Consider the following 72089-nt stretch of genomic DNA (forward strand, 5'->3'; position numbering starts at 1 on the left):
TTGTGCAATGAAGCTAAACATATAGAATGGGGAAGCAAAAGCAAGCTGGTTGGCAACTGCATTGGGAGATCTTTTGAAAACCATAGACAATTGCAAGCAGGGCAGGAAATAAGGAACTATGAAGAACATTAATGAGAGTAGATGGCTAGCAGTACAGTGGGGTTTTACTTTGAACGGAAAACATGTTGAGCACTACTTGGATGAGACACAATTTGGATCAGATAGGCAAGCACAACAGCTTGCCTATCTTTTAAGCTATGAACAGTTTAGTCAGGTTTTCATTCCTTTAAACACAGAACAATGTGCGTTAATGCTACGGCCCAAACTTAACGTGTGAAATAATAGTTTAGAAAATCCAACTCTTGTGCAAATTACATATCTGCTTTTGCAGATAAGGACCCTGCACATACAATGTCACTTTCAAGCAAAATGAAAATCTCAGCAGAAACAAGAATATAAGAAGAAGCAACTGGATCAGACCAGTAACCAGTTGTCCTGGAGGATGAAATAAGCAGGGCATAGAGGCAAAAAACCTGATGCTGCCAGCCAGCACTGGTATTCAGAAGTTTCTTCCCTCTGTATATGAAGATGTCCTTCAATTACCATGGCTAGTAGCCAATGATGGACCTCTCCTCCACCAATCTGTCTAAATAACAAGGAAACTTCCACAGATCCCCCAAACTAAGCCCAGGATTGTATAGCAATAGAATGTTCTATTGCTCTCTGGAATTCATAATACTGAACATTTCCCACCCATTAAAGAAATGCCAGTAGAATGAGAATTCAGAAAGCTTGGTAAAGATGAATAATTTAAAAATATCCCTTCCAAGGCACAAAAATTAGATATGCGATCTAAGAACATGTAATCTCTCAAGACCATTTCTTAATGGTTGCACATTCAAACAAACAGAACACTTATACCTTGAATAAATAACAGTTTAATTACATTGGAGAAATAAAATATGGCATGGTAGCAATACATTGGTAATATTACAGAAGTACTATTCCGCTATAGGTAGTTTAATGTAGAAGCTACTTTTAATGACAGTCTTACTAGTACTTTTGTACAAAGTAATATACAAGTTGCCAACAGAAACATATTGCAGCAGTTGCAAGGATATTACCAGCTCAAACAAACATCTAACAATACAATATACTTCAAAGAGAAAGTAATAATGTTAGATTTACAGACATTAAAAGAGATAGTCTCTTCACTTGGAAACAATGGAAATAAAAGCTACAGAAATTCAATTTTGCTATTTCATATTATCACAAGGAAAGACTTTCCTTTCTCTGACATTGCATCCCATAAACCATTTCAGATGTCACAGCAACTTAATTGTTCTACAATTACAGACTTATTTTAGACCCCTGCTTGTATAGCTGACATTTTAAATGCTTTCATATTTTATTTACATACATTCAATCCTATATCGCCACATGAAAGGTTTTGTTTATCATACAAGAGGCATTTTAGTCAGTGCAAGAAAAAAAAAAGAAATCCATAGGGATTGCCCAGCATTGAGGAGGCAATATACAAATATACATTAAGACTGTTGAGAATCTAAATTTCACATAATACAGATGGTCTCTGGTACAGATATACACAACATTTAAAGTTAATAAATATACAGAACTGTTAACCACAGAGCTACTTGTTTTATGAGAGTGGGTGGATGGGTATGAAGCAGTATGTGAATAAGCTGCTAGGCTATTACCAAGGGAACATGGACAAGTGGAAAGAGTTCTTGTCATAGTAAGTCTACCCGAGTGAAGAAAATGACTTGCTCTTACTGCATGAGAACTGCCTCCCTGGATCACATTAAAGTCAATCTAGCCCAGTGCTCTGTCTCCAGATGACATTGGTTAGGAATGAAAGGCACTGGACGAGCTGCTGATTTCTGGCACACACTGGTCAGAGAGCAGCTCGAGCCTCCCTTTGGCAGAACTGCAAAGGGCTTTCTTGGGGTTTTCATAGTGGCTAGCTAGTTGCCTCTGGGCATCAAGCTGGTAGTTATTTCTCCACAGTCAGCATCTAGTTCCTCAGAATCTGGAGATCATCCATTTAGAAAGCAGCAGCTGTACAATAAACTGTACAATCGCAAGAGGGAAGAGGCCCCATCTGAACTGCCGCCAACAGATTATTATTGTTTTTTGGCCGTCAAGTCACATCCAACATGATGACCCCATAGGGTTTTCAAGGCAAGAGATGTTCAGAGGGGGTTTGCCATTGCTTGCCAATAGATACATGCTGGTAAAATTTCAGGGTTTCCTTCTACATGTACATAGCAGATTCACACATCACAGAGTACATAAGTTGAGCCTGGGTTCCCAACCTCATATAACAGTCAGACATGAAATGCAGGTTCTGTTCAGTTCCCAAAAGTACAGTGCCAGATTTGGATTGGGCATGCAGCACGTGAATGGGCTTCAACCTCTCCCCACCTCAATTCCACCTTGCATCCAAGGAAATAAGGCATGACATAAATATTTGAAATAATTAATTAAACCAGCAACTCATCTTTCACTGTTACACAGGGTATGGGCTCCGAACCCAACCTATGTACCTGTAACATTTGAACAAAAATCAGCAGTAGTTGTCACTGCCTGTTTTCATCTGCATTTCACTAATTATCACTGTATTTAGGTATAACTTAGGCTGATAACCTGCTAAATGGAAACTCCATACACATACGTTATACCTCCCAATGAAGACAAAAAAAATATCCCATATGCCCTAGTCCAATAATTCCTTGCAAGCAAGGATGCTTCACTGGAGCACATGATGTGGAGATTGTATATATCTGGAGTATCCTTCTTTTACTGGAAAAAGAGAATCCTGTTTGCACAGGTGGTTTGGGACAGGCAGTTCATCAGGAAATGCTTATTATCTCTCTCAGCTTATAAAGAAGCAAGTACACAGAACATGGAATGAAAAGGCCATGTAGACCACAGCATGACTTAAGGCCCTAAATAACAGAGGCAGAAACCTATGTTTTTTTTTTAAAAAATGTAAGAAAGAAAGAAATGGGTGCCCCAGCAGTCCCTGGCACTGACAGCAAAAGCATCTTTTAGGCACTATAATATAAACAGTATTTACTGGTTGGCAATGTATGGCATTGGACGAGCTATTCTGATTTCTGACACCCTCTGGGATTGATCAGAGAGGAGCTTGAGCCTCCCTTCAGCAGAACTGCGCACACTTTTCTTATAAGTGCTTTCATAGCTTTGAGAATAGCTGCTCTAAAGGATGGGCTTGAGTATAGGTGATCTAGCACAGATTTAAGAAAAGTTATATTTAGAATACATTTGTAGGGACTTCATAGCCAGCTTGGTTGCAAAATGGTGTTAGGACAACAAGCACAGTTAAAAGAGCTTTTTGAAAAACTTGCATATGTAAATGAAATATATTGATGAATATACAATACTATTTCACAGGACGTTGTTATATCAATAAGCACCATGTTTAGTGCCAAGACAGCCCCATTGTCCCATAGTTTTTTTTAAAATTACATAAAACTGGCTACATAAACAGAAACCTATACAATATGCATTAAAATCACAAAAAGACAGTTTCAGAAATGGCTCTTGAAATACCTTTCTGTTGTACTTTGAATTTTCTTTCCTCCAGAACTATTTCAGGGTCAAATTAAACACTGTTATTGTGAGAAGAAGAAAGAACTTTTAAATGGAGTAAGGTGCAATCCAGCCCACTATGGGTGCCATGACCATGCACAGACGGTGTTCCAATAGGCCATAGCATAGCTCTATTTCTGCTTCCACACACCTTTGTGTGCGCACTGGAACTACACCATTATAGGGTGGTCATTGGGTGGAAGGGGTGGGTTGGACGAGGAAGGTGCGCTCAGACCTGTTATTCTTGTTGGTGGCATGGCACATTGGGTGCTTGCATATGGAAGCTAAGGGGGGGAGGCTCTGTTAGGACTTAAGAGTGTTCCTCTACACATGGGCACTGTACTCACAATGGGCTGGATTAAGGCCATAATATTCAGTAAATGTCTCCTGGAGACATAGGAATGGGCTGTAACAGGAAAAAAATATAAATGGTCTTCCAAGTTTATTGAAAGGAACACATCCAACAAGATCAAGCAACCTGTTTCAAGTATGCACATGTGAGGGGGATTCCTTTATTCATACAGAGGAAGCTTGCCTGCAAGGATCTGCTCTTTTCTATCAATCTGCATGAGTTACATATGCAAAGCTGCTCTCTCAACTGAAGTCACAGGGAAGCCCTTTTGTGCTGGAGTTGGAACAACAGACTAGTCCTTTCAGTTCCATCACCATGATCTTCCAGGCTCATGATAAAATGACACCTGTTGCAATCTTGCCAAAAAGCTGTACAAATTATTCACCAGTGAACTGAAATTATTAACCAGCTAGCTTCTCTAGAGAAAATGCATGGTCGCTTTAGCCTCCTTTATTCCCTGTTTCAGCCAGGATTCAGCCAGGATCGAACGCATGTGTTTCACCAAACGTGCGTTCGATCCTGGCTGAATCCTGGTTGAAACAGGGAATAAAGGAGGCTAAAGCGACCTTTCATTTTCACCCTATGTTTCACAAGACAGCTTAACCTGTGGTTTTGGCAAGCTGCTTGCTTACAAGGAACGGTTATGTCCCTTAGATGGTAATCACCTTGCAAGGCTTGAACTAACATGTAGGCCTAGGTGTCAGAGATGTCCTGTATTCACTATACCCAAAGACAATTAATGTAAAATGCCATCTCCTCAATTTATCTTCAGTGAATACTGATTAAGATCCATTTCCATTATTAGCTCTCATTCTTAGCAGTAGAGTGAGTAGAATAAAGTCACCACAATTTTAGTCAGGGATGACAACCTTTTAGTCAGGGATGACAACTACTTTGCTGGATCTTACTTACTTAGAGAATTTATGACTCACATCCCCAAGAAATGAGCAGCAAAAGCAAAATAAATCACTTCAATTCCCCTGTACCTTTTTCTCCTTTAGAAGCTTCCCAAGTCACTGACTGGGACCAAAAGGAAGTTTCTAAAACATAATACTGATATTTAAGACATATGTAAAGGGGTTTTCATTTTTATCTTATTTTTTAATCCAATCTCCAAGGAGCGCAGTTAGTGAGACATATCCAGTATTATTCTCCTCCACATTTCCCCCTCACAAACAACCATGTGAGGTAGGTAAGGCTGAAAAACAAAGAGTGACTGGCCTAATGTCTCCTGTTCATGAGTGAGGATTTGAACATGGACCTCCCCAGTCTTAGTCTGACACTTTAATCATTACATCACACTGGAACTCCATACTGGCTTTTTCACAGATAATCCCCAGCCCCATGGAAGTGCATTCTGAAATAATATTTTCCAAATGCATTGTGAGGGACAGGACTGAGAGTGTCTTCTTACAGAATTAGTCTTTGATAAAACCATTCAGTGAAACTACTAAGACAGTTGAGCCTCCTCTGCCTTCCCTCTCTTCAGCTCTAAAGGCTCACCTGTAGATATTCTAAATGCACAAACTTGCCCCAATAACTTCCTTTCACCTAAAGCTATAGCAATTAAGGAATTTAAGTTCTCAATGTGCTACACTGCATTGATACCTTAGTCATACTTTAAATTCTTCTACAGAATGAAAAGTAGTTAGTTTCTTTTTTCTCAGTTTGTGATAGCTCCTATTTCCATTTATGTATTGTCGGTCACACCTACAGTTTACTCAAACACAACACTGGGGTGCACTGCATACATGCTGCTGAATATCTATCTATTTGACACTGTGCAGAGGGTACCAACCCAGGCAACAGGAACCACATAAACAGCTCTGGGCACAGGTTGCAAGGATCCAGAAATTGAAACGGACCACACCCTTTTGCATGTGCAAGACTAGATCAAGAAGGAGATCCAACATGCTTCTACATGCCGATCATCTTTACTGGACCAGGGATGGTTTTATTTTAGCTTTTAGAGCCTTGCTTACAATGAAACAGGTTCACATACTTCCCCCTACCCCATTTCTTCATTTCTACATTCTGATGGAAAGTATTTGGACTGTTTCACATTGCGAGGATTCACCTGTTTGGCTCTTACAGCAGCTTACTTCTATCATTTATAGATGCCTGTTTTAAGAACCAAGCTAGGCATGATGAAACTATCGTTCACCTTTCCATACCATTCACATATAAAGCTTGGGATATTACAATAATAGTAGAATGTGTCTATGATTTTAAGAGCATAGAACAGTGACTGGAACAAAAGTCTAATGGGAGTTTACTTCTCCCCATGTGCTCATTTTCTTATTAAACTCCACTACTATATATATAAATATGTACTCATAGCACAATTCATTTTCTTCAGTTTATTTACACAATAACTGTGGCCTACAGGTCAGTCTCATGGACCATAACAGTTTTGTCTATCTTCTACTAACGCTACTTTTCTTTAGTTATCAGATTGAGTTTTCAGTATGGATTTTTAAATGTACTCTGAACTTTGCAATCTCAGTTCTTGTTTCTGATTGGTTGGAAGAACTCACTTTTAAAAATGGGATTCATGTGCAAAGAGTGCAACATGGACTATAAGGGGAAATAATTTGGTCACAAGTGTTTATCTTAGTAATATTAATGTAACCCACACTTATTTAGGATATATACACAGTACACACAAAATACACAGATATTATTTAACTATATATACACTCACACATTTTTTAAAGTATAATGCTAATACTTTATCCTCTTGTTACTGAAGAATGATGTTTGGCATCTCAGGCTTGAAATCTATTTGAACCTGGGATTTAGAAATGCAACAGATTTCAAATATACATCACAGTGATAACATTGTACTGTACACTGAATTGACATATTCTGTCTTCAGAGATTCAGTAAAAACAGTTACCAGTTAAAGAAGACACTACCTGATACCTTCCTTTGGGGTAGTGTTTGCATTCAAACAAGATCCCATAAAAAGCCAACCCACTATAAAATAACAGAAGGGTCTCTGAAAAATGCAGCCTTTGTTAATCTGAAACCGTGTATTACTTTCTTTTGCAACGGTATTCTTTTGTTGCTGTTATTCTCATATTTACATGAATTTAAACATAATAGGGATTTAAAATGTTAGCAGAAGAAATACAAAGCCTTTCCTTTTAAATTCACTAAAAATCACTAAGAATGTAATATTTTCAAAATACCTTATAGGAGTCTTCAAAATATGGGAAGTGTTTTCATGGTGGGGGAAAGGGTATTACATCAACACATACTTTACATTACTTCCACACAAGTCTACCTAATCACTTTGGTTAGACAAATATCAGTAACATACAGTAAAACATCTCACAAGACATGATACAAAACATCTACAGTCCAGTACTGCCGCTTAGGGGGAATGAAAACCTCTATAAGTTACAGACAATTAATACATTTCACACTGGAAACCAAACTACAATTATAATTTTTAATTTTGATTTGATTACACATTTCAAATTTTCAAGAAGTTTACCTAAGGTTTTTCTCACTTTCATGTATTGTTTTGTACATAATGGGACCTAGTCTTTATTGTTCAATTAAAGTTTTGCCAATGGAAAACCTTTATTTTTTAAAAAAAATTGAATTCTTATTTGCAGAACTTGGAGAAGGGGCTACTGCTTAATCACAAAAACAGTCACTTTAAAAAGATGACAACATACTTAAAATGGTACATTTGAGGAAACACACACTTTTGAAGTCATTAATTTCTCTTGTTTTCTCTTAATTTGTTCTCTGATGATGCTGAGAGATCTTTGTTGGTTTTACAATGCCTCTGCAGTAGTGTCTGAGGAAACAGACATGGTCACTTTGGCAATCTTAACTGTGTTTTTAATACACCTTTCAGCAGCCTTGTGGACGTTACCTGGGTTGTTAGCATGTCTGTGCTGGCAGTCAGACTCCAAACTGTTATCAAGAGGTTGTGCTGTCCCTTCACAAGTTGGGAACATGCTCCTGAAAGCATGTCTCAGGTCCTTGCTCCTAAGAGCATAGATAATGGGATTCACTGTGGAATTCAGCAGACAGAGCATGCTGCAGAAGGCAAAGATGGTCTTGATAAGCTTGTTCATCTTCCCAAAGACATCGTAGAGCATAATTGCAAGCAGAGGACCCCAGCAGATAATCAAAACCACAAGGATGAGGACCAAGGTTTTGGCTAACCTGATGTCCATTCGTGTTTGTTCAGGCCTTGTGATTTGATGAACTTTACCATCTTCTGAAGTATGAATGATTATGCTCTTCTGAGTGCCACGCTGGAGCATTCTAACAGCATGGCTATGAGCCTTCCACAGTATATACATATAGGCATACACAATAAAAAGCAAGAGGACAGTGGTCACCCCAATCCAGAACAACAGATAGTTCTCATCAATTAGAGGAAATATATCTGAACAAACTGAATTGAGTTTTTTGCAGTTCCATCCAAGCAGAGGAAGAACAGCTATCACAATAGCTATGGTCCACATCACACAGAATGCTACAACAGCCTTGGACCTGGTAACAATCCTTTTGTAAGACAGGGGCCTGTGTATAGATATGTACCTGTCTATTGCCGTAAGAAAAAGGCTACCAACCGAGGCAGTGAAGGAGGCTGTAACTCCACCCAGTTTGAAGAGGAATACATTAGGACCATCTTTCCGATGAAAAACATGGAAGTCAACAAAACTGTAGACAAAGATTACACTACCCAGGAGATCAGCCACTGCCAGGCTGCTGATGAAATGGTAGGAAGGTCTGCAACGCAGGCTTCGGGAGTGCAGGATGACAACCAAGACCAGAAGGTTTTCCAGAACAGTAAAAGTACCCAGGGTAAGGGACAGTACGGCAATGGCCAGCTGCTGGCTACGGTTCAGAATCATAAAGCACTCCATGTCCATGAAGTTTTCCCCACATTGTATATTATCATCATTCTCCTTGAAGGTGGACAGAGTTTTATTGTAAAAATCTGTAAGATTGATTTGATCCGATGGATGGGCACTCAAGACAGCGTTATCTCCAGCAGTCATTTTTGGTCGGAAATCACTTCGGAAAGAAGAGAAAGGGAATTTCTGTGGATAGTATCCTAATTTGGAGGCCATGTCACTTTTAAAATCTTCGTACTGGATATCGTTAGAACCCATGTAGAGAAGATCTGTTGTAATTGTTCTGAAGGTCGTATCTGCGAGGCCATCCAGGACTGACTTCATAACCCCAGATTTCAATTATGCAAGGTTTGGGGGAAAGTGTAAGAAGCAATCCTGGTAGAGAGGGGAGAAAAATCGAGCTTAATTAAATTTAAGCAAGGTTGGAAAAAAAGACAAAAAGGAGAAAGAAATCTACAAACTGAGCTGAGCAATACCAGTAATGTGTCTCTTTCCTTCTACCTAATGTTGGATCATTTTTATGTACTTGCAGCAGATGAACAGCCATTCAGCAACAGAATGTCTGAAATACAATTCATGACTATTCAATAAAATATAGAAAAATGCTGAAAAATGTGATAAAGTGTTGGGAACATTCTAATTTTAATTGCATTCTTCTAACTAGATCTTTTGGATACATTGCCTAAACTGGATTTTTACATTCTCTTTCTTAAACCAATCCCTCTGCTTTTTTTTTTTAAATGGCCACACCAATGGCTGCTGCAGAGGATTAGCACACATCTATGTTATTAACAGCATACTTTTCTCTCTAGACAATGTTGATGCTGGCTAAGATTCAGAGGCACACTTGAATCAATTGTTCATTGTCCCAAAAGTTGTTATTGGATATTCATTTTTTAAAACATATTGGTGATCCAATTGCTGTTCACCTCATTTTACAGCAATCAGACTGAGGCTGTATACCTTGACGAAGTTGGTCAATGGTCTCAACTTCTTTATACAGTAAGGTACTAGATATTATTCATTCTGGGCCATTAGATACACTTGGAGCCTCATTTGATATAACAACTGGTAGTCATGAAATCACTCTGTCAAGCAATCAAGCCATCCCAAGACTGCAAACCTTTTGAAAAGTTATATGAAAATTGCCCCCATATTCATGTAACTCTTTCTAGGATGACTCAGTGAACAGGTGCCAATCAAGTTCCTTATCACTTTCCCACATACATGCACTCACAGGATAATTTCAAAATGTTTACAAATGAGTACCAAATCTTACATCAACCTCTGTTCTACATCACTCCAGGTTTGTTTACATAGATTGTCACACTTTAGCCAAACACCTAGCTCATTTCTAAATTTGTTAGCCAAACAACATAAAAGTGTACAAGGATGTACAGAGTGGGACTAAAACTGAGCCTAACAGGCCTACCCCACAACCCACACTTACATGCACTCATCAAAGCATGAGTACAGAGCCCACGCACATACTAACAGTTTGTAAACATGTTTAGGCATGTGTGGGCTTTTCACATCATTCTTTCCTCCTCCACTCTAACCTCACAACAACAACAACCTTCTGAGGTAAGTTTGGCTGAGAAAGACTGTAGCAAACCCTGGGTCACCAGGCAAGCTTCCATGACAGAACAGGCATTTGAACCCATCTGTCCCAGGTCCTCGTCCAACACTCTACCCACTACAACAACAGCTGTGGTTTATAAGCACTGTATTATGCTGCAACTTTGCATGTTGTACACAAGTGCTACACAGCTCTATAGGCAGAATGAGTCAAGTTCTGAACTGTAGAACAATGTAAAGATTTTCTCTAACAAGCGACCTGAATCTCCCATTGTTAGACATTCAAAATGTGTCTTTTCTCTTAAAAGTCCACCTTCTTGTTTAATTTGTTCTTTCATTGAGACCATTTGGTGATATAATAGCCACAATATTCTTTCCTTCATCTTTAATCCTTTGCCAGATTTTTATCTTGCCCGCCTCGTCCATCATAATCTCAAAAGTTATATAATCGGTTTCTCTTCATATAGCATCATCACAATATACCTCCACTGGCAATTTCAGTGGCAAAACTGGTGGGCTGATCCTGCATTGTTTCTGCATTGAAACCATATTCTAAATAGTCCATCTCTTAAAATATGTTTCTCATCTGTCTTGACATAAATAATATGATACCCTATACAGTACTTGATAAAAATAGATAAACAGTTTGTAATGGTTATTACTATTATAAATTTCTAAAAATACTTCCCAAATAATAAAAACTGAATTTGCATATTATTATCACCTATCCATAATACGTTTAAACGTTTTCCCCCTTTTAACACCTTTTCAATACAGTATATCAGGATGATTTTTAATAATTCCTATGTATCATCTTGGGAGGGAAGGCAGCATGGTATAGTCCAATCTCGTCAGATCTCAGAAGCTAAGCAGGGTCAGCCCTGGTTAGTAATTGGATGGAAAACCAAGGAATACCATGGTTGCTATGCAGAGGAAAGCACTGGCAAACCACCTCTGTTAGTCTCTTGCCTTGAAAACCCCATATGTCGGCTGCGATTTGACAGCACTTTACACATACACATATCATTTCAACCATCTCCTTCTCTGCTCCCCATTTTTAAAAGAATAATATATCAGTTTTTTATTCACATAGTTCGTTAATGTTGCCATTACTGCATATTCAGCTAGTTTGCTTTTCCAGTCCTCTCTGCATGGACACTCTTCTGCTTTCTGTTTTGCTGCAAATGTAACTCTGACCACTGTTATCATATATCTGAACAATTGCTCCAAAAATGTTTGAATATTTTTGGTAAAATGCCCAATAGCATATTCCTGGCTTCAACTGTAAATATAATTTTTAAAATTTTCTGGATTTCGGCATTATTTCTTTCCAATATTTGTTCTTTTTTTTGCATGTCCACCACATATGATAAAAAGTACCGTCCACCTCTTTACATTTCCAACATTTCCCTTTATAGTTCTTGTCCATCTTCTTGATATCCTTTGGAGTTATATACCACTGATAAAACATCTTATACCAATTTTCTCTTAAAGTTTGGCTGGCTGTAAATTTTATGTCATTTTTTCATAAAGCTTCCCATTGTTGGAAAGACATTTCTTCCTCAAAGTTTTGCATTCTTCTAACCATACAAGTTTTAACTTGTTCTATTTCTGTGTCAAATTGAAGTAATAGCTGGTAAATTTGTCCTAATAAATGTTCTTTTGCTATGCTATCACCTTTTCAAAATCAGTCAGCTCCCTTATTACTCCTCTAGACATCTGAATGGCTTTTTTAAATCTTAAAAGTAGTTGAGTAGACATTGTAGTTTTTTGCCTTCATCTTTCATCTTCTGCCAATACTTGATTTCTCCTTGATTATCATATCTCTCTAGATTATAAAATCATCATTTTTTGCACATTCTTATCATAATATTCCTCTGTAGATGACATTAGTGGGGATATTGGCAAACTAACTGTGCATTCCTGAGCTGCTGGCTTCAGGGGATGGTGGGGAGGAGGCACCGCTGAGGTGACTCCTAAGCAATTCCACCACCGCCAGTAGCTCAAAAAAAAAGCCTTTGAAAGACCTTTTTCTCTTAAAATGGGGCTTTTTGTCCCATTGAGAAAAGCGAGGCTGTGCCTGCTAAAAAGCTGGCACAGCCTCGCTCTTCTTGCCGCCAGCGTACCTGAAGCGAAACAGAACAACAAGATGCCTAACAGCAGCTTCTCCCCCGGCCCACCCCAGGAACACCCCCCCCCAGAACACCAGCATTGGGGCCACTAAGTAAGAAGCCCGGACGCTGGCACAGGGGGCCACAACGCTCTGCCACCAATGCGGCTATGCAAGCAGCAAAATCCTGGAAATGCAAGCCCACGCCGGCAGGTGTTCCAAGGGGCGAAGCTGATTTCAGTCAGCTTCCTAATCCCTTTTGCCCCAGGAACACTCCTCAAGCTGCGGCATTGCCATGCCACCTTTTTTGGGTGGTGTAGCCTCGCTGTTTGCTATGGGGGCATTTTCTCTTTTTTCGTTTTTAAAATTGCTTTTATTTTATTTTCAGTAGCCAGGAAGCCTCCCAGCCGCTGCGGATCTACTTAGGTATGGGCTGCCCCTCTTCTTTGTGAAGATTTCCATCTTCTGAGTAATCCATCTCTAATTGCATGACTTCTATTTTCCATTATATCTTTTTACATTGATTTTTTAGCCCATAGGTAATTATGTAAACCTTCCAAATCTGTGATTTCTAATTTTATTACTCTTTGATCTGGGTTTTTAATCCAATCCACAACCCAGACCAGGCCAGCTGCTTGATAATATAATTTAATATTAGGTACTGCTAGTCCTCTCTTTTTCTCATCTTGTAAAACTTTAAATCTGATTCTTGGCTTTTTGCCATTCCATATGAACTTATTTATTTGTTTCTGCCATTCCTTCAAGGTTTTTTCTTGCATATAGATTGGTAACATCTGAAAAAAAAAGTTTTGGCAATACATTCATTTTTATTGTAGAAATTCTTCCTAGTCATGAAATTTTTAATTTAGACCATCTCTGCAGGTCCTCTTGTATCTTCACCCACATTGTTTTGTAATTGTCTTTGAATAGTGTGTCGTTTTGTCTGGTCAGGTTGATTTCCAAATATTTAACTGGATTCAAAGCTACTGTACATCCTGTAGTCCTTCTGATATCTTCCTCTTCCTGCATCATTAAAAATGTTTAAATTATTTTGTCTTTTTACTATTGATTTTATAGCCCATGATCCAAATTTTTCAATTTGTTTTATTCTGTATTGCATCGACAAGTGGGGTTGGAGACTGTCAGTACCACATCATCAGCGCCACTTTTAATTTTGAACTTTTCTCCATCCATACATGTAATTAAGCACATTTTTGGGAATATTGCCTCCTTTGGATTTTTTTAGACCTGTTTTGGTTCCATTACCCTATTTATGTCTCCGAAGATCATTATCTCCTTGAAAATCTAATATGGATGGGGGGGTCATGAAGTTTTTCTGTTGCATTGTGTGAAGCCAGGAAATAAACCATGACTCCTTTTTTTAATTATTTGCTGAGGCCACATACACTTTGCCCAACTTCTTATTATTTAAAACGTGTTTATCTGCATTTTGGTTTTTTTAGTAGATTAAATATTTTTGTTTACTTGGAAGGAGAATTTAGATTGTTAATATTTATTGATGAAATCTTCATTTTGTTCATTTTACTCTAATGCTGCAGCCTGATCTATGTCCTCCTTTTTATCTGGTGCTCCTTTATTTTTTCCCCTTTCTTGTTTTTAAAGAGTTTTCTTTTGAACTAAATTGAGATTTTCTTTCAGGTTCTCTCTCAGATTCTTTGGATCTATCCTCAGTTGATAGTACTTCTGCCAGTTCCTTATCTTGTTCTACTGTAGTGATTATTCTTTTACACTTTTCTCAACAAACTTGTAGGTAAGTCTTGGAAAATCTATACTTCTTTCCCTGTCACTTTGAGTGGAGATTCTCTTTGTTTATTCAGTATAGCATCTCATGTTTTCTTAAGCATAAACCTGACCAGAATATCCTGTGGCAATTTATTCTTAAATGCAAAACTTGAATTTATTCTGAATATCTGGTCAATATCTGGAAAGTCTCCTTAAATCTTGTAATAGCTTGCGAAATAGTCTTGTAATAGCTTGCAAAAACTGTCTTCTAAATTTGTTCTACTCATATCCTTTGGAATTCCTCTAAATCATAGATTATTGCTTCTACACTACACCTCCAAAGTTCCAATCCTTTGTTCTGCCCTTTCCATCCAAAGGTCTTGCCCATCTAAGTGCAGCTCAATTCCTTTTGGTCTTTTTAAAATTTTCTCAATTTCTTGTGTATTTTCTTGTATCTTTTTTAAAATTTCTGACAGTCCTGTTGATATCTCCTGTCTCACGCCTAGAACTTTTTAAAGTTCTTTCTTACATGCTCTCTTCTGCTTGACTATTTTTTCTACCCTCCAGGTAGGACTGGAACCATCACAAAAAGTGTCCCAAGAGTGTCCCGCTGTCCTCAGTCAGGGCCTTTTCAGCCCTGGCTAGGTGGAATTCTCTTTCAAATGAGACCACAGCCCTGTGGGATCTTAAGGAATTCCGCAGGTCCTGCAAAACAGATATTCCACCAGGCCTATAGTTGAGGGCAGCAACAGTTCCATCAAATCTGGCCTCCCTGCCTTCCTCCCTCTTTTAGATTTCATGAAACTGTATGAGGGGGCCCTGATTGTGTTGCCGAGCATGTGGTGGCTCTGGGCTCTAAAGATGCATAATTGGTTTTATGGAATAGATTAATTTTGAAATATTTTAATGATTTTAGGTAGTTATATTTTACGCCTTTACTGTACTATTATATGGTTATATACAATGTTGTGAGCTGCCCTGAGCCCAGCCTTGGCCCGGGATAGAGGGCGGGATAGAAATCAAAGACTAAATAAAATAGATAAAAATGCTGCCTGCCAATCCCAGGCTGGAAAAGCAGTCCAGAAAGATACCATGATTGATGGTATTTAAAGTTACTGAGAGGTTGACAAAGAATACTGGGAAAATATACAAAATGGAATACATAGAATAATAGGTATTGAAATCCATTCTTCATTTAGGGTTTTTTGGTGGGGTTGCGAGGCCGGGTGTGGGGCGGGAGCTTCTGCCCGGTCGCACAGGGCTGCTTGCGTGGACAGGTGTGGGGTGGGAGCTTCTGCCTGGTCATTGTGGGGCTGCTTGCATGGACGGGTGTGGGGCGGAAGCTTCTGCCTGGTCATGTGGAGCCGCTTGCAAGGCTGGGTGTGGGGTGGGCGCTTCTGCTCACTTGCGCGGCCAGGTGTGGGGCGGGAGCTTCTGTCCAGCCACGCAGGGCTGCTTGTGCGGCTGAGTGTGGGGTGGGAGCTTCTGCCTCTGGAAGTGAGGCAGATTTTAAGGGAAAGTTGTATACATTTGTTAGGAGGCCAACGCATTTACATCTTGTTTCTTTGATGATGCTCATGTGACCTGTTAGTTCTAAATTTGTCCCCAGGACTTCATCTTTCATAACCTCTGTTTGCCACTAAGCTAACATTTTCATTGAGCTATCTACTACATTTTGAGGAGGAATTAAAATTATATCATGCATCCATTCAACAGGAAAGTTTTAAGTCTATTTGAGATGGTGGCATCTACAAATTGATCATTAGACCCTTTTTTGAAATGTTGCAGGGTAGAAAAGATGGTTTACCTCTCCATTCACTCCCATGCTCTTTAGGCATTCCGCACCAGTTGCTGTTTATCCTTCAGGGGGAAAGTTGCAGGTACATGCCTTCCCCCCCCCCTTGGGGCAAACAGCACCTGGGGAAGGGCAAGGACAGGGAATTTGATCAGGAAAATGGGAAAGGGCTAAACAGCCCCTCCTCTTACTACTATGAACACACTGGCAGATTACCATAGCTGAATTTCAATAAAGGGGAAAAACTTAATGTTGGGAGATTCACTTCAGATCTCCTGTATAATGTATACTTTGACCCTAATTAGTGGTGATATAAAGCAGAGAAGTCAGATGTATTTATTTCATGAATCAATTGCTTATCAGTTTAAAAAAAAAATCTCAAGGCAACTTACAAATGGGTGAATGTATGATGGTTCATTCCACACAAAATTGTTTTGGATGTAGGTGACTATAGTAATTCTCCAGGTGACAGCAGTATGGGTCCTTATGGACCTGTTTGTTATAATATTAGCACATGTAAAAGAAATAGACTAATTCTAAAATTATTAAATGCTGCAAGAATTTTCATAGCAAAAATCTGAAAATCAAAACATTTCCCTCCAAAACAAAAACAAAAAAGATTGAAAAATAAACTTTTAAAAAATCTTCCTTTAATTCATCATTGGTTTAACAAATCCTTACCAATAGTATTTTTAAATTATCAGTACAACATATACAGAGGAAAGATTGTAAACTACATTTGACTTCCCCCCCCTGGAAATGAACAGGTTATTGTGAGTTTAAACTGTTAAAATAATAATTTAACAAATTGTCTGTTTTTTATAGTGTTAATTGTATTTAGCATTACTGTACTGTTCTGTATTTAATAAAATTATAAGAAAATATTTTAACAGGTTTTCTTCCTTAGCAGCCGGAATGTTCTTGAACATTCCATGCCATCACACTGGCTCAGCCAATCTATGTCAGAGGCACAACTACAATATATTATAGATTCATGCAATATTTAAACTCAGTTTTGTAATACAGGGTCATTGTTTTGTCTTTCCCTCTTCACATAAATGGAAGCAGCAATAAAATCTTTATAAACCAGATAACCTTCTTCAAGAGCAGATTTAAAATATATGAGAATGAAATTGCAATTAATGTAGCATTCATTTACAAATGTTCATAACAGGTTTTATAACACAAAGAGGCAATAAAATTAATTTCCTGTTCACTCACCTATAACCAACCTTGAGGGAAAATGTGCCTTTTTTTAATCAAATACAGAACAAATATAAGGCATTGCAATGTTACTCCTCTATAATACAAGGAGAACGTTATTTCAGACATTTTCAGTTAACTACTTAAAATGCATACAAGTAGCGGTTTATTTTAGCTTAGTCAACTCTGCTAGTTCTATAATAGGTTTTTTTTCTATTTACAATTTAATAGTTAAATTGTAGAGAAAGTTAGGACAGGTTCTTAAAATTTTCATGCAAATAAACAATTTAATGACAAAATTGTAGAGATTTGCTAGTAAACTGATGTTTAAGTACATATAGTCTCATTTTACAAGGCAAAAGGTTATTCAAATGGTATCTTTTATAAAACACAAATTAAATCTCCAGATTCTCTATATGGGGGGGGGGGGGTTCTGCAGGGAGTTCAGCAAAACACCACTCTGTATGCACATATTGTGCTTAAAACCCTGGTTAATGGGATCATGACAAGCAAATCTCAGCCAGCATTTCAATGATTCTTGCTCCTGTATTTCTGCATTTAGATTATTACAGTTATTTCTAAGATATTGTATTAGCAAAGAAAAAAATTTATGTGAGAGTGCTAGGGAGGTCATTAGTAGTAGACTTTAGATTTGGGGGGATTTAGCCAAAAGAAATTTTATTTTTATTTTTTGCAGGAAGAGCCTAATTGTGAATCACTGCCAATGTGTGCGGATGCACCTATTAAAACAGCAAAATTATTAAATTAAAGTTGAAAGAAAACAATCATTCACATGATATTTTATACCAAGCACTGTATGTGCCCTGAAACAATGATATCTGAAAGCTGACTGACTGGACTATGTAGTACATGTCTTGGGTCCCTTCCAAATAATAATAAAAAAGATTATTTTTTCATAGTGCTATGTTCATGCTGGCATGACCTAATACCAGTAGTGCTATATCATATTTCCAAATTGGATGATGAGTGGAACATGGAGGAAAGCCAGAATCTTGATTGCCGCGTTAAAAGAAATCAGGAGAGAAGTGTATGCCTGCACAGGAGAGGGAACATGTGCAGCCTTTGAAGGATTAAATTAACCAAGAAGTTTTACAAAATGGTTAGGCACTGATGTATGTGGTAGGGCAGGATTTGATGTTCACTACTTTTTTTTAAAGGCTGGATGCTCTTTTCTGAGAGTGAATGGTACAGCAGCAGAGCCTCCAAAAACAAAAAAAAAGATTGAAAGATAAACTTAAAAAAATTAAAAAGGAAATGAAAATGTACTGTGTGTGGGGAGGGGGGAGAGCCAAAGACATACAGGTTCAGAGAGACAGATACAACAGCATAAGCCAGTAGTGTTCCCTTTCTGTGTCCACATCTGCATTCAATCTTTTTACAGTTATACTTCCGTGTTAAAAGTAAGAGTGAAAGATGTCCCTTTATGTGGACTTCAGTCTTGTTCTTATGTGTAATGTGTATATTATCTTGACCATGCACTTGCCTCAGGCATGAGAACTGGCATGAGAACCAGCAGGGACTGCAAGTGGACATAAGGGGAACTGTAGTCTAAATGAGCATCTTACCCTCTAATGACCTACAACCTCTTAAAAGTCAGAAATGTTAAGGGAAAAGGCACTTGGGTACAAAGTCAATGACAGCAGAACCTCAGGGAAGACCAAACACATAAGATAGGACCTTTCTCCACTGCTTTTGCCATGACCAGGTTCTTCATTTATGAAGAGCTACATATAATAAGTAGGGGCAGTAAAGATTAGGACTGTCGATTCGGTTCCATCCGAACTGAAAAACAGCTGAATTTTCCCTGATTCGGCAGTTTCTAGTTCGGGTAGAACCAAAGTCAAAAAAGGCGGGAAAAAGATGAGCCGAACTCGGTGAGTTCGGGCAGACGCCGGATAAATTCGTACAAATTCGGCAACCCCAAATGAGCATTCTCCCACGGCCAATAGGTGGCCAAGCTGGGTCTTCTTCTGGCCAATCAGTCGCGGATGAGTGCGTGAGCCCGGCAGCTGTGCGGCACGGGGAGGGAAAGAGAGTGTGTCTGTGTGAGAGAGATCCCCACGGGGGGGGGGGGTACGTGTGAGTGGTCCCGGGTTGCTGCGCAGCATGGGGGGGGGAAGAGAGTGTCTGTGTGTGTGAGAGAGAGATCCCCGTGTGTGTGTGGGGCGGTGCGTGTGCGTGGTCCCGGGTTGCTGTGCGGCCCAGGGGGGGGGCGAGAGAGAGGCCATTTATGCATGGGAGGTTTTGCTTTGGATTTGCCGTTCTCTAGATGCACATTTTCCCCATCCAAATTCTCAAAACTCAACAATAAGCTCCCATGCAGAGTTTTGAGAATCTGGACGGGGAAAATGTGAATCTACAGAGTGGCAAATCCAAGGCAAAACCTCCCGTGCATAAATGGCCAGAGAGTCTGTGTGTGTGAGTCTGTATTCCTTCCATTGCTGCTGCTCCTGTGCTGATCGTGAGAGATCCTGAGCTGAGCTGACCTGTTGCTGATTGCTGGAATCAGATTGGATTACTCCTCCTGACCCCTGCTTCTGCTGGAAGAGAAGACATCCACAGTTTGACCCATTTTGGGGCTTTTCTCTATAATGTTTTTCCTGTGTGTGGGGGGAGGGAAGCCAAAGGGGGACTGTTCTGCTGGGGGGGGGGTTGATTGCCTCTGCGCTAGTGTTTTTTTTGCTGTTTTCACTGGTTGTCACCTTCGCCTGGAGGTCAGTGTGGGTCGGTGAGTCTCTCTCTGGCTGCCCCGTTCTCCTTCATTTGGAATTTGTGTCTTCTTGTTGCGGGGGGGGGAGCTGTTCTGCTGGGGGGGGTTGATTGTCTCTGGGCCGTATACGTAGTATCCAAGCTTTTGCCTTCTTTTGCGCGATGGGGGGAGGGAAGGGCGTGTAGCGGGCGTGCATGTGTGTATGCGCCAGTGGTGTCGTGTGCCGTACAATACAGCATCCTGCTTATTCCCCCTCTCCCCAGCCCCCCGCGGGTGTCCCTGCTCAGGATTTCTCTTTTCCCCTGACAGTGACAGCTCAGCCATGTTGTCTCCTCCCTCAACTCCCCCCACCCCGGCCTTCGTTGTTTTTGGGTGCCCCCGGGGCTGATGAAGCGGTGACAGGAGGAAGCGAAATGTAGAGGAAAGGGCGGGCAGCCCTCCTGATCCTCTGGCCTGCTTACTCGGAAGTAAGAGCCGCGGTGGGGCTTTGCTCCCAAGGTAAAGCAGAGCAAATTGTAAACAACGCCACCTTTTATCAGTCCACAACAATGGGAGGTTTTGCCTTGGATTTGCCGCTTTCTAGATGCACATTTTCCCCATCCAAATTCTCAAATCTCAACAATAAGCCCCCCTGCAGAGTTTTGAGAATTTGGATGGGGAAAATGTGCATCTAGAAATGGAAAATCCAAAGCAAAACCTCCCGTGCATAAATAGCCAACAAGAAACAATGGGAGGTTTGCCTTGGATTTGCCACTCTCTAGATGCACATTTCCCCCATCCAAATTTCCAAATCTCAACAATAAGCCCCCCTGCAGAGTTTTGAGAATTCAGATGGGGGAAATGTGCATCTAGAGAGCAGCAAATCCAAAGCAAAACCTCCTATGCATAAAAAGCCAACAAGAAACAATGGGAGGTTTTGTCTTGGATTTGCCGTTCTCTAGATGCACATTAAGGATTGCCTGCTCCCATTCATTCCAGTGGGCGGATGGGGGGACCCATTCCAGACCCCATAACTTGGAACCCCCTGGCCCAAACTTCACCAAACTTGGGGGTTCTTGCAAGCAGGGTCCGTCCAAGCTACCCTGAAAGTTTGGGTCCTCTACCTCCAAAAATGCCCCCCCCGGAGCTGCAGAAAGCCACAAATGTGCTTTAAATGGCTTTATTCGGCTGAATTTATTCGGGAACACCGAATTTCATGCCGAATTCCACGAATCCGAATAGGGGGAGTTCGGACTTCGGCATTTCCCCCCCCAAAAAACGGGCCAAATTTTGCCGTATCCGAATTTTACCGAATTTTTTTTTCAACAGCCCTAGTAAGGATAGATCGCAAAGGCCAGCCACACACGTATAAGAATTATGGGTATAGATTAAGATTCAATCCTGAACATTTCTTCAGTATCCATGCCCTTCAATTCTTAAGCAGCTGACATGGATTGCTTCTGCATCTCAGAAAATAAGCTGCTGAGTGAACTATCCCCTGGGTATACATGAAGCTGCTTTTGGACAATCTCATGACTGTATGAATGACTTGAATAACATACTCATCTCCTATATTATGAGCCCTGATCAACTGTTCCTAAAAAATACTAAGCTTCAGAATTAAAGCTAGACCAATTCTCAAACATGGTTTGGAGATCAAGCACATCTTGTAGGCTTTATAGTTAATTCATCCACTTCCGTCTCCCTCATCCACTATCATGCATACAGTACCTCATCTTTTCACAATAATGCAATAAGCATAGCTGCCCATGACATCTGAATCAGGCAAACTATGATTAGGGCTAACTAGGAACTGCCTTCAAGACATGATCTGGAATCATGTCTTGAAGTGGATTTGAAAACTGTAGTTTGCATGTGATTTTGATATGTGCTAACCATAGTTTGGAGACCAGCCAAGTGTGACATCTGAACTGGATCTCTGTGTTTATCAAGGAAAAAACTATTGTCAGAAAACAAAGAACAAAGAGAGACAGATTTGTGTGCTGTGCTGTGGGGAAAGCTAACTTATGCAAAGTTTTCAATATAATGTCAAGAAATCTGCAGGCCAATTTTTTCTAAATGTAATATAATGCATACAGAATGACTCAATAGTCTAAGCAGTAAACAGAATGGAAAGAGAAATTGAATTAGTGATGATGCCAAATTTTGGGATGGAGGCATCGCAGGAGAAATAATTCCTCATGGGAAAGCTGAGGACACAGAGGAAAAGCATCTGGAATGGGCAGAGCCTTTCCAAAATCCCAGAAAACTCTTAGAAAAAGCCAAGCCTTTTCTCTAGAAAAACTGAAAGGACAAGCTTGTTTGAATCAAGATGGGGACAAGGGACCTATCTTTTAAAAAGAATACCAAGGCTGTCCAATTTACTGCTCTGACAAGACAGGATTAACTATCCCCATACAAAGTTCATTTGCTCTAAGCAATTGGATTTCATAAATGAATCTAATAAATATTTTAAATCATGCTAATGTTAGGCTATTACTGGTGTCATTATTGCTGTCTGTGAAAGCTATTTTTAATCATATTATATCTTGTACACATTCAATAGTGTGATAAGTGTACAAGAACAAAATAGTTACACTAGTAGATCTTGCCGGACAGATGCTTTGAAGAGAGTCTAGAGGTGCTACTACACTCTATCTTTTCACTACAACAAATTCTGTCAGTTCTGTAGACGAGGGAACACTCTGTTGTGCTGATTTTCATCCTGATACTGATATGTTCATTATATCCCGTAATAAAAGGCACAGATCATCCACCTCTGCTTTTGTATGCATCTTGCTTCATATGACACTTCAATATTTTAAACCGAATAACTTTTCTCCTTAGCATATATGGGCTCAATGTAAATTCCATCCCATCCCAACTTGTAGGGTGTAGCTCCTGTTGACTTTGACCAGGAAATCAGTTGAAAACCAGCTCTACGATACAACATCTGCTTTACAAAGCGGTATGTGAAACTGTTTAAAACACCAATGGCACAATTCATCACACAGAAGGGGATTCCCACAGAACTCACTAGATCCCTATTAATTCCCACCCATTCTTCTCCTGCTGGCCCCCAGCCCAGAACAAGCAGTACTGAGCATACCAAAGCCTGCTCAGTTGTAATCTAGAATGGGAACCTTGCATACTGTCCACATAGTTCTTGAGCCTGTGGGCACATTTAGAACTTTGAGAAATAGTACTGGCACCAATCCAAGAATGGCTGCCGGGGTGGCGGGGAGGCTAATGCTAACCCTTCACATACATATTTTCTAAAGCCTGGGTGTGTGAGAAAGAAGGTTGTCCGGATATAGCTCATACTAGGAGAGTGGGCGGGTTTTCTTGGGTGAGAATAGAAGAGCTTAAATCCTCTGTTCTTCCCTTTACCCCTTTCCTCATCTTCTTTGGCTCTTCTCTTAATTCCACTTCTCATAGTGAAAGTTCTTTTCTCCCCGCTACCTTTCTACAAGTAGTGGAGCTGTTGTCATGGCAATGTAGCTTCAAGCAAGCACATACCATTTAAACTGCAACTACTGCCTAGTCTTTGTGAGAGATGGCTGGATATTAGCTCTGTCCCTCCATCCTTTCACCACCACAATCTCTTCATTAGCATACCTAGAATCCTCTTTGCCACCGGTGGGAGATTTTTGGGGCGGAGCCTGAGGAGGGCAGGGTTTGGGGAGGGGAGGGACTTCAATGCCATAGAGTTCAATAGCCAAAGCAGCCATTTTTCTCCAGGTGAACTGATCTCTATCGGCTGGAGCTCAGTTGAATTAGCAGGACATCTCCTGCTACTACCTGGCAGTTGGCAACCCTATTTACAAGTAGTTTGCTAAATTTATTGTAAATCAAAGGTTAATTAGAAGAAGTCGGTTTTTATATCTTGTTTTTCTCTACCTTTTTAAAGGAGACTCAAACCGGCTTCATTTCCCTTCCACTCCCCACAACAGACACCTTGTGAAGTAGGTGGGACTGAGAGTTTGGAGAGAACTGTGCCTGTCCCAAGGTCACCCAGCAGGCTTCATGTGTAGGAGTGGGGAAACCAATCAGGTTCACCAGATTAGAGTCCACCACTCATGTGGAGGAGTGGGAAATTAAACCGGTCTCCCAGATTAGAATCCACCGCTCTTAACCACTACACTATGCTCTTTACCACTGCACCACTAGAGGATATACAAATATGTTTAATATCCATGTAAATATACATACTATTATAAGCTGCCTTGAAGCATAAGAAAAGGCAGGATATAAATGTTTTAAAAAATAAAAAGTAAATATTTCCAAAGTTCTCCATCTCCTTTTAACATGTTAGCTGTATGTGTTGTTCCTCTGTAGCCATAAAATATAATAAAAAAGAGCTTATTAAAAAAGCAAGTGTTTTGGTAAATTCTGGCTCCAATCCAGCAAAGAGTTAGGCATGTTTAAACTCAGCTTTCAATGGTTTGGGTTCAAAGGGGGAGATACTTCCACTCATCAAAAGCAGACTCAACCATTTCCATAGATTTCTCCTCAAGCTGAAGTCTCCTGTACCATGTCCCATGCCATTTGCAAATGTTCCTCAATGTTCTGGAGCAAGCTTTCCAGGAGTTCAGGGGACTTCATGATAGGACTCTCAGGTCCCTTCTGGCCACCAGCAGGGGAAGAGGGGCAGAGGTGCTAGATCTAGGTTGGGAAACTCCTGGAGATTTGGGTATGGAGCCTGGGATGGACAAGGACCTCAGTGGGGTACAATCCATAGAGTTCACCCTCTGAAGTATCAATTTCTTCAAGGGAACTGATCTCTGTAGTCTGGACATGAGCTATAATTACGGGGGATCCCCAGGTCCCACATGAAGGCTGGCATCTCTACTACAGGAAGGAGGAAAGGAGACAGGAAATACATGTTCCATGAGCAGTTTGCAGTTTGTTGGAAGCAAATTAATAGGACAGTTTTGGGTTGGTCTGTAGTCTCTACATCAACTGTGATGTCCAAAGTAGCTCTGAATGAACTCCCTCACCCTGGGGTAGTTTGGCTATCTATATCAAAGTAGCCATCCATATGAGCTTTCTCTAAACTTCAGTTGTCAGTAATGATTACTATCCCAGAACACTGATTGCTACCCCAAGTTCTGCTATCACTGTATTAGTTATCTTAGGTTCTGGATTCTTGATGATATCTTTCCATGATTGTTTATTGTACTATGTTTATTGTACCACAGCCTACTTCATCAGATGTTTATTTATTATACCGATTATATTTTTATCCAGCCTTTCCATGTACAGATCATGTGTGGCTGGGATAACATTTAAATCCTCAACAAATAAAGGTGATGCTATCTAACTGCTGATGACCTCCCTTCTACTCCTGTAATATTTAAATGACCCAACCAATTTGGTGAATGTTGATCATGTGTGGTTTTCCCATGAAAGCTTAACCTTTGTGTTTGGCTCCTGCCAACAGGCTTGGGTTTTTTAAATGGGTACATCCTTGTCATTTTTCTCAAATGCTCCCCCCTCCCGCATGTAGGGAAATTTTCCCTGGAGTGTTCCAACACTGACAGAGAGTTATTACACCCTTCTAAGCCCATTGACTTCAATTGTCTCTGAAAGCTGTAACTGTGTTACAGATACCGTGGACCGGCAAAAAGACAAATAAGTGGGTTATAGATCAAATCAAACCTGAACTCTCCTAGAAGCCAAATCAACTAAACTAAGGCTATCATACCTTGGTCCCATTATGAGAGGACAAGAGTCACTGGCAAAGACAATAAACCTAGGAAAAGTTGAAGGCAGCAGGAAAAGAGGAAGACGTAGCATGAGATGGATTGACTCGATCAAGAAAGCTACAGCCCTCAACTTGCAAGACCTGAGCAAGGCTGTTAATGAGAGGTCATTAATTCATAGGGTTGCCATAAATTGGATGCAATCTGAGGGCACTTAACACACACAACTCATATCCTAAACAAGTTTAATATATATCTGCAGCCTAAAATGGCTAAATTTTACTAGTTGATACTAGTAAATGTATAAATTATATCCCCTCTCTCACACATCTACACATTGAAGCAGCTGCTAATTCTGAGCCTGTTTTAGGGATTGCTTATATAGGGACGGGGCTGCTTTATAAACTTTACATTTATAGGTACACACACAAATTTCACTTGTACTATTAAAACTTTGAAGTGTGCATCTCCTCGAAGTACTTCCATTAGCAACCCACAATTGGCCCTAGCTCCCCTTCTATGCAGAGGAGCATTTGCAAACATGTTTACTGCTGTACAACATGTGAAGTGGGCCTTCAGAGGAATATATTTCCAATGTATAAGAACGCTAGGGAGGAGGAGGAGGAGGAAGTTGCACTCAACTTCCAGGACAGAGAAGACCTGAACTACTTCATATGACTCTGCAAAGTAAAAGCTTGATACCAGATATAAAAGAGCTCTTAAACACTAACCATGCAATCCTGAAGGGGAGAGGTGGAGCCACTTAGGAGCCGGTATGACCTCAGTGGCATGGACACCGGCACAAAGCGAGTTATGCCAGCTTTGGGGAGTGATGCAGAAGCTTGAGCCTCATGTGCCTCCCCAGCAGCATTTTTCTGATGCAAGTGCCTGCACTGGCATCCAGGGGAGCATTCCTTGGGGTGGAGATGCCTTCAGGCAGCTCCCAAAGCCCTTTCACCCCAGGAACATGCCATTTTGCAGACGTTGAGTTCCATCAGCAAAATAGCTGCCGTAGCCCCATGAAACTCAAGGGGTTTTTCCACAGGTTTTCTTTATTAAAATACAATTTTAACTTTTTTCCTCCAGCCAGGAAGCCTCATTGGAGGCGGCGCGGCTGCACTGTCCCCAGCCATCAACTAAGTACTGTCCCCGACCATCAACTAAGTACCCCCCCTTAGGATTGGACTGCCCGAAGTGCCCCCTTGACTTTATTCAAGGACCTGAGAATTTACTATGGGAAGGTATAATTCAGTCATAATGTGTCGAATTGCCATTGATTTAATCTCTCCCAGTGAAATCAATGGAATTTATAGAACATATTCTATAGAAGTCCATATTAGGTCAGAAATTGCACAGGGGTGATTGGGGAATTGCTGTGGCTCAATGGCAGAGCTTCTGTTTCACGTGCAGATATTCTTGGGTTCAGTCTCCAGAATCTTCAATTAAAAACCTGGACAGCCACTGCCAGTCAGAGTAGACAATACTCACCATGACAGACCAATAGTCTGACTCAGTATATGTATGTATTTATTTAACAACATTTATATCCTATCTTTCCACTCTCACAAGGGCCACCAAGGTGGTTAACAAATTAAAGCTCACATTTAAAAAACATTAAAACCAAAGGCTCATTAAAACAATTCAAACCAGAGATAAACTACATACACAGACATAAAAACGTTAATTAACACATTGGGCAGTATAAAGCATATTATGTGCTCATATGATGCAACAAACAAGCCAGGAGTAAGCGATGGTGGAAAAAGGGAGACAGCATTAAAAAAAAGTATAACGATGCTGGCTGACCATATTGGTATCTTTTTCAGTAGGGGGAAAGCACTTGTATTTGTAAAAGAAATATTAATATTAACTCAGTTATTAAATACACAGTCTTATTTAATCCTCTTAGCGAGTTTCTTGTTTAGACATATTTCACTTGTTAGGGAACTTGTTTCTTAGAGGGCAACCTGTTAGCTCGTATCACATTTGCCTCTATTACATGTGTATTCATAAAGTCAGTTGGAAGCAGTTCTAAACTTATTTTCCATTTAAAACACACAAAGCAATTACTCAGCTACATCAGCTCTGTGTACCCATAAAGTACTGACTCTGCAGTTATATCCATACTGTACACTTCAACGCCCACATAGCACTCAGCTGAAGTTAATGGTAAGGCCATGTGAGTGCAAAGAACCACTCGCACACAATTATAAACATGATTACAAGGAATGCCATGGAATCATCATAAAATACCAACTGTTTATATTTAATGAAAACTCTTTTCCCCAAAAAATGCAACGCCAGTGTCCAAATGCAGGATCAAGCCTCAGCTCCTTTTGCATTATCCACGACAAAGAGGTATGGCTCACACTGACGAAGTTGTTAATATTGCCTTCTCCTACATGTTTACTGAAATCAGAAGCTGGCAAAAACAATTGCATTGTGATGAAATGGACAAGGTACTGGACAGGGAACTGGGAGATCCAAGTTCAGATTCCCATTTTGCCATGACAATTGACTTCATGATCTTGTGCTAGTCACACTCAGCTTAACCTATCTCACATGATTTATTTATTCTTGTATTTAAAAAATTTATACCCACCTTTCTGCCCTGATCCAGGCCACTAACGCAGTGAACAGATCAAAAACATACATAATAACACCATTAACAAATAACAAAACCATTAAAAACAAACAAAAACACATCATTAAAACTAAAAAAACAAGCTAAAATATACATATAGTACAATAAATGCATATTCATAAAATCAACAATTAAAACCTAGGACAGGAAGCAGGGATTACTAAGGGACTGTCAGATGAAACAAATAAAAAGTATTCACATGTTGGCAGAAGACAGCAACAGAAGAGGACAAGTGAGTCTCTCTGGAGAGAGAGTTCCAGAGTTTTGGTGCCACAACTGAGGAGGCCCTTCTTCCAGATTGCCACCCATCTAATTTCAGAAGCTGGGGGCATCTGAAGTAGGGCTTCACAAGATGAACATTCCACTCAGGTAGACCTGACTGTCATCCACATATTAGTGACAACCCAGCCCAAATTTCCATATGACCTCACCCAGTGGTTTCATGTAGATGATGAAAAGCTTAGGGGATGAGATGGAATCTTGTGGGACCCCATAGACCAAAGGCCAAGGAGCTGAGCATCAGACTCTCAGCACCAGTTTATGAACCTTACCCTCCAGATAGGATCAGAACCACCACAAAACAGTGCCTCCCAGCCCCAGCCTGGAAACGTGATCCAGAAGGGTACCATGGTCAATGGTCCTAAAAGCTGCTGAGAGGTCCAAGAGAATCAACAGAGTTGCACTCCCTCTGCCTGGTGCAGGTCATGATGACCAAGGCTGTTTCAATCCCATAACCAGGGCTGAAACCAGACTAGAAAGGATACAAACAATCTGCTTCAACCAGCAACTGATGAAGTTGTCCGGCCACCAGCCATTCTCATCACCTGGCTCAAGAATAAAACATTTGAGGCTGCTTGATAGTTATTGAGATATCCTGGGTCCATGGTAGGCTTCTTTAATAGTGGACACACCACAGCTTCTTTCAAGGTAGGAGCGACCACCCCATCTCTCAAGGAGGTATTAATCACTTTTCAGATCCAGGCAGCCAGCTCCCTTCCCTGGCAGATTTAAGGTCAAGGGTCATGCAAACAGGTAGTAGGCCTCAACCCTCCAACGACCCTGACCATATCCATAGACTGAATAAACAGAAAAGTATCCTAAACAGCTGGACAAGTTGGCACCATGGCTGTGAGGATAAAATGGAGGAGGCGAGAATGATGTTGTAAGACATTTTGGTTCCCCTTTGGGGAGAAAGGTGTGATATAAATATCTACATAAATACATTTCCAGAAACGTATTTCTTTATTTACTTTATTTATAGCCCACCTTTCTCACTAGTACTCAAGGGAGAATACATGGTGTAAAACAATGCAATCAAAATGCATTAGACATCTTATAAACAGTGCAGTAGAACTGGGATTATAGAAATTAGAAATTGCACCTTCAGAAGGCTTTGTTCAGATGAGTGAAGTTGTTGTGGTTGAACATAGCAGGAAAGGTAAAGGTAATCCAGGTCATAAAGGGGGCTATATGTGATCACTAATACCTTGAATTGAACCCAGTGACTAATACACCAATACAGTAAGTGCAGAATGAGTGTAATATTCATACTCTGCCCAACAGTAACCAAGGTGCAGTATTCTGTACCAGCTATAGTTTTTGAGTTAACTGCAAGAGTAGATCCACGTTGACTGCATTACAATAGTCTAGTTTTAAGGTCACTATGCCATGGATCCATACAGCTAGATTGGCTGAGTCAAGGTATGACACCATCTTCTGCATTTTTTTGCAGCTGCATTAACTTGTTACTCCATTGATAATGCAGTACAACTTCTTAACCAAGTCAACAAGGGTCAACTGGACCCCATTAAAAGTGGCAAGCATAATGTCCTTCAAGACTTCAGCTTTCCCAACTAGCGTTAGCTATGTCTTGTCAGAATTAACTTTGAACCTGTTCACTCTTTGCCCCTTTACCTCAGCAATCAGGCAGTGGCTCAAGACCTCTACTGCATCACCAAGCAATTTGGATGAAGAAATATAGAGCTAGGTGTCATCAGCATTTTGATGACAGCCAACTCCAAACCATGAATTATTTCTCCTAAGGGCTTTAGATAAAGATTGAATAGGCTGGGTGATAGCCTTGTGGTATGCCAAGGACAAATCCCACACAGATGACAACTTAACCCCAAACATCAATCCTCTGATCCATACAGCTTTTTAAATCAGCCCAAAGCACACCCCTTAATCCCTACTTCAACCTCCAAATGTCTCAACAAAATGGCATTATCCACCATATCAAAGCCTGCTGCTAAATTCAGTAGGAACAACAAAGAAGCGAGGCTCTGTGAATTAGTGAATATGCTTGCCTACAATCAGATGGAGATCGTCAACTAAAGCTACCAGTGCTGTCTCCATCCCATGTGTCATGAAACCAGATTTAAAAGTGTCAAGAGCAGACGAGTCATCCAGAAAGACCTGAAATAGTTCCACTACTGTTCTCAATCACCTTATTCAGAAAGGGCAGATCAGAGACCAGGTGATAATTGGCCACATCATTTTTCTGTACCAATGGTTTATAAGTAGTGTATAGATGAGTATGTTGATTCACAGGGTCGCCATGAGTCATAAGTGACTTGACGGCACTTAACACACACACATGGATGACTGCCTTTTAGTGACCGAGGAAAGGCTCCCTGACTCAGTGACTGATTTATGATGGACATCAAGGATTTATTAATGTGGTCCTTAAATGATTTCATCAACCAGGATGGACACGGATTCACATTACAAGTAGTAGCCTTCACAGATTTCAAGATCCTGTCAGCATCCATCACAGATGGATGCTATGCAAACTGCAAACAGAAACTTTCAGGTAAAAATTAAACATTAAATATTTCAGTAACAAAATAAATGAATTTTGTTAAATGTAATCATGTGCACATGTGCAAGCCAGCCTGTGTCTAGACATGTTCCTTTTTGATAGGTCTTTTTGTTCTTTGCAGATGTTTAAAAGGTTTTATCCTTCAGTTCTGTTAGTAAATCAACTAAAATTAGTAGCCATGGAAATATTATGGCAGCTCCCTTCTTAAAATCCTATTAAAGAATTAACCCCTACTTGTTCCTTGTCCCACAGTATTAGAAATCTAGTCACAATGCAAATCTGTTCTGATCACAGAATTATTGCCACTCAGGGGCTGTTGGAATGCAAGCATGGCTCCCTGGCATGAAATCCTAAAATCAACGGGTGATTCAATTAATATGTTAGAAATCCAATTGTGCCATGTGTTCTGTTCCATAATTTCGATGTTCCTGCTCAGGTTCAAGATAACATGGAAATGGGAGATAGAGAAGGGGGTAGGAAAATGGGGGAAAAGATTTTTCTAAACTCAGTGTTCCAGGCTTGGTAGATTGTTTATGGATAAGAGATGACCCAGATCCCTGGAATGGCTTAAAGCAAGTACTCAGAAGGCTTCTTAAAGGGCATTCTTTAACTTTATATCTAGAGAGCATTTGATTCTTTTTGAGAATATGCCTCCTCATTTATTTACTTAGATGTACCTTATCTGAAAGGAACAAATGATTTACAATGTTTTTTGCAATTGTTAAAAAACAAATACAAAAAGACACTGATATATTGAAAAAAGGCAAAACAAAACATAAGGACGGAAAGTTATACATTTGTCTTAACTCACCACAGATTAGAGAGCTGGAGGTTTACAGAAGCCATAAACCATTGTATTTCATATATATTATCTTTTAGATACTATCCTTCAGTTTGACAATAATGATGGAAATATAGATAAGGATTTCATCAGACAGGAGAAATGAGATGCTAAAGGCCTAAGGAAATGTTGATGAAAAAAGTGATGAATGGATTTATGAATCTACAGTTGTAGTAGATGTGGAAGGAAAGGGAAAATCTAAGTGAGGAGGGTTATGGACAAGAGAGAGATCAGGGAAATGGAATTCTCTTAGGAGATGTGAACATCAGCTAGAACAATATCCATGTTTAACAAATTTAGGTTAAAAGCCCTTCTGCCCAGATGTTTCTTTTTCTACCAAAACAAAATGGGGGTTAAAAGGCTTGGGTTACACTTGTTTTTATTTTAAAGTTGTATTTATAAATTGTTTAGCAGAAAGATCAACATATTTTGTATAAAAATAAGTTTAAAAGTTATACAATTATAAAATAGCATTCTGGTCAGTATACTATAGAAGAATATTCTGGAGGGGCACTTTGTGAAAGGTGGCTGTCCAACATCAAAAGCTGTATCCCTTAACAACAAGTTGTTGCCAGAGATCTCACACTTTGTTTGCATCTTTGCAACTGGATTTTACTGTGTGAAACAGCAAAATCCACTTGCAGTCGATGGCTAAAGTGCATTGAAAGTGGATTGAAAGTGGATTGAAAGTGCTAAAAGCTATATGGTACCTCAAGGAGTCAGATTTGGTTGAGAAACCTGCAGCTGTTGACCCATTTTTTTAAAAGTAGAGAATGTGATGAGCACAAATGTTACTAGTCTTTCCACCTGAGTTCTTAAAGGTACACTAACATAGAAAATGATGGGTACATTATCACCTTTAGTACAACCCTAGGTTTTTTTTAACGAGGTTTCACTAAGGTCATTTATGCATGGTTGCTTTAACCTCCTTTATTCCCCGTTTCAGCCAGGATCAAAGTAACCCGGGTTGGGGGAAACTGTATGCATTGGCTGGAATGATCAGGGACAAAACTGTGTGCTAATAGAACCCTGAATACAGAAAAGCACTCTCCCAAGTTCAAATCAAGTCCCACCCCTTTAAATGCTGCTCTGTAATTGGCTTACCTTGCGAGAGAAGATTTCCTTCCCCCCAAACCCAGCTGCTGCATAAAAAAGCATTTTAAGAACAAAAAACGGAGCAATCAGAAAGGGGGGGGAATCCAAACCTTGTTTTAAAAAAGCCTTTCTTTTGCTCAGAAAGAGCTCCGAGGTAGCAGGAAGCACTTGAATCCCTGCCTCTTTACACACTGCTTTGTGATTGGCTGTGAGATAAGCCAATTTTCTGTGCTTCTCCTGTTTGGCTATATGCATGCCTTGAAGAGGGGTTGGGGAAAGGGTGGGGCGAAGATCAACCCGAGAAAGTTGTACACTCGCTCAGTGATTCTGAAATGAGCCAGGATCCAGTTTAATTCGGGCAAGAAGAGGAATGGGAAAAGCCGGGTTCATTGTGCATTGAAGCAGCGTTGAGCTTCCAAGGAATAAGGTAACGTGCATACCCAAAAATTCGGTCCTGGCTGAAACAGGGAATAAAGGAGGGTTAAGTGACCATGCAAAAAACACCTACATCTGACATCTTCTATCATCACCATGAGAGAGGAACCATTTTCAAGATACATTTTATCTCCAAAGATGAATTCAATTTTAAAAGATAGTCAGATACATGCCATAAGGAAAACAAATAACTGGAGAAATTGATAGTTCCCAGCTTAATAAACTACTATGGCATATTCCTTCACAATGATGTGTGTCTGTATACATCTATCTATATACATATAGAGGAATATTATTTAAGTTTTTTCTACAATGAGGAAAAGCTTGCAAATGTTGCATTAATTCTTGGAGTCAGCAAATCAAAATTCTTGATACCAAAGTGTTGATAATCAAGCTAACAAATATTGAACATGTGGAATATCAGTTGTTCCATAATTTCTTAGCACAGAGGATAGAGCAGATATATCCCATTAGCACACTATGTTAAAAACAGGCAGACATGGCTAAAAATAATGTTTCCTTTCTACAGCAGGCTAATTTCACGTAGTCATCAAGGGGAGAAAAACTTTGCAAGCTTTCCTAAAATGCAGGTGTGAAAATTTACTCCATCTGGGCAAAAACAGATTTGTACAGTGTGTCTTAATCAGCATCTTCTACTCACATCTTTCTAGTAAACGTGACTAATTCAATAAGAATAAAAGCATGACTGCTGGAGAGAAGGTTATCACTGGGTCATGCCACTCCTGAAAGCAAAATGCTACATCTTCAGTGGGTGCCTTTTTGCTCTCAAACCACTTAGAATGTACAATATACTGAACTATATAGTAGAAATGCTGTAATTTTTTAAAATTACCATTATGTTGAGTGTCCAGTTGTACTCAAGGACAGGGTTCTTATACCTTCAACAGTTGTGTAGGAAGGGGAATTTAGGTGGGTGTAGTTTCTCTCTCTCCCCTGTAGCATTATAACACAATTAACTGCACCTGCTGACGATCCATAACCAGCGGCCATTTCTCTCTATTAAGTACAGATCATCTTTATTTCTGTTGCACTTAGATACACTGCCAATATGGCATCATATGGTTGAGTTCAAGTTATATTTGGGAACGCAACACAATAAAGGCCCTTTTAGCCCCCCCCCCCAGTGAAAAACCAACTCAGCTGACTATTTCTATCTGGATTCTCTGTTGATGCAGAAAAAAAGGAAGCTTTAAGAAAAAAACCTTATTCATAGGTAGACTTTACATTAGAAAACACCAGAATAATTTCATAGAAATAGATGTAGTAATTTGTTGAGATAATGCTGTCAGTCATCTCACTTCATCTATTCTGTTGAGACTTTCAATTGGGTTAATTGGAATACTGAATTGTTGAGAAACAAAGCTATATGTAAACAATTATGATTACAAAGCTAAATACGCATTTAGAGATTCATTGCTCATAGCAACAAATACTGGCCCGCAGTATAGGAAAATACAGGGTTAACTTTTACCACATCTTATCTTCACATTGATAACACGATGTCATTCTAGGTCTGCTCTGGCACATTTGCAAGTACAAAGGCCTGGCATGAAGTACACTACAGATAGGGAAACAAGAGCAGTCGTGTTATGATTAAAAGGGTCTATTTCTCTCTGCCTTCTGTGTCCATCTGTACAGTTGCTTTGAACCTGGCCAGATCCCAGTCTTAGGGCTGTTTGCAGCATTTGGCTGTACAAAATCTGTGTTACAAAAACAAACAAACAGGGAAAGCATCCAAATTTTCACTTCAGATGCATAGTTGGTTATTTTGTTGTGTGCAGAAACTCTGAAATATTGGGGAGGAATACAAAAACACTGTAAGTGAACTCTTTCCCAAACTAATAAAGCCATAAACAAAAAAAGGGGGGCTCTCGCACCTAGCAGGAGAAAAATGAATGTTGCAGATGCTTTGAAGTCTGATTGATTTGCTACAGAAAATTCATAGAATCAGTTGCTTTGAAAAGGACATGAATCTTTTACATTTTCACCAATAAGAAATCAGTTAGAAGTGTGGGAGTGAGTGGATGAAATAAACTTGTACATTCAGAAAAAGGACAAAACTGAAAAATTCTTAGGCAAAATTAAGTAAGTACATATCCTGTCTATGATATCTGTTTGCTTTTTAATCTCTTTACCAAGCTTCTCTGGAAACAGAAGGCAGACTAGTACTCAAAGTTTCAGGAAGCAAGTAGCGTGGAAATTTTCAATTTTATCTCAGTCTGTTAGGTTTTTAAATCAAAGCTACATCAAGAGTACAAAACTAAGGGAAAACTGAAAGCAATAGTACAATTGAGTTTCAATTGGGTTAACTGGAAAACTGAATCCAAAAACAGAAAGGCAGACTTTGTCTTGGATATGCCATGCTTTTATTACAGCATAACAACTCTGAAAGATGTCTTTTATGCAACTGGACCAACATAATTATCCAAAGAACAACAACTCAGAAGATCAAAGGTAACATATTCTTCCTTACAAAACCATGGAGCCTTTCCAATTTGGATTTTTCCCATTACTTTCCAATACATCTGAGGTGTTAATGTGAGTGTTGATTATACATTAACAGGAAAAAAAAATCTATACCTGGAAAAACCCCCCCCTTCTTTTTCAATGCTTAAAAGCACTGAAGTGTAATTATTGGTTTTACTAATATGAGATAATTATATTTAAATTGTTCTACATCTCATTCCAATATGTTTTAAATGATAAGCCTACTTTAGTTTGTTACAAAACTAATTTCAAATTAATACAGTTTTAAAGTACATATTTGGCCTCAAATTAATCAGCTGTTCACGCTGTTTCTCCTATACTTCACTCACACTTGCTGCATAACATAAGCCACCTCTGTGAGGGGTTTTTGTTGTTGTTTCTTGAGCAGACAGTTTATATTATATATTTATATTATATTATATTTTATATAATATTATATTATATTTTGTGAAAAATAATTAATTATGCCCAACTAATTGTTCAATGTTAACAATCTTGTTACTTCAGTGCTATGGGAAATGTAAAAAAATGCTACTCCCGCCACGCTCTTAAGGCCAGACAACAATAGCTATAATACATATAGCATACACAGATGTTCCTTTACGCCGAGAAGAACAATAACACTGCAGAACATACAAGTATGGAGAGAAAAATACAGCGTCATATTTAAAAGTTAATTTGAAATATCTCACAAATAAAAACTTTGCACAATTATTTCTTACTATGCATAGATAATTCTGAAAGAGAGATTTTTCCATATCTGACTCACTGTCAAATATTTTCCTATATATTTTGGAATACCTACACAATAGGCAATTAAACCATAATACATGAACATGCAGGGTTTTTTTTTTTAATTAAACTAATACTCCTAGTGTTGTTCAAAGAAAGACAAGGAGGTCCTGACATCACTGGACAGTTTTGATCTAATTAATATCATTTAACTGATGTCAGGGAGCATTGTTCCATCTAAGACTTGATGCTTACCTCCCCCTGGAAGGTTCTCATTGTTGATTAGCTTGTTTCTTTGAAAGAAGCCCCCCCCCCCAAGTGTGTGTTTGCAAAATTCCTGATACTTAACACTAAGGTTTGATCACTCCTTGTATATAAGATATGAGCATTAAAACAAAGGCCTTTGAAATATTTAGAATATGTTGGATAATCACTTTTTCCCCCTTTTAATACCTCACTAGGCTTTTCTGCATCTAGAATTACCAGTGTACAAAGACATATAGTGGCTCTTCTATTTAAAATCTTAGCTGTTGGGAGTTTGGCAGGGCATGGGGATAATTCAGGAAAAATCAATAGGAATGTCTTCCATTATTAATCACCAAAGGGTTAGGATTAAAGATGAAACCCTCCATGTCAGGCAGCATCCTATGGGAATCTAGAAGGTTGAGTGCTCTGAGAGTTTCCGCATGGAGAAAAATGAATGCATATTAACCATAAAATGACCAGTCTTTAGTAACTACAAAGCTTGCCAGGTCTTGAATATCCCCCTTTCTACATGTCCATTAAAGGCAGCATGGAAATTGAGAGAAAATAGATTTTCCATGTCTCCAGTCTTTTTAATTACATCCACTCAGTTACAACGCCTTGATCTCTTTGGAATAAAACCAATGATTTTTTTTTCCAAAATAAAGGAAGAAGACTGCTATATAATTTGCCATATAGATGTAGAATATGTCAGCACCTGCAATGTCCTGGTATCGTTTCAAAACCCCTTGTCTTTGCTGATGGCTTGTTCCAGCAGATAGCTACCAGCAATGGTGCTCACCCAAGCATACTAATATCGAACAGCATGGATGACGCCTAGCAAGCCACCTAAAAGCCAGATAAACAGTTTTGCCATTTTAATCTCAAACGGGTGAACTGCGTCAGAAGTCCAGGCTAAAGTCTCATGGTCCACAAAGGGCTCTCCTTGTAATCACTAATTAATGACTGTTCATTGGAGTGGTCTCCTGCCTATGGATGCTCCTGCATAATTCAAGACAGATTATTTGTTTCTCTTAACAAAGGAGCTCAGGGTGGGGATTTAGATGCTATTGTTGCCAAGAAACTTTCCCGGTTCATCAGGTGCAGTGGGGTTTCAGGAAAAGGTCCAATGCATCAATCTGGATTTCAGCTGCAGACAATCATTTGGATGGATATTTGCATTGACTCTACATAGCAAAACCGCCCAGTTTTCAAACATGGAGTATTTAGATGCACATTTACATGGACAGAAGTGCCAATTAGCTTCTATATAGTAACCCCCCCCCCCCCGTTTTCAAACATGGAGTATTTTCATGCATACTGTACCTGAACTGCTTGTGGGTGCTTCCCCAAAGATCTGACAGTGCAGAAGATATAATATAATGCATAGGAAACCGGTGAGTGGGAGAAGGCACATGAACACAATGACGCTCTCTAACCTGCTCTCACTCTCGCATGTCACGCAGGCACAAACACACGCACGCAGCGGGCTATCTCATACTGACAGACCCACAAACTATCTGAGCGCTCCTACAGGAACGGATTACCAAAATCCGTCCAGTTGGGGAAACAGATCGCGCATTAACTGACAAGGCAAGCACGTTGGCCATTTATGCGCGGGAGGTTTTCCCTTGGATTTGCCACTCTTTAGATGCACATTTCCCCCATCCAAATCTTCCAAACTCAACAACAAGCCCCCCATGCAGAGTTTTGAGAATTCGGATGGGGAAAACGTGCATCTGTGTGTGTGTGAAGTGCCCCCAAGTCGCAGCCGACTTATGGCGACCCCTTTTGGGGGTTTTCATGGCAAGAGACTAACAGAGGTGGTTTGCCAGTGCCTTCCTCTGCACAGCAACCCTGGTCTTCCTTGGTGGCCTCCCATCCAAATGCTAACCAGGGCTGACCCTGCTTCGCTTCCGAGATCTGACGAGATCAGGCTCGCCTGGGCCATCCAGGTTAGGGCAACGTGCATCTCGAGAGCGGCAAATCCCAGGCAAAACCTCCCGTGCATCAATGGCCATGACTTGCTGGAAGTCCCTCCCATTGATTCCCATTGAACCTCCGAGGGCAGCCAGAATCGCACTCATTCAATAGCACGGCGGCTGACCGCTCAAGTTTCTGCCTCCGCTGAGAAGAACAGGGACTACCCTTTTAGGGAACGGCGCCTGGCGCCCCGACCGTAAAGGACGGAGCGGCCGTCTCTCAAGGAAAGCGGCTCGCCGTCCAGCCGTCGAGAGCGAGCCCTGGCCGAGCGCCGGGCCGAAGCCCGCTAGACCTCCGCGCGCCCCCCGCCTTACCTTGCTCGGCATTCACATGGCCCCGTCCCTGGCGGCGGCTCCTCTAGCGCCGGGCTGCCGGGCTGGGTTTCCGCGCTCCCCCGAGCTCCCCGGGACGGACGCCTCCCGCCTGGCTCGCGCGCCCTGCCCCCGGGCGGCCGGCACCCAGCGAGCCTCTCCGCCAGACGGCCCCGAGAGGAGGAGGAGGAGGAGGAGGAGGATGCTCGAGTGGGGAAGGTGGGAGAGAGGAGGCGGCGCCGCCTGCAGCCGCGCAGCGAAGGTCGGGAGAAGGGGGCAGGCCGGGGGTCGAGGCACGGTCCTCCTTTTTTCCCCCCCGTCAGCCGGTCACAGCGCGCGCCCACCCGCGCCGCTCCTCGCCATGTGCTCTCGCCGGTCCGGGAGGAGGGGGGGAAAGCTGCGCCCACCGCCGCTCAGCGCCCCCAGTCCTCTTCGCCTCCCTCCGCGGCGGCGGCCACTACGGCGACTGTCGCTGCTCGCCCGGCGTCTCCCCTTCTTAACAGCCTGCCTCGCTGCACACCCCTTCTCTCCCCCCCACCCCGGTCCCATTTATGAAGCTCAGTTGCCATCACGTGTTAATGTGCCTTTGTCCTGTCCCTGGCAGCCCTGGCGCAGCGGGAGGGGGGGGGAAGAGAGCGCCAAACTTCACTCGCGTGGAGGGGTGGCACGAGGAGGGAGGCGCCCCCTCCCCCGGTGTGTGTGTCGGGGGGAGACGAACCCTTGGCGTGACAGGGAATGGCCCTGAACGGAAGCGGTTGTGGGGCTGCGTAGGGCACGGAAAGGTCACGGAAGGGGCGGCTTTGGGCCCTCGCCGCTATGAGCCTGCGGGGTAAGGAAAGGAGAGCTGCCCAGCCGTCCAGGTGGGCGTGGAGAGAGGGACGGAGGGAGGGAGACCCCGCGTGCTTTGGGCGACACCTCTCCTCCTGAGGGGCAAGGCGCGCGCTGGGCACGCGCTCACACGCTTGGGAGGGTTTGGAAAGGGGGAAATGAAATAGGTCCCAAAGGTGCCGTGGAGGAACCGGCGCGCCGCACTTGACGGCTGGAATAAAGTGTGTGTGTGTGTGTGTGAAGGAGAGCGAGTGTGACGGGAGGGCGGCAGGTGGGCTCAGAGCAGAGGCCGTCCGTGAGCGCGGCGGGGACGGAGGTGCTGGCGCGGCGGGAGTCCCGCGCTTCCACGCGGACGGGTGGAGAAGCGGGCAGCCCCCTCGCTCGATCCGGGCTGCAGGGGCCGGGGGCGGGGGGGACGGGACGGAGTGGCGCAGGATGCCCGGGGGGGGGTCTTTCCCCGGGGGCGTGACGCCGAGGGGCTGCGTTTTGGTTCCTCTCGAAAGGCCACCTGAGGCTGCCCGTGTCCTGGGCGAGATCTCTGCCCCGCCCCTCCCCTTCCTCCTCGCCCTTCTCCTAGCAGCCTAGCAACGTCTCCCCCCGCCCACCGCTTCCCCCGACAGATCCCGGGTCTGCCGAGCTGTGTCGCCCCCCCCCCCAATTCTTCTCGTTGGGAGCTTTCAATTAGCAGTTGTTCTCGTTGCTACCCTTGTCGCCTTGGCGGGCTTCTCCCTGGAATTGCCGCTGTTTTATATCAACATTATATCTGAGCGGCGCGGGGTGACCAACTCTCAGGGACCCGGCCACACTTTCCCGCTCTTGTCCAGCCACTCAGAGGCCGTTGATGCAATGGGAGCTTTTGCCTTGGGTTTGCTGCTTTCTAGATGCAGTTTCCCCATCTGAATTCTCAGAACTCTGCGTGGGGGCGTATTGTTGAGTTTTGAGCATTGGGATGGGGGAAATGTGCATCTACAGAACAGCAAATCCCAGGCAAAACCTCCCCTGCAGAAATCAGGTTCTCCTGCGGCACTCTTCGCTGCCGGCTCGCATCCCGCGCGGTATTTTCTGCCCCTCTCTGAGGCCAGCGAAGGGCACGAGGCCGACTGTCGCACCAGCAGGTGGAATGAGAGGGGCGGGAGAGATGCTGGCGAAAGCCGGTCACAATGCGGCCGGGCCTCTTTCCCTTATGCACTTATCTACCCTTCCCTGGGATTGGCATTGATCAGGAACAAAGCCACGTAGGGGGCTGTAATGTGGAAACTGAGTGGGTTTTGTTTTCAGATTTCTCTCAGTGCTGTAAATTCGGTTCAACAACAGGACTCTCTCTCTACCCCCTTCTCCCTATATTTTGATGTATCCCATCTATGTGAATGGTCAGAGCATACCACAAAGCTTAGCATTTGTACAGTGCTTTTGTAGTACACAAAGCACTTCTCCAACCTTGTTTGAGGAGCGAGAGTACTGTCAGGTAGGCCAATATTGTTGCCTTCATATTATTGGGGGAGAGGGAAGAATGGCTTTTTAAAAATCATCTCTTGATATTATGGTAGAGGCAACCTTCAGGCCAGGGACTTCCAGATTTATGGCTCAGTCCCTATGCTGCTTTGCCTCTTGGTGCCACTAAGCAGGGGGGAACCTGATCAGTTCCTGGTTCGATACGGGTTGAAGACCCCAGTAACTGGCCCAACACAAACCACACTGAGCTTTCAGAAGGAAGGGTGAGGTATAAGAAATGAGATGTTACTGATACCATGGTGCTTTTCTTATGCCTACTGTTCCCTAACCACAGTCACATTAGACATTGATCCAGTGAATTTTGTTGAATTATACCAGTTTAGCAACCTGATCACATGGACAACCAGTGTGGTATAGTGGTCGGAGTTTTCATACTAAGCTTGGGGAGACTTGGGTTCAACTTCACTATTAAGCTTACTGGGTGGATTGGAGCTACCTCTCAGAACTATAGTGAGGAGGGGGGAATAATATATGCTGTTCTGAACTTGTCAGGCAACAGACAGGATAAAAATATGATCTATAGATAGATCAGTATCTCTCCATGAACTACCTAGCTCTGGCACATTGATGATATAAATTAGAATTGTACAAGCACTTGGACTCCAGATACAAGTGGAATAGGAGGTGCCCTCCTCCTTAGCTTCTTAAAGACTTGTTACTGCCAGATGTAGGTAAACTTGTACAAGGGTTGGTAAAAAGGGAATAAAAGTTAGCAAATTTCACCCTCTTCCCAAGCCCTGTTCTCTGCCCTTTCCTACAGAGATGAAATAGGTGTCAGCCTCCTTCACAAACGGAGCTTTTTAGTGGTGGCACCTTGTCATTGCAATGCCTTCTCTCTTGAAGCTCACCTGGCATTAACTTTATGGTCCTGTGGGTGCAGGTCAAAATATTTCTCTTTTAACTTGTTTACCAAAGGATTCCCTCTCTCCCCAATGTAATGGTCTTCTTCTCGCCTTTTATGGATATTTTCGGCTGCTTAATGTAGATTTTGTCATTTTTTACATCCCTTGCAAACTCTTGAGTTGTTTCTATGGCTTGCTTTACTAATGTTGGTATTATTTTATTTTATTGTTTTTAGTTTGTAAGCTGCCTTGTGCAGGTCTCTGGAGAAGTGGCACATACCATTTTTTAAAAACATATGTAGAACTTAATATTCAGTACCACTCACTTACAGAAGCCCCCTGGCACAGAGTGGTAAGCTGCAGTACTGCAGTCCAAGCTCTGCTTACCACCTGAGTTCGATCCTGACAGAAGTCGTTTCAGGTAGCTAGCTCAAGGATAACTCAGCCGCCTATCCTTCTGAGGTCGGTCAAATGAGTACCCAGCTTGCTGGGGGTAAAGGGAAGATGACTGGGGAAGGCACTGGCAAACCACCCCGTAAACAAACTCTACCTAGGAAACGTCAGGATGTGATGTCACCCCATGGGTCAGGAATGACTCAGTGCTTGCACAGGGGACCTTTACCTTTACCACTCACTTCTGATATTGTACCTTCACTCAGAATATCAGTTTTGTTCTCATATGAAATAACTATGTTGCCCTGGGGATATAAAGTTGGGTCTAGGTTTCAGCTGGACCATGGACTCACTGATGGTTGGCAAGTTACTTTTCCCTCAGTTCCCCAGCAAGATGTACTGGTTAGAGTGTCAGACTAGAATCTGGGATACCCAGGTTTGAATTCCCACTCAGCTGTGGAAACTTGCTTGAGTGAGCTTGGGCTACTCACATACTCAGCTTAACCTACCTCAAAGGCTTGTTGTTGTAGAAGAATGCCGTCCCGCCTCCGCTGGGCGGTCCTCTATTAAGGGTGGTCCAAAGTTACTTCTAAAAAAAACACTGAGCCAAGGAGCCTTCCTGCGCTCAATGGGTAAGCCTCCACCAGCCCCTATGCCAGTGATGGCGAACCTTTTAGAGTCCAAGTGCCCAAACTGCAACCCCAAACCCACTTATTTATCGCAAAGTGCCAACACGCCCAGCTGGGCAGTGGGCAGTCCAGGGAAGGGGGGGCTGAACTGGGCCGTGGGCAGTCCAGGGAAGGGGGGCAGTCCAGGAGGGGCAGTCCGGGCAGTCCAGGGAAGGGGGGGCTTTGAACTGGGCCGCTGGCAGTCCAGGGAAGGGTGGGCAGTCCAGTTGGGCGGAGGGCAGTCCAGGGAATGGTGGGCTTTGAACTGGGCCGTGGGCAGTCCAGGGAAGGGGCGGGGCTTTGAACTGGCCCGTGGGCAGTCCAGGGAAGGGGGGCAGTCCAGGGGGGTAGGGGGGCAGTCCAGCTGGGCGGCGGGCAGTCCAGGGAAGGGGGGCTTTGAGCTTGGCGGCAGGCAGTCCAGGGAAGGGGGGGCTTTGAACCGTGCCATTGGGAGGCCAGGTCTACCCATTGGCTTTCTTGGCAGTAGACCTGGCCTCCGGAGGCCCATAGAAACCAATTGGTAGACCTGGCTTTTGAAGGGAGACTTTTTCCCCTCCTCGGAGTCCAGGTCTACCACCAAGAAAGCCAGTGGATAGACATGGCCTCCCAATGGGACTCAGCCGGAGGCCAGGTCTACCAAAGGAACCCCACCCCACCCAACAGCTGATAGGCGGGCGGGGGGCAGGAACCGCCAAGCCGCCCGCCCAGCAATCGCGCGGCTAGAGGGGAGGGGAAAGGGGGACCTGGCCATTCTCCACGGCGGGGGGGGGGGAGACAGCGCACCTGCTCGCTTGCTCTCTCTCTCTCTCTCTCTCTCTCTCTCTCTCTCTCTCTCTCTCTCCTCTCTCTCTCTCTCTCTCTCGCACACAGGCTCGCCGGCTCCGCAGCCCGGCTGCCGCGCGAGCGGGCGCGAGAGCAGGGGCTCCGAACCAAGTTTGAAGAGCCGCACTCAACAGGCCAAAGAGCCGCATGCGGCTCGGGAGCCACAGTTTGCAGACCCCTGACCTAAGCCAATGAGATTGCAAAGAAATCCATAAACCAGTAATAAAATGACGTGTCAAACATTGCCCCTCTATGGTGCCTTAAGCCTGCAGAACTCAATTCACCTGGACATCCTCAACAAGACAGGGACTTTTTGCTGCCTTGTTCAACAGCTTTGTTACCTTAGTAACTAATGACCTTCAATTTAGGGAGGAAAGAAAAGGCTGTAAACTATTCGCAGCTGTGTGTTATCTCCCCCCCACAGGAGTGAATCCTTCAGAAGTGAAACTGTTTCCACGATTAAAAATTGCAGGCTGGCCTGTTTGCACTCCAACCTTTCAAAATTTAGTATTAGATTATAGCAGGCCAAAAAGCCTGAACCAAAGAAATTGTAAAAGCAAGGAATTGTGGGAGCCCACTTCCTTGACAGTTGTGAGGTTAGAATGGAGGAGAGAACAATGTATGCTGCTTTGGCTCCCAATAGAGAGAAAGGCAGGGTATAAATGAAATAAAAAATACATTGTTAAGACTGGAAAAAACCCACCTCCGTGAGGCTGTTGTAAGAGCAAGTGGGATTTTATTTCATTTATAGCAGGAAATTATATCCACTAAGAAGATGACATATTACTATGTAAATACATTGATAATAATCTAGTAAGCAGCATTTCTTCAGAATTCAGGATATAAAAGAAAGCACAATTTATCAGATACTTGGGTTGAACAAACAGTAATGATTTGGCCCCAATCCAGATAAAATTGATCACCACTAATGATGCCGGTCTTATACCCACCTACTTGGGGGGGAAAGCCCCTCTGAATAAAACAATACTTCTGAGGATTGTAGGATCAGGCTGCACATCCTGTTGGAACCAGTGGGATGCATTTAGACACAGGTTGGGTATTCCACTGGTTTCAGTGGGATATGTAATATGGTCCTAAGCATGGTTATATAGAAGTAAACACCACTGTGTTCCATGAAACTTTCTATCTTATAAGTGCACATAGGATTGAATTACTGGAGGTGACTAACTTTTGGAGGTGATCAAGACCATTGCCCACAAAGTGCCTTCCCTAAATCCAATAGATCATTTCCTTCACACATGAAGCTGCTTTATACTGAATCTGACCCTTGGTCCGTCAAAGTCAGTACTGTCTACTCAGACTGGCAATGGCTCTCCAGGATCTTTCACATTACCTACTTGCTGAGGTCTTTCACATCACCTACTTGCCTAGTCCCTTAACTGGAGATGCCGGGGTTTGATCCTGGGACCTTCTGCATGCCAAGCAGATGCTCTTCCACTGAGCCACAGCCTCTCACCCCTCACATAGCAATTGCTGTTTCACTGTACATTTCAATACATTTGTCATGTAAGAAGCTAGTTTGAGGAAAGGACGAACAAAGGCAGAAACATTATTTTATTATTATTTATTTATTATTTCAATTTATAGGACACCCTCCCTGGTCGAAGCCAGGCTCAGGGCGGGTAACAACCCTTAAATCAAACATAACTCCAATATAAATATATCAATAAAATGGTTAAAAATAACAGAAACATACTACTATAGTCTTACATCTATTAAAACCGCAGATGGCGCACAATATCATAGACACTCTCTGGAAGGCTGTCAGATACAGTGCTCTGAATTCTAGCTAGTGGTACAGGGTATATAATATTGAAGGCAATTAACTTCAAGATTAACCTTTATGTTAAATAGCTGCCCTTTGGTCATCAAATAAAGTTCACAAAAAGGTAGTAAAATTATTGTACTTATTCTTTCTGTGCATGTACCTTTGATATTGACACAGCAGTACAGCATCAGAAAAGAAAATGAACTGAACTAGACTTCTTAATGCTGAGTTTGAGCCCCTCACCCATTAGATCTGGACTTTTTGCAAGTGTTTTTTATCCACAAGCTTCTTGCTGATGATGGAAACACAATGATTAAATTTTGCAATGAAAAGAAAAATATATTTATTTTAGAAATAGCATTATTACCTGGAGGAGGGAAGAGCTAGCTCATTTGTGCCCAAAGAAGACTGTATGTACGTTTGCAAATTCTGAAAGGCTGCTGTGCAAAAAAAAAAAAAAAAAAAGAACGTTATTTAACACTGCAGCAAATCATAACAGATTTCTCTGGTTTTACATTTCTTTTTCTCCTGAAGGGACTAGTCATTTTTATTTGATTCTTGTTCTAAAAGAGGATTGCCTGCAAGGTTTGTTGTTGTTTTTAATTTAATTTAAAACCTATTGGGCTCTCCTTGCTTCGCAAGTACACCCAGGCTCACCTCTCCCCCTTCTAAGGTAAAACATGTTCAGTGAATATCAACAGACCAGAACCAGCCCACAGAGAGAGCTCAAGGGCATGCACTATTTCAGTGTTTCATCCCTCCTCCATGTTCACAGCTTGTTAAAGAGCCTTAACCTGAACTGGGAAGATGGATTCCAATAGCAAGACAATTCTTGTTTTCCTCTTTCACTTTTAAATAGTGATAAACTGCAGAAATATGTTATCTCTCTGGTTCTTTCTTGTGTTAAGCTACTGTTATGGGGGATAATCCTACATCACATTGTTCCTGTATACCTTTGTGTATATTTTGAAAGGATATAGGTTATCACCTACCATGTCTATTCAAACCGGTATTTATTTATTTTCATGCTTGACTAAATTACATGATGGCTTTCTCTTTCACAGGAAACACTAAAGGCATCTAACAATTGATTAAAAACAAAATATACAATAAAAAGAGCTTAAAAGAACACAGAAAACAATAACTTTAAGACCACAGGCAAAACAACCATTTCCTTCAGACGACTTCCAGGATACAATTGTCTTCATCTAATGCCAGAAAGCCTGTAAAGATGATACCAGTTCTACCTCCTGAGGGAGGAGTTCTATAACTTTTGGGGCTGTAGTTTAACAGACCTTCCCTACCACCTAAATCTTAGAATATGAGGGTTCCCCAGGAAAGCTTCACTCTCTGACTTCAGAACCCAGGTACAGTGGCTAGCTGTGTTCCTTCAGGTACTTTGGACAAGCCATTTAAGACTCCAGGGTTAATTAAAATCAGTATTCAGACTACTACTGGTGCTTTAATGGTAACAGTCATTTGGTGTCTATATGGAGAAGGACCTGGTTTAGTTACAAAAGGCTTCCTCCAGTTCACTGTACGTAAAATGGGACAGTGCCCCAGAAGCCAGAGATTAGCAAACATCCACTCTGTTGAATTTAAGCAGTGATTGAGTTGCAGAATTCAGGTCCCTGTGATGAAAATGGTCAAGGATATTTTTCTTCATTAGACAATGAACTGTTAGCTTCAGTACCTGGGCTGAATACTGCAACTGTCATGGCAACAGACAGAAAAGGAGGCATTTTGTAATTTAACATATTCATTCTAGGAAGTCTACTTTTTGCAGTGATTTGTACTTACTCTTACATATCAGTCTCTCTTACAGACTTCAAGCATGAATTTAGGCAAGAATGCTTTGCACCTTACCCCTTTTTGTGACAGGTTTGTGTAAGAGAGTCAACTTGATCCTTACCAGGAAAAAAAAACTACTGGCTCCTCATCTTGCACTTTCCCTACCCCCCCCCCCACATACATTCAAATGAACAGAAAATGCACAACACCACATTGATGATTTTTAAAATTTCCATCCATTTCAATTGGGATTGTACAAGAAAAGTTCCCAGGTAGCTTCCCAATGGGATCATGTTTGCCTGCAAATACAGTTTTCTGAATACTGTTTTTGGAGAATGTGTGATAGGGGCTGCAGTTCTAAGCATGTGTACTTGAGATTAAAGTAGCATAGATACTCTTTAGGATTAGAGGGTTGCTTTTGTTTTATATCTAGAAATTGAGAATACTGTTGCAGTGTTGTTGGTACCTTCAAGTCTTTGTTAGCCTCTAAGGTCTTTGTCTCTCACTCCAATTTGATACAGTATCTTGAGGCTATATTCTTGGGTGATAACTTTAACTGCTGCTGAAAACTAAATAACCATATCAACACAATACAAAGTAGTTGCTGTTGAGAGATAATGTGACTGTCATTAGTTGTTTCAAAAGCATATTCACACTAGCCATGAAGCTGGCCCTTGAGGACCTGACTTGCCGATTAATTTAATTACAGAAATAGCTGAACAATTAAGAAGCCGTTTACATTTTATAACATGTTTTGTTATACTGTTTCTACCTTTTACATGACTTTAATTTTTGTGGAAAGTGCTCCATTCATTACTTTAGTATTTATTGATTTATGTGAAAATTACCAATCCAGTGGTAGAGATGGCTGTTTTTGCTCTAGTCAGTCTACCAACTATCCCTAGACCAGTGTAGAAGGGATATAGTGTAGGTACGCAGTCCACAAAATCCTACTAGCACTCAAATCATATTCATTTCAGCAGACCTGATACAGGAGCTGTAGTGGACTGCCTTCATTGGTCATGTGGTAGTACTGCCACTGAAGTGCCAATTAGCCTTTTTTTTTTTTTTTGGGTAATGCAAATTTCAGTTTATTAGGACAAAGGCTGAAACTGTAAAATCATAGGGAAAAGGATAGCTATCATATGTTAATGACTTCCTGCTGCTACTGACCTGAAACAAATTAAAACCATTGATGCAAGCATTAAAGTCTCTTTCCCATCATTAACTGTACCCTGAAGGTATCCCATCTCCCCAATATTCTGCCTTCTCTTTCTGCTTTGTCCTTTTAAATTGGGCCTGAATGCCACTTTACCCACCATTCTTAGTCATTTCAGTTGTGCATTGACTGAAATCAAGAAGATAAGTAAGACATGAAATATAGTTAAAGGTTTCTCTTTTATTCTTTTTTTTTTTAAAGAAAGTTTCAATTTATTCTTGGCAGTACTGTTAATAGGTAGGCTGGTCTGAATGTGCTTGAGAGTAGGCTTCTATTTAACTATTAATGTACTGATTACTAATACGGGTTTTTTAACCACATCTCCTTAATCCAGTTGTAGTCACACATGAGACTAGTTGTGGTATGATGTACCCTGCTAAAATTAATAGAGTGCAAATAGATGATATTCAGGTGAGCATGCAGATGTGAATTCCATCAGTTTGCTTTGCATTAGTTTCCAAGGGTAATATGAGTAGTCCTATACCAATTGTGCACTAGGAAGGAAAAATAAACCACCCAGCAACAGAGGAGCCAGTGAGACCAGGGCTTCAGCACCCAGTGGGAACTTTGGGCTATAAAGCAAGGAGTCAGTTAAGTTGGAAGTTGTGATGTGGAGATGGGACTTACTGGCTATAGGCTGGGTGGCTTTAATATCTAGGGTTGCCAGCTCCCTCTTTTCAACCAGTGGGAGATTTTGGGGGCGGAGCCTGAAGAGGGCAGGGTTGGGAGGGTAGGGACTTCAATGCCATAGAGTTCAATTGCCAAAGCGGCCATTTTTCTCCTGGTGAACTGATCTCTATCGGCTGGAGATCAGTTGAATTAGCAGGAGATCCTGCTACTACCTGGCAATTGGCAACCCTATTAATATCCAAGCTGGAGTTCTATCCCTAAACTTTCATTCCCCATGGGATCTCCAGTGCATTAGGGGAGAAAAAATGACAAAACCTGGGGTGGTATCTGATGAAGAGACATTTAGAAAAAGGACTCTCCCTGGGAAAGATTGCAATAGACAACTATACATGACTGAAATGGGACAAAGGAATGTTTACCTAACTGCCTCAGCGATGGGTTTCCTTGACCCCCTCCCCCAAGATTCATGCTGTTTCACAGAATGTTTTATTAGGATCATTTGTGAAAAGTTTCATGAAGTGCCGTTCCTGTTTATGCATAGCACTAATCATGACATTGAAGAGGAAATCCATTTTTCAGCATTCAGCAGCTCTAATTGGCTTTCTGCTATGAAAGAAGCCTTTGATATTGTGAGCTCGAACAGTGCCTGGATAACAATTAACCCTTCATCCTAAATCTAAGGGCAAATGACAGCAGTGAGTGCACAAGCTGAAAGCTTGCCAAGTTGGAGTAATTAGGAGTATGAGAGGTTTAGTTCCCTTTTCACTTGACCATGAGTAAACGCAGACCTTGGGGAAAGAAATGGCACAAGATACAAAACTAGTTATGAGGCAGGGAAGGGACTGTGGTGCACAGATTGGGCTTCCATGACCTTGGAGGTGCTGGTTTGAGACCTAATTTGTGCATTCTTCTAACACAAAGGAAGTTGGTATAGCTCCTATGTGATCTCTCAAAGCAGAAGAATACCCTCATTAGTTTTTTCCCCACCTTCTCACCTGCTTTCATTAAGGCACACTCTTTACACTCCCAGTCGAACAGCAGGGAACATTATGAGCTGACTGAGAAGCATTTCTCTTTGTTAACATGTCTCCCCCTCCATCATTTAATACAGGTATCGTAATGGATGTATATCATATGTTCATCGTGAATTTGTACATCAAAACATCTTTTAAAATGTTGCTTTAAAAATAAAAACCAAACAAGTGGCAAAGATAAAGTGGCAAAGCTTTTTCCAGAAAGTATATAAACTATAAAAGCATCAAAGTCAGGAAATTATCCAAATGATTCTGAAAGCAGTGAATACTTCATTTTCAAAAGCAAGCACACAACTGCACCTCACGCATCAACTTATATATGGAAATATAGATCATCCAACAACACTGAAAAGAAAAAAGTATCCTGCTGCTAAGACACTAATAAACTTTTTTTTAGAAATGCACATATTTTGTTTTTTTATTTGATCATTCTTTACATTTACTTTTCATTATCCTTGCTATGCATAAAAATGATAACATTTTGAAGTAGAAGTATATCCATCTCCCTCTTGCATATCGCTGCTGAACTAGCAAATGGAACTATTGCAGTGTGGGTTAAGATTACCTGGTTTATGTCCTATGCAAGTGACATAAATCCATTAATCCAGAGCCAGACTGACTCCTTAATTATACTATATTATTATAGAATATAGTATTATTGTAAATTATTAATGCCATTACTATAATCAGTGGCAAATGAGTAAATATAGAAAAATATACACTAAACAAAAGTTTCAGAAGTTAACGAAACAATAGGACTCGTACACATTTAGTGTACACACTGTGCATATTAAGTCCATTGAAGGACAATTCTTCACATCATAATTCTAATGCATGTCCAGAAATGTATATATTGGGTTGGTCTCTAATTTTGTAACCCAGTATTATTGCCTTGTTTGCTGACTGTATTACACTGTTTTTAAAGCATTTTTTAAAAAAATGCTGTAATCTACCTGGAGTCTCAGCAAGAATAGAAGACTATAAATGAAAACAAACAAATAAATATGAATGGCTCTTTCAGTTTCATGGAGGAAATAACAGAATATAAATGAAATAAATACCAAAGGTCAGTGAAACAAAAAGGCAGCTATGGGCTGCTTCCACACAGCGTATGGAAAGGCACCCTTACTTTGTAAGCAGCAAATTGAGTTGGATTACCACTTGCTGCTACCACCACCCCACTCCTTCCCCTTTCTCCCCATCATGTCAAAGCAGAACTGCACCCTCCATTTCTTCCTTTGTGTCAGATCAAAGAAGGTTTTTCTTCCAGTTTAAAGAGGAAAGCCCTGTAAGGCCCTAAAGTCATGCATGGAATTAAACACAACGTGTGGATGCTTCCAAAACCAGGAAGGGCAACCTCCTGTCCACACCAGAAAGAATCCTTGTGTGCACAATATTTATTTATTGTACATAATATGCATATAGAAAATGAGAAAAGAGAATATGACAATAAATCATACCAATAATACATACCATGCTGAGATTACGACCTCTGATATGAATATCCAACATATTCACGTCAAGGACCCAATTATATAAAATAGTATTCAAAAATACCTTACCTAAATATGTGAGAAACAATTAAGCCAGTAAATGGAATACATATCCTAGTTTGATTATTCCTGTAATATCTATGATTGTTTTTAATCAACATTATTCATCTCTACATACCCTAGTTTCTGAATAATCTCAATAATTTAAATATGTTGAAAGCATGTATAATAAAAGTAATAGTAATTATTGTTATTACTACTATTATTGGTGTTATTACTATTTTTTCAGAAATATATAATCTAGGCAATATACATAAAAGATGTTGACAAACTTTCAAACCATATTTTGAGAACAATAAGAATAATATAGGTTCAATTTATCATGACATTCTTTACTTGGCCTTTTGTTTGCATAACCTGTCAGCTTGGCCATTAGTACATATTCAGTGATTTTACTTTTCCAATCTTCCAGATCTAAACATTCTTCTGATTTCCATAGCATGACTCTAGCTGCTGTTATCATATACTTAAAGAATTCTGTTGAAGCTTTTGTGATGACTTTTGGAGTAATACCCAGTAATACCCAGTACCACAGTCTTTGAGTCCATTGGGAAGTTTATTTTTAATGTTTTTTGCATTTCTGCATGTACTTCTTTCCAGTACTGCTTCACTCTTTTACAAGTTCACCATAAGTGATAAAACATGCCTTCAATCTGTTTACATCTCCAACAAAAGCCTCTATAATCCTTATTCATCTTCTGAATTGCTTCTGGAGTTATGTATCACTGATAAAATATCTTATACCAGTTTTCTCTTAACGCTTGATAAGTTGTAAATTGTATATTTTTTGACCATAAAGTCTCCCATTGTTGCAGCTGTATTTCTTCCCCCAATTTTTTTATCCATTTCACCATGCATGTCTTGATTTACTCAGTTTCTGTATCGTATTACAGCAGTAGTTTCTAAATTCTTTCCAAGAAACGATCTTTACATTATGATTTTTTCAAACTGTCAGAACTCTTATACCTCCTCCTTCCTTGATCATTTGCCAGGATGTGATTTCTCCTTTGGCATTAACCATATCTTGGTATGTTAAATAGTCACTGAGCTTCCTTTCAGCTTTATCGTAGAATGCTTCTATTGGGGACATTAGTGGTGAAGATGTTGGGCTCAGTCTCATTTGGGTAGAGTTCCAAATACTAAATAGGCCGTCCCTATTTACATGATCTCCAATTTGATGGATTTTTGTTCCAAATGATTTTTTAGTCCATAAGTGGAAGTTATTCCTTCTTTCAGATCTGCTTTCTCTAATTTTATAATTCTTGATTTTAGATATTTGATTCGGTCTGATATCCAAACAAGACCATCAGCTTGATAATATAATTTAATGTTTGGTAATGCTAGTCCTCCTCTTTTCTTTTTGTCTTGTAAAACTTTGAATCTAATTCTTGGTTTCTTGCCCCTCCATACAAACTTTTTTATCTGTTGTTGCCAACCTTTCAACTTCTTTTCCTCTAAGTGAAACAGGACATTTAGATTTGGGTAGAACATTAATTTTTATTGTTGAAATTCTTCCTAACCAAGAAATTCATATTTTTGACCATCTTAATAGATCCTTTTCTATTTTCTCCCACATAATTTTATAATTGTCTTTAAATAATGATTTGTTATGACCAGTTATATTTATTCCCAAATATTTAATTGGATCTTTAGTCACTGTACACCCTGTGGTTTCTCTGATAGATTCTTCTTCTTGTTTTGATTTTTAAAATTATTTTTGTCTTTTTCTATTAATTTTATATCCCGAATAAGACCCAAATTCTTCGATTTGATCCATAATATTCTGTAACAAACACTGAGGGTTTGAAACAGTCAATACCACATCACCTACGTAACTTTTCATTTTAAATTCTTCTCAGTCTATTTTTAAACTTTTAATTCTAGTGTCTTGTCTAATCTTGTTCACTAGTACTTCTAGCGCTAAATTGAATAATAATGGTTACAAAGGACAACCTTGTCCTGTTCCTTTGTTTATTTGAAATCTTTCAGTTAAAATCCCATTTATCAAAATCTTGGCATATTGATTGGAGTATATGCTCTGTATCCAGTTTTAAAATCTTGAGCCACATTTCAGAGATTCTTAATGTTTTTATTTTAAAAAGACCAGGAAATATTGTCAAAGGCTTTTTCCGCATGTAAGAACATAAATGCCACTCCACCCCATTTTTAATGAGTTCTATAGCATCTAGCACAAAACTTACACTATCCCTCATATATCTTTTTGGGTTAAAGCCCATTTGGCCCATGTGTATTATTTTGGATATGCATTTCTTAAGTCTTTCAGCCATAATTGAAGCAAACAATTTGTAGTGTACTTTCAACAATGAGATTTGACTATAAGATTGTGGCAGAGTTGGGTCATTGCCTTCTTTATGGATCAAAGTTATGTGATCTTCTTGCCAAGATAGGGGTATAGTTTTCTCTTTAGTTATTTCATTCATTACTTTTCGTGGATGCAACGTAGTCTTATCTTCTAAACATTTATAATACATTGCTGTTAAACCATCTGGTCCAGGAGCTTTATCTTTTTCGGATTCTGAATTGCTTGAGTAATTTCCTGGAAACCACCCCGTAAACAAAATCTGCCTAGTAAACGTCGGGATGTGATGCTAACCCATGGGATTTCTCTACATTCCAAAATAAATTTCTCTATTGGAGTTTTGTTGATGTATTCCTCTAAGCCTTCTTGTTGTTGTTTTTTAATACAAATCCAAGAAGTAGAGGGTGAATTACTCCTGAATCTCTTTTTCTGAATACATAATTTGATCATTCTACTTTACTTTGGTTATAGTTCTTTTTTCTGACTCTTTCCTAAATAATATGATAAATATCTTCTAGGTATATTCACATGTTCAAAATGATTTTGTTTTAAAAAGCATAGATTTTCCCGTAATTCTTCTGTGTCGAGCAGGTCCAGTTGGTTTTTAATTCCCTTCAATATTATTTTATCAGGGTGTCTATGATGTTGTTCTTCCCAACACTTAATTTTCTTGGTTAATTGTCTAAATTGGCTCCGTCTATCCTTTCTTGCAGTTATTGCTAATAGATTTCCTCTCATAAAAGCCTTGCCGGCATCCCAGATCATAACACTGGAGATCTCTGGCATGGTATTTAAGCAAAAAAATTCATCTAGACCTTTACGACATTTTGTAATGACATCTTGTAGTAAAATGTTATCATTTAATCATCTGTGTTCAGATCTCATTGAATTCTATATCTTCTGGTGTGTTCTCTGCTCCTCCCAATTTGGTGTCATCTGCAAATTTAATGAGTAGTCTCTCCATACCCTCCTCCAGATCATTTATAAAAATATATTGAAAAGTACCAGGGCCAGAACCGAGCCCTGTGGTACCCCACTGGATACCTCCCTCCATTCAGTTGAAATGCCACTGACAACTACTCTTTGAGTGAGGTTCTCCAAACTGTTCCCTATCCACCTAACTATCCTAGGGTCCAGTCCACAGTTCTCTAGTGTACCCATCAGAACATCATGGGTAACCTTATCAGAAGCTTTACTGAAATCCAGGTAAACAACATCAACCGCATTCCCTCAATCCAATAAGAGTCTTCACTGAGAATAGCAAGAGACAGGCTTACATGATATCCCATCACAAGTGTTACCCCCCCCCCCATAACAGGCTGAGTAGGGATACTACTGGAGCAATATTGGCCCCTTATCTCATCATGTCCTGGCAGGACCTCGGTAGTGATGCATTCTATTGGAACCGAGCTGGGAAGGGTAGTGAGGGAGCCCCTACAGCCTTTGCCATGGGAAGCATGGGATCTGATATGGAGATAGAAGCCATATTATAAGCAGGGGTGATCAAGCCACCTATTCCATGCTTCAAGTGCTGCAATTGTTGGAGTGCCTCAGTGAGGCCCGATACCTAACCATGCTGGATATGACAAAGGGCTGCTGGCAGGTTCCTCTTAGGGCCCAAGATAGAGGCCTTTGCTACCTGTGGGGTCTGTATCCATTTGTTACCATGCCCTTCAAGGTACATAGAGCAGCCACAACATCTCAGTGTTTAGTGGACCACCTGTTAGAACCTTGCCAGGAGTTTGCTGTGATATGTACAGATGACATGGCTGTAGTCAGCCGAAAGTGGGAAGATAATTTGCGGCACTTGGAAGAAGTATTTTGGATCATTAAAGGAACTGGGCTCCACCACAATGCAAGAAAATGCCCGACCCTACATTCTCTACTTGGGGCATCAGGTGGGGGAGGCCAAATGTGGCCTGTGCATGAAAAGATGGAAGATCAAAGATGAAGAAGCAAGTAAGGTAATCACTGGGGCTGGCAAGATATTACAGCTGATTTGCTACCTGCTTTGCTTCCCTAACAGCATCTTTGTCAGATTTCTTACAAAAGGGAGTCAAAGAACCCCTGTCATGGAGTCAGGAATGTCAGGAGGCCTTGGATGCAATACTAAAGAAATTCTAAAGAAATCCCCAGTACTCTGAAGGCTTGACCTCACAAAGCCTTTTAGATTCTACGCAGATGCTTTCAGGGTAGGACTGGGAGCTATAGTGGCCCAGAAACAGGAACACCTCATCTTGTTCATGAGTCAGTAATTGTTCCCCCAGGAGCAGGCCTGCTCCGCTTTGGAGAAAGAGGCATTGGCAGTCAAGTGGGCTGTCACATTTCTGTGCTATTACTGACTATGCAACCATTTGACTTTAATCACAGATCATGCCACTCTCCAATGGTTGAAAGACTGAGGGCACATTAATGAGAGAGTCCATCACTGGATGTTAGCATTACAAGCATATGTATTACCAATTCAACATTGGGCAGGCTGCTATCATACCAATGAAGACTTTCTATCACAGTGGCACTCACGGGTGGCGGGGGTGAGCAGCTCTTTAAGGGAAGGGATGTGCAGCTGGCCGGGCAGCTTCATGAAGCCTGACAGATGGCAGGATGCTTCTAATGGCCAGCTCAGGTGGATATAAATACAGCTGGGCTGGAAGTGATGCAAAGTGGCAGGGGTCAGAGTCAAACCCAGCTGCAGGGGCCTTTAAAGTCCAGCAGTAAGCCAGGATGGATGGGTGTGAGGTGAGGCTGCCCATGTGCAGGAGGAGCTGAAGAGTGGGAGAGAGATGCTGGGGCTAAAGCGAGACGCAAGAAGGACGAGGCAGCCAGTGCAGAGTAGGAGGTGCTGGTGGCAGCTGACAAGTCAGGACTGAGCAGTTCTGCAGTGAGTGAGCCCAGGGATCCCAAAGAGCCCAAGGCAAGTGACCTCAGCGTCTGTAGTGAGATGGCGCTGAAGGCGGCAGGACAAGGATTGATTGGGGTAGATGCAGCAAACCCAGAGGGCAAGGCTAGGATATAAGAAAGGGCAGAATGGACAAACATTGAAGAACTCTGAGGGAACTAGCACTGAGGGAGAGAGGTACTGGGGAAGGCATGGAAGAGCTAAGGAGGAACTGTTGGGACCCAAGCCTGTGAGTAGGACTGGGTTCCCAGTCTGAAGGCCTGGAAATTGTCACAACAAGACATGCTTATGAGATCATAGTTCTCTCCAGGGCAAGAGTAACTACTAACATTTCTTACCAGTGCAGTCATATCCAATGGCAAACCACCTCTGCTTCTCACTTGTCTAGAAAGTCCTTTGCTGAGGTTGTCATACATCGTTTGCAACTTAAGTTTCCCTATCTACATGCGTACATACAGTCATGTCGCTGCTTCCTGATAGTAGTCCTGATCATGAGGAGGACATGTAGAAACTGTGCTTATGAACTGGCAATCTTGCATAGGTGATGGGTGGGGGCCAGCATACATCCATTTCACCTCTACAAAAATTGATTTCTATATGCCTTGTGATGGAAGAGACCTAGATAGAAGTAAAAACAAAAAATGGATCAGAAAGAACATATTGTTTTAGAGATTAAAAACATAAAATGTATTGAAATTATAAATCTGATTTTTTGTTTGTTTTTACTGCCATTAACCTCTTTTATGTCTTTTTAACTAAATCCTTTGGCTGCTTTCTTGCATCACATCAGCTTACATTTACTCCTGGTTCTCTCTTTTCAATGTTAAGTAGTAAGAAGAAATTGGTAGTTGGTGATTTGATCTGAAGGGGGCAAAAGATGCCCAAGTGTTTTCATGATTGTTGTGCACATGAACTCATAAGTCTGGCTTGCAAGGACCCAGAATTATATGAATACTTTGTACTACGCACTGTAAGAACAGACCTGGTGTGGGGGGGAGAGATATTTTCTAAATACCGAAACTATTGGAGAACCTAAACTGTAGGGGGTCAGGGGGTGGAGTATATAGCTTTCCCTCCACAGTTCAAGCACTACTTTGTTCTCTTTAAAGGCATTTCTCCCAATTAAATTTTTTTCGTCTTTGTCCATGGTTAGCCTGAGTAAAGCAAAGTAAAACAATAGGCTTTCATCCAATGAAGGAGTTCTTTCTACAAATGTAAGGAGCAGAGTGGTTTGTGCCCATTTCCCCCCTTCAACTGCAGACCTCCAACTCCATACTCATGCTGTTTCTGGGAGTCTCCTGTCCCCCAGGTGTAGCATTTTAGGGGACATTTGGGACTGGCAGCCTGAGAGGGGAGCAAAGAATTCACTGTCCATTGACAGAAATCACAGGAAACTTCTGATTGATCTAAGGCTAAGCTATAGTGAGCAAAAATGTCTTAAATTTCTGGGCAAAAGAAAAGTAATGATAAAACTTTCTGTAGTCTATATGTTTAAAGGATACAGGCAGAATAATGTTAATGTTACTAAATTTCAGTCCTTTAGAGATAGTTTTAACCAAGTGTCTTTAAGCCATACTACTTTCTTTAGCTAGGTCACATTGCCGCCTGCCTTTCCAGTCAGAAAATTGGGGGGTGAGGGACTTCTTCCCTGAAATCTGGAAATTCTCCTGGAATTTCAGGCAATACCCTCAACAAAGAACCCATTTCTTCTTTTTATGGGTATCATAACCTTCTACCTGGTAGAAAATTCCAGTCTCTTGGGTTCAGAAGGTTCCAAGACAGCATGCTGCTGCAGTTGTCTTGTTTGTGTCTTCCTAGAGGTACCTGGTTGGCCACTGTGTGAACAGACTGCTGGACTTGATGGGCCTTGGTCTGATCCTACATGGCTTTTCTTATGTTCAAAACATTTTTTGTCTGAACGTAGGAGAAACTAGGCAAGTAGGTGATGTGAAAGACCTCTGCCTGAGACTCTAGAGAGCCACTGCTGGTCTGAGTAGAAAATACTGGCTTTGATGGACCAAGGGTCTGATTCAGTATAAGGCAGCTTCATGTGTACTCTACTTTCTTGACTTATCATTTCACAACAAGGTATAAGGACCAAGACTAAGAAGATAATTTTGGCTACAGCTATTAGCTGTGCAAAGAATTGTCCAGAAGAAATATTTCTGCTTATAGTCTTCTTAAACATCTGAAAATGTAGCTATGATAAACAATTGTTTTGGAGCTTAATACCTCCATGTCATCTTGTTTGGTTGAAAGAACAACCAGTCAGGATTTGTTGCCACTGCCAAACAGTGCCAGAAACAGAGGAGCTAAATGTATAGTTTCTCCTAATACCAATCTATCCTACACTATATTCTGGATTTCACTGTGCCCAACACAAAGCCATTCCCTAAGGAAATTGTTCCTGTCCCTCATGGCTGGCCAAGGACAGTTGGAAGAATTTAGGTCAGTCTGACTAGGATAGTGGGGAAGGTAATGCTTACTGAACAGAAAGTGTGTCAGCTAATTAGAAAACTACAGCTGGAGGCAAGTGATCGATTTAATTACTAGTTGCTTTCTAACCTATCTTTAAGGAAGGGTTATTGAGAGGGTAGTGGCTTTTTAAAAACATTATTTATGGTTCAAGCCAGACTCAGAATTTTATGTAGAGATCGGGTTGATAAATGTGAATCACTGACCACGTGAAGGATGATAAACTAAGGCAGATTTATCTTTGCTTTTGCTGTATGTAATTTGCAGTCTACAAAGTTCTTGATGATCAAGTGGTAGAGGCTTGTCTGCAGTTAGTTGCTGAGGTTTATTGAAGTTGCCATGGCTCTGCCTACTCCTGGCTGACAACTGCTCATACTAAAGGACTCTCTTTTGTCAGCTGACAAGTTACTGGTATATTAACTTGGGTCAGATTGGATAGTCTTGATTTAGAAAGAAGAAGAAGAAGAAGAAGGGTTGTTTTTCTAACCTGCTTTTCTCTACCTTTAAGGAGTCTCAAAGTGGCTTACAATCACCTTCCCTTCCCCTCACCTCCCCACAAAAGACATCTTGTAAGGTAGGTGGGGCTTAGAGTTTGGAGAAAACTGTGACTAGCCCAATGCTACCCAGCAGGCTTCATGAGTAAGAGTGGGGAAACCAACCCAGTTCACCAGAGTAGCGTCTGCCCTTCTTAACCACCACACCACGCTGGCTTTAGTGTCAGTAATATGCTGGTGATAATTTTGATCTATGTATTCCAACATTGATTCTATTTAGGTAGGGTGGAAACCTCCCTCTAGTCCCCTGATCTGCATTTTCAGGCAACATGAATGAGAGAACATCCCTGCTTGATCAGACCACAGTCCATTTAACCAACACATTTCTCACCATGTGGGATTAGGTTTCATGAATTCATATATGTGGCTGTGACATACAGCTGCATTTTATGGAGTTATCTGGGTCATACAACCCCCGTGGTTGACAGGGAGTTCGAATAGAATTCTGAGAATGGCACTTGGAGAGTTCTGACAGTTGAGAACTGACAGTTGACTGAGAGAGAAGTTAACAGACCTAACCCCTTTAACTAAAGAAATACTATGTAAAAGAAGCTTAAGTTTAAGAAACAAACCAGTGACTCTCAGTAGAAAATAAAAGTTTAAACGCTTGTATGTGAACCACTTTGATACAGCTGGAATTATAATATATCACTTGAACATAGCCATCTCAAGTACCTCAATTCTGTTATTCTGTTACAGACCACATTCCTGGTATGAAGCTTTGCTAACCTGACTTTTAAATACCCCCAAAAGAGACAGAAAAAAAACCATTTCTAAGTTGTACTTCAAAAAGCCTCTCAAGTGTCATCTATTTCTGACCTTTTTATAGACAATAAGGTACCCATCATAATTAATGGCAATGGTGTCATAACAAGTTATAAGTCTTAGCAGAGATAGTGAGGGTTGGTGTGTGAGAGAACAAAGTTAAAAAATTAAAACAAGAGGAGTTCTGTCATAGTGGACTATGTATTTGTTCACTCTACCGAGTACTGTAATGTCTCCCTACCCACTGCTGCAGAATTCTTACTGTGGGGCTATGAACTGAAGTGCAAAATCTTATTTTTATCATTCTAACCATTCCTCCGTGTGTTAAGGGATAGATAGCTATAACAGCCGCAGTGTCTAGGTCCATACAGATATGAATAGGTAGTAGAAGGGAAGTGACATTATCCTAAATATGTCATCCTACCTCAATGCTCCTATCTGGAAGTCCCACTGAAGTCATTTGGACTTACTTACCAATAAACATGGCTCAGATGAAGCTGTAAGCCAACACAGCTACAGTTAATCATACCATGCAGTGTAATGTGTGAACAAACTCCTGAGTTTTTAGAAAAGTAAGATCAATATTAACTTTCTCTGAAGTCCTTGGAAAGTACAGAAAGAGAGTAAAGCACAGCCGCTGTTGCTATTATTGTTATGATTTCATTTCTATATGCCAGTACTACTTTGTGAAGAATCATTGTCAAGGCCAAATTATATGAAAACGTGTTAGTCTATTAAGCACAGCTTGTCTGTACAATTGAACAGAAAATATAGGTTTTTCTGCAAAGGCTCTATTTTCACTATGTCAGGGAAAAAGAACAGATCTTTTGTATGCAGCCTTCAATGCTCTTCAACTGCGTACAATTATATTACAGCTTCAGTACATTTTGACTGCATGCAAATAAACTATGGGCACTAGGACTACATAGAAGCCTCACTTGCTTTCATAAAAATCAGCAACTATAATTTAAGTTGTGCCATATTAGGAGAACAGACTTTTCAAAACAGCGGTTTTTATAGAATCACAGATGCTTGAGGTGGGGAGGGGGAGCTTTTTGCTTTCTCTAAAGCTTAATTTTAAAGATGAGGCCAAATTTCCTAAGCTCTCTGGTTCAATTCAAATATCTCCAGCTTAAATTTTATTCTCCTTTGTGAGTAGAGTTGCCAACTTCCAGGTGGGTTCCTGGAGAGCTCCCAGAATTACAGCTGATCTCTAGACTATAAAGATCAGTTTGCCTGGAGAAAACGGCTGCTTTGGAAGGTGGATTTTGTGACATTATACCTACCTGAGGCCCCTCGTCTCCCCAAACCCCACACTGCCCAGGATCCACCTCCAAATCTCCAGGAATTTCCCAACCCAGAGTTGGCAACCCTACTGGTGAGAAATATCTCCATGAATATTTATTTTTGCACCACTTTTTCTTTTCTCAAGTAAAAATTTCCCCATTAAAATTAACACATTTTTCAACATGTTAGGGATAGGGTAGGATATTGCTTTTTGAAATGTGGCACTTGAAGCTTAGATCCCACAATAGCTTAGTACTTTCAGTGCAATCCAAAGAACAAAGACAAAAGTAATGACTACTGAGGAATTCCACAATGTTAAGGATGACAATGAAGAAATTGAAGATTTTCTACTTCTTGACTCAATCATCAACTGAAAGGGAGACTGCAACCAAGAAAGTAGGAAGAGACGGGCATCCTGAAAGGAGGGGACTGATCTACAGCGACCAGGAGCGATGCAGCCATACTGCCTCCTCAGAGGCTTCCCAGCCACCACAGAGCCTAAAAAAAAAGAAATTCGAAAATAAAAAACTAAAAAAGGGGGGAAATCTCCCATTGCCTACCACGGGGCTGCACCACTGAAAAAGGCGGCACACCTGGGAGCTCTACCCCTGGGAATGCCCCCCCTCCCAATGCTGGCATGGGCTTTCCCTTCCAGGAAAGCCCTTCTGGTGTGGCTGCACTGGCGGCAGAGGCCGATGGCACCTGGAAGCCGGTATGTTTGCCCCTGCACCGGCGTAGGTGCATCTACACCAGCATGGGGTCACGCCGGCTCCTAAGGAGCTTCCGCCCCCCCCTTCAAGAATGGCTCCGAGTCTTGGAATGGCAGCTATGAAGGAGCTAGAAAATATCCTTAAGTATAAGGAAGTGTTACTGGAGACTAAGATCAAGATAATTTATGGCACAGTATTCCCCATTACTGTGTATGAATGTGAGATGTGGACAATGAAGAAAGCAGACAGGAAGAAACTTGATTCCTTTGAAATGTGGTGTTGGAGGAGAGTTTTATGGATACCATGGACTGCCAAAAAGACAAAAAAAAGTAGATTCTACCAAATCAAGCCTGAAATATCCCTATAAGCTAAAATGACTAAACTGGGGCTGTCATACTGGTCAATAGAGTTGCACTGTACAAAATGATTCACAAAATTGCTATACATTATTAAGGATTGGGGTGTATACTACTATGTGTAGCTTGTTGTAAGTAAGATCTTACTATGTAATTTTTGCATCATGTCATGTTAATATTTCGGTTTTGCTTCAGTTCTGTTTTTAGATTTCTGGTTGGTTCTGCAACCCAAATCCTATGGCATCACTTATTGAATGTCCCATCCTGTTGATTGTGTTGACTCACTCTGTGTAATCCACTTTAAATCCAAGTGAGAAAGGTGGACTATAAAGAAAGTAAATGAGTTAATAATACTTCTAAAAGGTTTTTAATTTTTAAAGAATTTGTTGGGGGGTTCCAAGTTGATACTGTTTTTTAACCTTTATCTTTTTGTGCTGTTCTGTTTCTGATTTTATATCTGTTCTTCTACAGTTGTTTCAAAGATCTTTCATATTTTGGGGAGACTGGTTTCATGGAGTTTTGAGGTGGTCCTGAAGGTTTTTAAAATGTAGTTGTTGTAGCAGGTTCTGAGGAAAATTTCAAGTTAGGTTTTAATAAGAGTTAACTGTAGGTGAGGGTTTAGGTATTTTTAAAAAACCAAAATAAATTTTAGTGTAGGGTTCAGTTCTCAAAAATAAGTTGGCTTTGTTCAAGCTTTCCCCAAATTATTAGGCTGACCTGGACCTCAATACAATTGAAGCAATTGCAGGTTTGTGCTCGGAAGGATAGCTAGACAGGAAAAGTCAAGAGCAGAAGGTTAGTGAGATTCAGAACAGGTGAGTTAGTGCTCAGACTAACAATGCAATCTGGCCTAGTGTAGCAGCTAGTTTACTTTGGTGAAGTAGTTCAGGGTGACAGAATGAGTGCATCAGGTCCCTGGGGGATGTCAGGTTCTGACTAAAGTCACCTGAAGAAGGGCTCTTGGCAGGACCAGCCCAGGCTCTGGCTTCAGGTCAAGTTCTTGGTTCACAAACTCTGTGTATAGTTTCTCATCCTGTTATCCTGTTATTCACTCCGCCTGCAATCCACAGCTGTTGTATTGTCTACCTTTCCCTGGGAACTGTTATCTCGGAATTGTTTCACTTTGTTTTACTTTCTCTGGCTGGAGTGTTTTTAACCATGTTTTCTACCCATGTCGTGCCATTAGCAGCCTTCTTCGTTCTGTAGACAGTCAGTCCTTTTATTTACCTTATTGCTCCTAATAAAGTATTATTGCTGCTTCAGAGCTACCTGCTTGAATGAATCTGCTTTTGAGGGATGCTAGAGGTAAACGCCTGAACCTGACAGGGGAAAGGCTAAGCAGAAGAGTGGTAGGGGGAGGAAGGAGGAGAGCTGTGGCTTTCCCACCACCTGTGCAGAGGCCTGCCCCGCGGCAATCATCCATCACGCCCTCCTTGATCTTAGGTAGTGCAATGAAGAGGCTTCACATGGCTCTCTTTATGGAGGCTGCAGCTGGAACACTGCCTGCAGAGATGCCTGAGAGCCGAACTACATGTTACATTTTTTCCCCACTTGTTTTCCAGTATTTCCCACAGCCAGGCAGCAGCTGCATGGAACTGCTTCTAAAGAAACAGGCCAAATAGGCTTGAAAGGGCACCATGTGGGGAGGGAAAGGCTCCTTCCTCCCCCCCACAGCAGTTTTCTGAAGTGAAAACCGCATTGGGGATTATTCTACAAATTTTGCTGCACCGTGTAAAATATTTTTATATTTTATATCCTGAAAGGATTCCCCCCCCCCCCGGAATGCACAGTAAGAACCCAAAGCAACTTACACTGTTCTCTTCTCCATTTTATCATCACAATAACCCTATGAGATAGTCTAGGTTGAGTGTGTGTGACTGGCCTGAGGTTTCCCTGCAAGCTTCTATGGCAGAGTGGGGATTCAAACCTGGGTCTCCTGGATCCTACTCCAACACTGTAACCACTGTACCAAAGTATAGAATGGACTACCATATCAAAGGTGGAAAGATCTAACAAAATTATCAGTGATGACATGCCCTTATCCATTTACAACGGAGATCATCCACCAATGTGATGAATGCTGTGTCTGTTCCATAACCAGGTCCGAAACCACCTTGAAATGGGTCAAGGGCAGAAGTATCATTCAGGTATGCCTGGAATTGCTTGGGCATCACCTACTCAGTCAAGATTTGTAACCAGCCAATAATTAGTCAACTCAACCTTTGTGGGAGTGGGGGAGGGGTTTCTTTAGCAATGGCCTCTCTACAGCCTCTTTCAAATTTAGGGAATTTTCCTCTCACAAAGATGTATAAATTATTCTGATAAATTATGCTCTTATTTGTCCTCCACAAAATTTTAGTAGCCAAGGGAGACAGGATCTGGATTGCATGTAGCCACTTTTTCAGCCCCAAAGATCATGCTCACATCAGTCAGGGAGAATAATCCATAGAATTCTGAGAAGTGGATGCTTCCAACACCTCTGGCATAAGAATTAAATCTTGTCTCCAAGTTGGAATGAATCAAATGTCATAGCAATTGGACAAATCACCTGCTACAGGGTCATTTTTCACAATTAAAAGATTATACAATCTTTACTAATCCTGGTGGATGAGATTCAAATGGTGCAATGTTGGCAGAAAAGGGGTAAACTTCCTTGGTTGCCATCACCACCATTATTATAGGCTGCATGACATGATCTATCTGGTTTGGCATGACTCTTCTGCCCACAACACCAAAGTTGTCTACCAACTCATTTATGCTACCCAGTTCCTCAGTAAAACAGGGATCAGGAGATCTACTAGAATGTGGAAGAGGACTCTGGGAAGCCACTTTGTCTATTTCCACTAAAAGACTGGCATTCCATGCTGTTAACAGGCCTTCACCAAAGTCACAGTTGAGACTGCTCAGTCCCTTACTTGAAGAATGGGAGAACCATGTGTCCGTCCCCCCTGAGACCCTTGGAGAAAGTGCAGCATATATGTGTGTTATGAAGTCTCCTTCCCCATGCACTAATTTAGAGTTTATGAAGGATCATGTATTTAGCCAGAACCCACTGAGACAGAACAAGATGAAATTAATCATCCACACAGGGTTCTTGGTCACACATGGCAGGCCTATATGCTTTTCTATCAGTAGATCATATATTAGTGAGAACTTGTTATTCATGGACCTGGCAACATCAAGGTCATACCTAAGAAGTCATTAGAATCAGACTTACATGTTGATCTTACAACAATCTGATATACAGATATTATTCAATGGCTTGAAGGCAAATAATTCTGGCCAGCTAACATATAATAAGATGCTTGATAATGGGCACCAGGGGGCAGGGACGGCTATATTTCAAAGGATGTAGCAAGCATGAAATGGAGTTTGGAGATCTGTGTAACTACCCATGAAAAAATATATTAACAGAAGTCACCCATTTATTTTCTGTGTGTCTAGTTTTCTGGGGAATTATCAAAAGCAGAGAGGGGGGCATTTTTATCACATATCCCTTCAGATCTTCCGCTCACAGTTTTTATTTAGAAATCATTAGCATATCTAAGCTTCACATTCACTGTTTTGTCTTTTTACTCTCTTCACACAATTGTTTTAAAACCAGTGCTTCACTGTATTATGCAGCTTTGAGGTAAACAATTCTACAACCAGGGACACAATTGAGATGTATAAATGGATATTTAAATGGGAAAAGCGTATGAGGCTGATTGATGCCAGAATGCTACAATCAAAGAGTGAGAGGAACCAAAAAAGCACCAAATCCAAAGTACCTATAGGACAAGAATATGTTTAATAACACAGGGAGTGAGGGAGTGCTAGTGCCTTTGTTTTTTTGTGGGGGAAACTGTTTTCTAGACATTAGGAAGAATTTTCTAACAGATCGGTTCCTCAGTGGAACAGGCTTCCTCAGGAGGTGGTAAGTGCTCCTTCCCTGGAGGTTTTTAAGCAGAGGCTAGATGGCCATCTGTCAGCAATGCTGATTCTATGAACTTAGGCAGTTCATGAGAGGGAGGGCATCTTGGCCATCTTCTGGGCACTGGGTGTGTGGTGGGGAGGTAGTTGTGAATTTCCTGCATTGTGCAGGGGGTTGGACTAGATGACCCTGGTGGTCCCTTCCAACTCTATGATTCTATATAGAAGTCTTAGAGCGAGATACATATATTTAGCCACATGTCAACTTCCTGGAGAGCAACTGGATTCCATAATGAAAGCTGTAGTGCCTAGCAGTAGGGGTTCCACGTTCATTAAACTTGTTTACTTGGACAACGGCAGGCCATTAGAACATATCACTGAGGGAGATCAAGGTGTGAAGTCCGACACTCACACAACATTTGATAATAATGTTCCATATGCCCATTTACCAGGTCCTTTAGGTCCTCACATCTGGTTCTCCTAACTGGTCATCCACTAGGTGCATTCCTATTTGACAAGATTCTGTGCCTTCTCAGTAATGGCACCAGTCCTTTCAAATGAACTGCTGGAGGAAGTCCAGAGAGGACATCTTTATCTGTAGCTTTTCAGAGAACCCAAAAATGTTTCCTCTCCACAGGGCCTTTTTAGATGCACTAAAATTTATGTATTTATTCTGGGCTTTTGAATTCTTGTGTCTGTTCTTAATGTTCTTATGGTTTAATTTGTTTTAAAATTGTTTTATTACTATATTGATTGCTGTTGTGGTAAGCTTGCTTGAGTGTATACATTGTAGGGTATACATTGTAAAATATATAGGGTATACATTGCAGGGTATACTCTGTAAAATAAATAATAAATATGTAGTTATTTCCTTTACAAAACTGCAAACTACAGTATATACAGTGAGGGGGGAAAGTATTTGATCTCCTGCTAAATTTGCCCGTTTGCCCTCTGACGAAGAAATGACCAGTCCATAATTTTAATGGTAGGTTTATTGTAGCTGTGAGAGACAGAATAACAACAGGAAAACCCCCAGAAACCCAGAAGACAAAAGTCAGAGATTGCTGTGCGTTATAATGAGGGAAATAAGTATTTAATCCCGTATCAACCAGCCAGATCCTAACCCTAACCCTAACCCTCAACCTCCTTGTAGCTGTGAGAGACAGAATAACCCCCGGAAACCCAGAAGACAAAAGTCAGAGATTGATGTGCATTATAATGAGTGAAATAAGTATTTGATCCCCTATCAACCAGCCAGAGGTGAGACAAACGCGTGATTTTGAAAACCTTTAAATTGCTTTGTATGCTGGATTTGGCCATGGTAATCTAGATAATAAAGCATTCCTGGAGGACACTGAAGTGGATCAAGACATACTGTTCAGCAAAGTTTGAAGCTTTACTCCATCCTAAGGATTCCACTCACTAAGATTCAGAAAACACATTTTTAAGGAAAACGAATGTGTGAGAAAGGATTGCTTAGAAAACCCAAGATTAGCAGGGAAGGGGAGACTAAAAGAGGGGATCATGGGGAATAGAATGGAATGCCAATGCAGCAAAAAACAAATTAGAATTATAATGCAGCTAGCTAAACCTTTCCCTGGCTTAACACTTAGCTCAAATTACCTTGCAAGTATGTGGGATCAGACCTTCTACATCCATCCTGGGCAAACCACTACTTGCCTGAGCAATAGTGCAGGTGGAAGAAGGCTGTTTGAGGAACTCTGGGAGAAAGGACAGGGCCAGAACAAGAGAAGGAAGCTGGCAGCAGATGAGACCGTATAAAACAGGGCAAGCTAGAAGAGGAGTTGGTGATAATGAGAGAGGCAATGCCATTCTGGGGTGGGAATAGGGATTTACATGTTAGCAACAGACACTGGCAGAAAGAGTTGGAAGCCAGTGAAGAAATGTAAGGTGAGTATGACATGATCATAGCCTCAGAAGAGATTTTAGCAGCATGATTCAGCTGAGTTATTACTTAAATTACACCAGCTGTCTCAAAAGAACAGGCATCAATGTGTTTACCTTGATATCCAAGCAAAGGCATTCAGGGCATAGCATATTAGATTATTCTGTTTTCCACAATCCCTGGTAGTGTGTTCATTCAAAAAACCATTAAGAAACACAAAGTATGTATGTTTTCAAGAGGTTAATAGAGAGAAAATAGTCTCCCTGTAAATTGTTTGAGATAAATTTGTTTCTATGTGAGTAAAGAGCAGTATACCTGGGGTATTAAGAAAGTCAGCTTTCATGTTCTACTGTAGTTCTGAAATCCGAGCAATAATTCCCATAGTTTCAAGACATTTAAATGAACTTTTCTTGTTTCCAAAAACATGGCCTTTATCCTGTTTTCAATAACCTTTCTTCTTACTTTCACATCAAACATTGATTACTTCCCTCTAATTCTAATCATCTCGAACATTCTATGGAAAAGTGGGGAATAATTTTAATTAAACTAAATAAATAAGATAATTGTTAATAGTTATGTGAATACCAGGACAAAAATAATATTCTAAACTTATTCGTTTTTTAATTTATAAAGTATACCTACCTTTTCCTCTAAGGGATGCTTAAAGCCCCTCACAAACTTCAATGTACAATTAAAAAATAGTGCAGCCTTGTTTTCAAACTGTTTTGGGGACTTCTCCAATTGGAAGAAAAGCAATTATGAACAAGTTTCCTTGAAAGACATGTTGGTCCATCACTAGGGGTTGCCAGATCCAGGTTGGCAAACTCCTGGAGATTTGAGGATGGAACCTAGGGAGGACAGGGATCTCAGTGGAGTACAATGCTATAGAGTCCACCCTCTAAAGCAAGACAATACAGGATTATAGATAATTACCAGCACCTTGAATGGTGCTTGGATTCAAACAGAGAACCTATGCAGCCAATACAATACAGGGCATATGTTCTCAGTGATTCACTCCTGGTAACTGGCAGATCACAGTATTCTATACTAGTGGTACCTTACAAACACTGTTCAAGAATAGACCCATAGAAAGTGAATTGCAATAATCAGTTCTTGAAATTATCAAAGCATGACTGATGATCAGCACGTCTTTGTCTTCCTGTACTGCAGGGGTGGGGAATCTTTTTTTCCGCTAAGGGCCATTTGGATATTTATAACATCATTCACGGACCATACAAAATTATCAACTTAAAAATTAGCCGACCAAGCCCCAAGCAGGCAGCTGCTCCAAATGACCCCCCCTCCATGTGGGCAAGCAGGCAGGCATCCAACCAGTGGCGCACTCACCCACCCAGTGGCACAGGATGGTCTGTGGCACCAGCCGGGCATAGCCGTCCAGCCACATGCCAGAGTTGCTCCTGCTCTGCATGGTCGGGGCCAGATTCTATAGCCGGCACCTGCTACCTCCGCCTGCAGGGATGAAATGAGGACACACTGGCTAAGAACTTGCCCCCCCAGCGCATTCTGGCCCTGCCCCCTTTAACCCCTCTATTGTTGCCACTTCTGCCCCCAGCCCTCTTGTAGTACAGAGGGAATACGTTTCTCCATGGCCTGGGTGGGAAAGGGTTAACACCATTTCTTGGGCGGTCCTAGCAACTCCATAGCTAAGAACTCTTCTGCAAGGGGGGGGGAAAGGTTCCTTTTCTTGGCAAAACAAACTCACATCCGCCTTGAATAGAGGCTATTCCTGTCTGTGGGAGGGGGTGGGTCGCCAGTCTTAGATCCTTCTGAGCTAGAGATCTTCCAGGACCCACGAAGGGCCAGACCAAATAATTTCGCGGGCCTTAAACGGCCCCCGGGCCTGACGTTCCCCACCCCTGCTGTACTGAATATAACTGATTTTAAAAAAAAACTCCTGGCCTCCATAGCTTCTTGAGATTTTATTTACAAGGTCAAATTTTGAACATTCCTGGGAAGGCTCAGAGCTAGTTATGCTACTGTACCTTTCAAAATATTTAATACCTCCACTCCCACCAATCTTCTGAAGTAGATACCTTTGTTCCTATGGGAACTCCTCTCCCGATATACCCCTCAAAGAGCATTATGCTCTTCAAATAACAACCTACGGGAGATCCCCAGCCCGAGAGAGATCCTGCTCAACCAGGATCAGGGCTTTTTTGGCCCTGGCCTAATGGAACTCTCTGTCAAGTAAGACCCAGGCCCTGTGGGACTTTACTCAATTCCGCAGTGCCTGTAAGACGGAGTTGTTCTGCCAGGCCCATGGTTGAGGGCAGCGACAGTTCCATCATGACCCGCCTCCCTGCACCTGCTACACCACCTGCCATTTTCTGCATCTTGCATCGATCAATCTCTGCCTTCCACATGGTTGGGACAACACCAGTACCAATTTTTAATGGCGTCAATGTGCTGGCCAATGGCCATAACAATAAAAGTAAATGTAAAATGTAATGGCATCATTGGGCTCTTGGT

At 41.3% G+C, this 72089-nt stretch overlaps 1 protein-coding gene across 1 annotated transcript; it reads right to left on the reverse strand.

Annotated features, from left to right (window-relative positions):
• Window positions 1-7713: 7713 nt before the first annotated feature.
• CNR1 (cannabinoid receptor 1) lies at window positions 7714-39373 on the reverse strand. Its single transcript, XM_056856388.1, has 2 exons — window positions 39338-39373; window positions 7714-9252 (listed from the first exon to the last, which is right to left on the reverse strand). Exon 2 carries the CDS (start codon window positions 9199-9201, stop codon window positions 7780-7782), a length of 1422 nt encoding a protein of 473 aa, XP_056712366.1. The 5' UTR covers window positions 9202-9252; window positions 39338-39373; the 3' UTR covers window positions 7714-7779.
• Between the last annotated feature and the right edge of the window lie 32716 nt (window positions 39374-72089).

This window comes from Euleptes europaea, chromosome 10 (assembly GCF_029931775.1).
Source record: "Euleptes europaea isolate rEulEur1 chromosome 10, rEulEur1.hap1, whole genome shotgun sequence".
In the NCBI taxonomy this organism is placed as follows: Eukaryota; Metazoa; Chordata; class Lepidosauria; order Squamata; family Sphaerodactylidae; genus Euleptes; species Euleptes europaea.

Excerpts from the sequence above, each read along its gene's own strand:
- CNR1 (XM_056856388.1), bottom strand. The coding sequence starts at position 9,201 with ATGAAGTCAGTCCTGGATGGCCTCGCAGATACGACCTTCAGAACAATT.